The sequence below is a fragment of the Mixophyes fleayi genome, chromosome 5, assembly GCF_038048845.1.
Source record: "Mixophyes fleayi isolate aMixFle1 chromosome 5, aMixFle1.hap1, whole genome shotgun sequence".
Classification (NCBI taxonomy): Eukaryota; Metazoa; Chordata; class Amphibia; order Anura; family Limnodynastidae; genus Mixophyes; species Mixophyes fleayi.
The window spans coordinates 26,551,380-26,617,879 of NC_134406.1; the positions used below are offsets into that span (position 1 = coordinate 26,551,380).

Below are 66,500 nucleotides of genomic sequence, written 5' to 3' on the forward strand. Positions count from 1 at the left end.
AACCCAGCTCCAGCGGGAGAGGTGGAAGGTCGAATGAACCCACGCTGGAGATTCTCCTGTATGTACTCAGATGTGGCTTGAGTTTCAGGTAACGAGAGAGGATAGACCCGACCCCTGGGAGGAGTCTTGCCAGGTAGAAGGTCGATCGGACAATCCCAAGAACGATGAGGAGGAAGACGTTCAGACTGAGCTTTATCAAACACATCGGCAAATGAAGCATACTGAGGAGGGAGTCCCGGGGAGGACGATGAGATGGAAGATTGCTGTACTTTAAGAGGAATAACTTGAGAGAGACAACGATGGTGACATTCAGGCCCCCAAGACGTAACTTGAGGGGTGCGCCAGTCAATCTGGGGAGAGTGACATTGAAGCCATGGAAGGCCTAAGACAATCGGACTTGTCGTAACAGGAAGAATTAAAAACGAAATTTCTTCATGGTGTAGTACACCAATCTGAAGGGTTACTGGAGACGTACTCTGGGTGATGAGACCATTGATGAGACGTGATCCATCTATAGCCGTCACAGTAATGGGTGTTTTTAAAGTGATCACTGGTAGGGACCATTGATTCACTAGTGATTTAGAAATGAAATTTCCTGCTGCTCCGGAATCAATCAATGCCTGTGACTCAAAGGATTTGGTAGCAAAGGAAATCGTAACATCGAAAGCGCAGACTTTAGATTTCATAGACAATGGAGAGGACTCCAGGGACCCTAACTTCACCTCTCCAGAACTAGTTAGGGCCTGGCATTTCCCGATTTCTTAGGGCAAGAACTGAGCATATGTGTGGAATCAGCACAATAGATACAGAGTCTATTCTTTACTCTTCGTTTCCTCTCTTCTAAAGATAATTTGGAACGTCCTATCTCCATGGGAATCACAGAAGGTGAAACTGGACGAAATTGAGGGTTTAAACGAAGAGGTGCTTTAGCAGAAGTTGTTTTCTCAGATTCTCTTTCACGAAATCTCATGTCTACACGATGGCAAAGAGAGATCAAATCTTCTAGTGACGAAGGAAGCTCTTGGGTAGTCAGTGCATCTTTAATTTTATCGGAGAGCCCCTGCCAGAAGGCGGCAACTAATGCTTCAGTGTTCCACTGAAGTTCAGAGGCTAAGATCCTAAATTGAATGACATACTGTCCTACTGTATGGGAGCCTTGTCGCAAACGAAGAATGCTGGAAGCAGCGGAGGTCACACGACCTGGTTCATCGAACACACTTCGGAACGTGGAAATGAATTTGGCACTATCTTGTAGAATTGGATCGTTTCTTTCCCACAGAGGGGAGGCCCAAGCCAGGGCTTGTCCAGAAAACAATGAGATAAGATAGGCCACTCTGGAACGATGGGTAGAAAAATTTTGAGGTTGGAGTTCAAAATGGACTGAACATTGGTTAAGGAAACCTCTACAAGTTTTGGGGTCCCCGTCATATTTTGACGGAGTAGGCAGGTGAAGCGTAGGAGCTGTAGACACCTGGGATGGCACTGGGGAAACGGAGGAAAGCACAGGAGCTTCAATACTAGCTGTAACAGTCTGTCCAGATGTTCCTTGGGAGGTTAACGATTGGTAACATTGAAGTAACAGCTGTTGGCGAGCATCCTGTTGCTCCACACGGCTGACCAGATGCTGCAGCATCTCTTTAGCAGTAGGTTCCGTATCTGGGTCTGTCATGGCCTGATCTTACTGTCACGGGCACTAGGAGTCTTTACCCAGGGATCACCAGGTGATAGGCTTACCAGAGCAGTATAGGTGGTAATATGGTACTCTGGTAGCAGGGTGATCACGGAACAGGAAATAGCAGATGATGAGATGCTCAGGAAAGTCTATGACTAGCAGCACTGGCAATATGGAGGTAGTAATACACGAGGAACTGTATGGACAAAGGACACGTGAAGGTAGTCAGTGGTCTGCGGTAGCAAGTTGTACCACTGCTATAGTGAGGAGGAATGTCCAACAGAAACGAGGAGGTGATGAGAGTCAGCGGTCTGCGGATAGCAAGTTGTACCGCTGTCTGAGTGAAGGAATGGAATCCAAGTGGAGGTATCCGGGGAGTCAGTGGTCTGCGTTAGCAAGTTGTACCACTGCTATGTGAGAGGATACTGGAACAGGTGAAACTGTAAACAGGAGTCAGTGGTCTGCGGTAGCAAGTTGTACTACTGAATATATATGTGAGGAGGTGCACGGGGAGAGACTGCAACACAATATATACACGGGCACCTTGACTTTGATCCACAGTAATATGCACAATATAAATGTATAAATGACTGAACAACACTGCCAATATAGAAAGTCTCTTGAAGAAATCCGGCATGAGATAACACAGTCAATGATGGCAGTAGAGTCAGCAGATAGTACACTCCAGAGGAGAACCAACACAGTCAATGATGGCAATAGACTCAGCGGATAGTACACTCCAGAGGAGAACCAACACAGTCCAGCAAGGTATGCAATACACAGCACAGTCAATGGGAAGTATGCATACCGTGGTTCAGGAGAAGGCAGTCAGACAGGAGTGCAGAGATACCTGAAGGGCAGGAGGCCAGCAGGATACAAGTCCCTGGATGGGTGAAGCAGGGGTCTAGCAGGTGCAGCGCACAGGTAGGTAGACCAGCAGGGAACACAGGAAGGCGTGGAGAGCGGATCAGCAGTAGATGGATGAGTAGCGCTGAGAAGTAACAGCAGTGGGTCTCTGCGGGAACACGGAGGTAACCAATAGCAACCAGCAGGTGCAGTAACGATGGAACACCGGAGCAGAGTTGAACTGGAACAGATGATCACGGAGAGTAGCGGGTAGCAATAGTGGCAGCAGACTCAAGGAAACACGGTAGAGTAGACAAGGACTGAAGACTGAAGCGCACAGAGGCAGCGGATAGGAATCAGCTAAACAGTCACGATGAAACACAGACGGGTTGCAGGTTGAAGACTGTAGTGCACGGAGGCAGCGGGTAGGAATCAGCTAGCAGTCACGATGATGAAACACAGACGAGTTGCAGGTTGAAGCCTGTAGTGCACGGAGGCAGCGGATAGGAATCAGCTGGCAGTCACAATCATGAACAGGTGAGTGGATGTGGTTGAAGCCTGTAATGCACGGAGGCAGCGGATAGGCATCAGCTAACAGTCCCAATGATACATGGTAGAGTTGAAGTGATTAGAAGACTGTAGTGCACGGAGGCAGCGGATAGGAATCAGCTCACAGTCACGATGATATAGTAGATGGTAGAAGTGGTATGGGAACCACAGTAGCAGAAGTGGTTTGGAAACCACAGAGGTAGAAGTGGTTTGGAAACCACAGGAATCAGCAGGGCTGAATGAACAAGGAAACACAGGAACACCTTCAGAGACTCATGGGGAATGAGACTCCAAGATCAGGCAACGTGGTGTTGACCACAGGTGCTTAATATAGGGAGGTTGCCTGATCTGCCAATTAAGTTAAAGGAACATACACTGAAGGTTTGGAAAGGGCTGCGCATGCGCAGTCCCTCAGGATAGAGGACGTCCACGGTTCCTAATAGTCCGGGAAGAAGCACTCACAGTCCGGTGAGTGACAGGTTCATCTGGAGGAACAGGATTCGAGAAGCGTGGAGCAAGACGAGGAAAAAAACGTCTGGCAGAGGATCTATCGAGAGAGCGTTCCAGGAATTATAGATTGCTTCTGTTACATAGGGAAATGAGAGCATCCAGATTTGAGGGAAGCTCGCGGAAAGCCAGTTCATCCTTCACCCGATCCGACAGACCTTGCCAGAAGGATGCCACCAGTGCTTCGTTATTCCACTTCAGCTCAGAGGATAGCGTACGGAATTGCACCGCGTACTGACCCACCATCTGAGAGCCGTGGCGTAGATTCAGCATGCTTGAGGCAGCAGAAGCAACTCGGCCAGGTTCATCTAATACCTTGCGGAAGGCTTCAATAAACAAGGAGTTCTGTAAAAGAGAAGCCCATGCCAAGGCCTGTCCCGAGAGCAGAGAAATAAGCCCATGCCAAGGCCTGTCCCGAGAGCAGAGAAATAATAAATGTGACTTTTAACTTTTTCAGATGGGAACGACCGCTTGAGATGTCGCAACTGCAGTTTGAAAGGATTCAAATTGGCGACTCCTTGTATGCCCTGAAGTAGTTGGGCCTGCTCGGAGTCATGTTTCTCTACTCTGTGAGCCAGGTGTAACAATAAATCACAGGCTGAGGGTTCACCTGACAGCCAACAATAGAACCTTTTTTGAACTCCAGAATATCCAGAGAATCGGGAAAGGAGCCCATTGAAGCAATTTCTTGCAAAGTGCTGGAGCTATGAAAATTTTCCCTGGAGGTGGGGTATAAACAATTTTGGTTGTAGAAAAGGACACAGGATTGATGATAGGACTTATTTTAGTGAGGAAAGATCCTTATCTTGGACCATAGAGCGAGAAAGGGCATTGGCCTTACAATTCTGGGATCCTGGCTGGTCGGTTACCTGGAAAAGATAAAGGCTCATCTAGCTTGTCTTGGATTGAGACACTATGCTGACTTTAGATACGGAAGGTTTTTATGATCTGTGGTGACAGAGATGGGATATTTGGCACCTTCCATCAAATGTCTTCATTCCTCCAAAGCCAACTTAATGGCTAATTATTTCTGATCTCCTATAGAGTACTTTTTTCTACCAGCAGAAATTTGCAAGTAAAATAGCCACAGGGATGAAGGCTTCCATCTTTGAAATGCTGGGATAAAACAGCACCTACACCTACTGCAATGGCATCCACTTCCAGGATAAAGGGTTGGGACATATCAGGCTGGCGAAGAACTAGGGCAAAAGTGAAAGGTTGCTTGATGCAATAGACTACTGCTTTATCCTCTTCAGACCAATTGGAAGGATCAGATCCCTTTCTGGTAAGGGCTGTGATGGGAACCACATGAGTGGAGAAATTTCAAATTCATTTTATGTAAAAGTTTGCAACCCCAAAAAAGCATTAGACCGCCTTAAAAGTGGTTTGAAGGTTAGAGTTGAGATTTGCTTTGAGCTTCTCCGGGTCCATCTGTATATTAGCTTCAGATATAATGCAACCTAAGAAGGAGATGAATGGTACTTCAAAGCTGCATTTCTCCAATTTGTAAAAGAGCCAGTTGGTACCGAGTCGTGAAAAAACATCTTTGACGTGGGCATGATGTGATTCCAGATTGTTGGAGAAGATACACAAAAAATTTGATTGCCATAATGCTGAAATACTGCAGGAGCATTACTTAGTCCGAATGGCAAGACATAATACTCGTAGTGCCAGTCATGAGTGTTAAAAGCTGTCTTCCATTTGTCCACTTCACAAATTCTGATTAAATTAGTGCTGTTAAGCTGCAAATTTAAGGAGCTGTCAGCTGTACAATGTTCTAGGCTTTGTAAAGAACATTGTAGAGACGTCGCCTCCTTAAATTTGCAGCTTAACAGCACGAATCATATTGGGGGCCTTTGAAACTGACGTCAATATAGGCTGCTGGAATCTTCATTCGTTGGAACTGTTTGACGTCTCTTTTTCAAGCTGTCACTATTACCACATTGTCGTGAATGACACCTTCTGTCTCATCATGTCGGGTTATTCAATGTCGTCGTTTCCACCATCATGATAAGGTACCCAACTCGATGGTTGATATAATTATTTTTGTGGTCTGTTACAATATTACTAGGGATCAATTACAAAGATTCAAGAATTTGGTTCCAATGTTTTTGATGCCTTGCAGTTATTTTTCTACAAATGCTCCCATTTTATACTGTATACCCATGGCTTAGTGAATTAAGTTGCAGGAGTGCAAAACTTTGCTCCATATTATGATAGAGGCTAAGCAGATCTGGCCTTTACATGCTGATTGTGGTTTTGGTAAGCTCATGCACTTTGTATTGCGCCAGCATGCAATATTCTGATTTGCAGGGTGAGATGTTTAAATGAGGTTGAGAGGTTAGTGAGGAAATAAGCACTAGGGCCTTCCCGTTTTAGCAAGTAGATGCAGGGCCTTTATCTTCACTACAAAAGGGTTTGAATGGTATGTATGTTTAGAGGTGGCAGAGGTCAGGCCACAGCCTATATTTTATATATGATGCATTATGCACCTTCTAGGCGCAATTAATATGAGAAAGTACATTTATATATTAATACATATGTAATAAAAAAAAATTCAAACACATACATGCAGTGTGCTCAGGGACCCGCCAGCAAAAATTTGCTGAGAAATTACCGTAGTAATGATAATAATGCACAGCATTACCGTAATAACGGTAATAGTGCGTCTGCCGCATTGTTCTAAAGAGCAACACGGGGAAATGAATCTACCACTATATGTGCTATCTCAATTAATGGACTTAATTTTGTACAATTATATGCTTTGTGTGACTGTATTTTTCCAGTTGGTAATTTTTTTGCAGTGGATGAAGCAATTCCATGGCTTGGTTTTCCTGATAAACATGTTGCTGTAGATCGATTCCTCATGTCCTTTCAGCAGCTGGATGTATGGTACCATAATGAGATCCTCTCTCACCTTCTCTTTGCACTTGATTCAGGAGGTAAAGAACATTTCTTTAATTGACATCTTGACTGCTTTCATTCAAATTTTGGACATAATAAATAGTGTTAAGATGTCATGGGACTCGAAATTATAAGCTGTCTGGTTAAAAAACATTTAGATGCTTCAGACCCGTTATATTTATGTATCGAGTAGGATTTCCTGGGGAGATTCCCATATTTGCTATATGATGGGGCATATATCAAAGAGTTGTTGGCCCTATGTGGTTTCAGCAGAGATCTGTCTTAGATGGAGACTCTGGCAATGTACACATTAAGAAAGATACAAGACTACATGCACCAAAGCAAACACATCATGCATGGCCAAGAGGACAATTTAAACATTAAAAGCATTCAATAGAACAAATTCAATGAGCACCTTTAACAGTTTAAATCACTATGGCACTCAGCTGTGGGTTATGTCACAGACACACATATATCTCACAGTGGTGTGTGGTGATTTGATACCTTTTACTACAGTTGCAAAGTACTAAACATGGGATGGTTCTTCCAAGAGTTACAGAAACATAGAGACAGTTTGGCTGTACTGAATTGATTGGCTGTATCCATGAGGATACAGCCAATTAATTCACTAGGAATTACATCACTGAGGTATTTCATGAGTTGTTTGGCTGCACACTAAAGAATGCCTCCTCACACTATGTGTTGGTGACAATTCTGCTTTAATTCATGTGACATTGATATATATGTAACACCTCAGACATTAGGAAAGTTGAAGTGTCTTTCAATGGCCAGTGTGTCTATGCAAGTTGAAGTACATTGCTGGTCTATGTTTTCAAATATCTCGTATATAGTGTACTTTAGTTTGCACACTGACTAACAGTTGAATCTAATAAACGTCATTCCGCCATGTTAAATCTGTGAGAGGGGGGCATGGTATTTGAGGGGCTACATTTTAAAAGTATTAAAGCTATTAAGCTGAAATTTGGCATGCAAATGGAGAACCGTCCGTAGGCGCCGCAAGCCAATTTTCAGAAAAAAAGAATACAAAAATGACAAATTAGGAATAATCTAAAGTTGAAACTTGCAGTTTTTTTAACAATTTTGTAAAATATGCCCCATTATAAAGATAGGGGATTTCACAGAATTTCATAATGTTGCACATGTCAGGTAGAGGTGTGTGCTGGGTGTACTCAGACTGTCTTCGCTTGTGAGTACAAATATGGCTGACCAATCTCGCTAAGAGATTTTCATCTCTGAGCTGAAGGAAAGAACCATATTTTCTATTCAGAGGGGGGCTGGTTAGTTTTTTGGGGCTAAGGGGAGGCACAATTTACTAGTATTTGACCTGGCACCGCTCTCAATTCATAGTGTAATCCCTCCGAGCGGTGCCAGAGCAGCTGTGTAACAGAGTCCGTTTAAACTTCTCGCCCCTCAGTAAAGTCAGTTAATTTATTTACTGCACTGAGCTGGGGGCGGGAGATTTAAAAGTGCTCTGTACTTCATATCTTATCATATACTTCATATCCTGACGGCCCCTTTCTGTGTGCAATAGTTGCGCATGTATATGTACATTTCTTACTATGATAACCGAGTTTATTTTTACTGTAAGGCCAGAATGGTTTCTCCCTTCTCTTTTTACATTTTGATTTGCTGCTCCTGATGACCCCACCATTGTTTGCACAATGATTTTAGAATGAGCCTGCATATTTCCACGGGGCAATATAACAAATACAGGAGTTGTGCAGTGTGCTGGGGGTGTATAGTTTACGCTTGTCCCAAGAGAGTTTAGTGTTAGCTACGCTGGGGAGACACTGTGAAGCAGGGGTCACAGAGATGCACATTAATTCTGCATGTCCAGATCACCCTATGTCCCGCCACAGCTCTGTCCACTTTAACATGCAGGAAGTCTGAGATGAAATGTGTTGGGCAGATGCAGTCAGTGCTCACCGACCTATAGCACAGTGAATGCAACATGCAGGAAGTCCCTAGACATAGAGGTGCAGCTGATGCAGACAGTGTCCGCTGACTTTCAGCTGCATTCAGTGTAGTGCACAGAGCTGAGCACCTGGACACCGTCCCTTCCTCTCACTTCAGCTTCCTCTGTGTGATCGATAGCTGCTAAGAAAACTTCAGACGTCCTTGTTACAGCACCAGGTCATGTGACTGCAGCGGTCACATGACACACAATGCTGGAGTTGCTGATATCTTCCCGTTTCTGTGCTGTGGAGAAAAAGGTAAGAAGAAGGGGTGATGTGATAGGGATGGGCATGTGTCTAACGAACCCCCAAGAACCACCGCAAAGGCGGGGTGGGCTTTGCTGTGGAGGAACGCAGGTCCACTGGTCTGCCTCTAGAGGTAAGGATGCGGGAGATAGCTTGCGGTCTCACTGGAACTGGAAGGCAAATAGGAACCACTCCGTGGTCAGGATAGCCGAGGTCTGGTACACTGGATATATATATATGCGTGGTACAACAAGCCTTGGTCTGGTACACCGGAGTGGAGATATAGACGTGATCAGCAAGCCTGGGTCTGGTACACTGGAGCAGAGATTTAGATGTGGTCAGCAAGCCGGGGTCTGGTACACTGGAGCAGAGAGGTAACGTAGTCAATCAAGCCTGGGTCTGGTACACTGGAGCAAAGAGGTAACGTCAATCAAGCCTGGGTCTAGTACACTGAAGCAGACATTTAGATGTGGTCAGCAAGCCGGGTCTGGTACACTGGAGCAGAATCTGGAAGGTCAGCAAGGTACACTGGAGATCACAGGAATCGCTAGTCAGGAACAGGAAGAAGTTGCTCTGACGCTGCCCAGGCGTCAGAGCAGGATTTTTATAGTGCAGTTTTGAATTCCCCGCCTGCAGGGTCATGTGATAGCGCCAGGGCTGCCAAGAGGGGGGGGGGGGGGGCGGGTACATTTTACCTTGCCAGGAGCCTTGCTTCTAATTTTTTAATTTTTCTTTTTTTTTTATCTTGTTTTTTTTTTTTTTTATTTAATAGTTTTTTTCCACAGGTTGGGGGGGGAAGGGGGTGCAGGGTCAGTCCGTCGGTCCATCAAGCTCGTTGGTGGAGGGAGCTGGAACAAAAAAAAAGAAATCATACTCGCGTGGTCGCTACTCCTTGTCCCTCCTCTCCTCTCTGCTCCATTCACACTGACTGTCGGGTGTGACGTCATCAAGTCACGCCCGTCAGTCAGTAAGGAGCGCCAGACAAGACCAAGCCAGAAGAAAGAAGAGAAGACAGAAGAGAAGAAAAAAAAAAAAGAAGCTGACAAAAGGTAAGTAAAGAAACGGAGAGGCAAGGGGAGGAAAACAGAAAGGGACAGTGCTATTAAGAAGAGGGAGTAAAAAAACGGGGGAGAGAGGCTGAGATTAAAAAAAAAATAGGGAGAGAAGCACAGAGTTAAAAAAAGGGAGAGAAGCACAGATGAAAAAAAAAGGAGAGAAACACATTAAATAAAAAAGGGGAGAGAAGCACAGATTAAAAAAAAGGGAGAGAAGAACAGATTAAAAAAAAAAGGGAGAGAAGCACAGATTTAAAAAAAAAGGAGAGAGAAGCACAGATTTAAAAAAAAGGAGAGAGAAGCACAGATTAAAAAAAAAGGGGAGAGAAGCACAGATTAAATAAAAAAAGGGAGAGAAGCACAGATTAAAAAAAAAGGGAGAGAAGCACAGATTAAAAAAAAAGGGGAGAGAAGCACAGATTAAATAAAAAAGGGGAGAGAAGCACAGATTAAATAAAAAAGGGGAGAGAAGCACAGATTAAAAAAAGGGAGAGAAGCACAGATTAAAAAAAAAGGGAGAGAAGCACAGATTAAAAAAAAAAGGGAAAGCAGCATGGAGGGCGCAGTGTAGTTGTGATGAAGGGGCACAGTAATGTGTGTGTAATGGCACAGGGGGCTTGTTGCAATGTAGTGTGTGTGAGGTAGGTGGTGGCTAATTAATGGGCGCTATTTTGTTTGTAGGGTGATGGTGAGGCAATTTAATAGTGGGGACTATTAATTTAAGATGGGGTGGTTTGGGGGATATTGAATATGGGGGTGAGTTTGGGGAGAATGAGGTCTATTTATAAAATGTGACTATGAGTTATTCAATGGCAGTGATGGTTGCGGAAAATAGGTATTGCTGTTTGCAGGAAGGGAATAGGTTTATTTATTAAATGTGAATACTATTATTTTAATGTTGGGGCTGGAGGAAGGCCTAATCATTAATCGTGGGTGCTATTGATTTAACGCCGGGGCTGGCTGTAATTTTCTAAATGTTTCCATTTTTCCCCCCAAATAGGTCCTTCAACATTCCAGGAACCAGACAAGCCGTAACTAAAGAAACCAGCAGCCACAGGTGGAGAAAGTGAGAAGAACAGGTAGGAGAGAGCAGCACAGTGTGTGAAATGTTGTTATTCTAGTAGGGACAATACCAATTTTTGGTGAGTGTTGTGCCCAATGTAAGGTGCAGGCCAAGACTGAACTCTTTGTGTACACACTGCATTCATTCTATACTACACTGCGGTGCTAGATGTCCTGAAAGTCAGGAGTGCCTGGATGACGCTCCGGCGAATTGAGAGCCTAGTGATTTTGATGTTAGCCACGCCCCAATGGCGCATTCACCACGCTCCCAAATGCTTGACCACACCCATGCTTGACTAGGGCCCCATGAATTTGTTGTACCGGGGCCCTGAATTCCTCTTGGCAGCCCTGGGCATGGGTCACGGTCAGGCAGCAGACAGCAGATCCAATAAACAAGCCGAGGTCAAGGGTCACGAGCAAACAGGAAAGTCGGTAAACACACCAGAGGTCGGGGTCACAAGAAACATAGGCAGGGTACAAATCCAGGCAAGAAGTCATAGACGGGCAATCCAACAGAATATCCAAGGGACAGGAGCAAGGAGCAGAGCAGGTCAGCAGACTGGAAACAGAAGCTATAACCGGCAGTGAGGCTTCAGACCTCACTGCCCTAAATACTATAGCCAGCCAATCAGAGCCTAGCTCTGAATTACACACAGCCCCTGCCACTACACTACATGAATACATAAATTAGCCCACAGGTGGGTGAGAGCTACGCGCACGCGCCTGGCTTCCCTAACTTGCCAGGACGCGGTGCCGGGGGAATCTAGCATCCAACCGTTGCCTTGGCAACGGTCGGGTCCCAGGCGGAAATGACGTCCCGGTTGTCAAGGTGACGGCCAGAGGGCACAGGAAGTGAGCCGCGGCTCGTGACAGGACGATAACCAATAAATTGCCTCCATATATATATATTAGACCTCTGTTTATCGTACAGCAGAAGATAATACAGCCACCAGAGAAGTTCTGGTAACTAATTTTTCACAATCGGATTTACAGTTACAAGCGTTAAATTCCTCACATTTCACCAATGTGATAAAAGTATTCGGACCCTTGACCATTACACCAACAGGAACTGTAATGAAGTATTCAAGTACATATACTTTAATATGGAGATGGTCCCCCTTTTGCAGTGATAACACCTTCCACTCTTTTTGGAAGACTTTCCACAAGATGCTGGAGTGTCTCTGTTGGAATTTGTGCCTGTCACGAATCTGTAGAATATTTAGTGGATCCCTGTTCTCTGTCAATGAATGGTACTCATTCAGGAGCGCGAAGTCTAACGGGTAGAGGGTTTTCACCAGTGACCCCCGCAAGGAGGTATGGGTTTTGCTGCCCCTATCCCGCAGGTCGCAGTCTCCCAAATGAGTGACAGAGAAGTGGTGGAGCTTGAAACTACAGATTTTGATAATTCAAGGTATCGACTGATACAGCAACAGTTCAAACAATCAATGAGAATGGTTTAGAAATAACTGGTTTATATTTGGTAACCCAGGGTAACAACAGGAGCATCATTGATACAGCAACAGTTCAAATAGTTCAATGGAGATGATAGAACTAGCTGGTTTGCAATTTAGTAACTCAGGGTAACAACAGGAGAATCACTGATACAGCAATAGTTCAAATAGTTAATAAAGATGATAAGACTAGCTGACTTGCAATAAGTAACTCAGAGTGATGGCAGGAGAATCATGATACAGCAGCAGCTCAAATAGTCACTGAAAATGATAGATGAAACTAGCTGGCTTGCAATTGGTAACTCAGGGTAATAGCAGAGAAATCACTGATACACCTGAAGTTCAAACAGGGCAGACGTGGAATAGAACTTTAGCTGATCTATACATGATAATTGTAACTACAGGTGAGTTACTGGTTACAGCAACAGTTCAATATGCACATAAGGAAGGAGAACTTAGCTGATCCGTAAATGGTGATTCCAATAACAAGTGAGTTACTTGTACAACGGCAGTACCAGCGTAGATGCAGCGATGAAGTTGAGCTGGCTGATCCGTGGATAGCGATTCTAGCAGCAGGTGAGTTTGCTTGTTACAGCGGCAGGCCCAGCGTGGAAACAGTAGTGGAACTGAGCTGGTGGATCGATGAATAGTGTTTCAGGTAACAGGTGAGTTTGCTTGTTACAGCGGCAGTCCCAGCGTGGAAGTAGTAGTGGAGTTGAACCGGCTGCTCGATGAATAGTGATTCAGGTAACAGGTGAGTTTGCTTGTTAAAGCAGCAGTCCCAGCGTGGAAGTAGTAACGGAATAGAGCTGGCCAATCCAAACAAATGAAGCAAGGTACAACGGAGGGGATAAACCAACAGGAGCCTAATCCCATAAGAAGAGTATGTAACTCAAAGAACAGGCAATCAACAGAGGGACCATGGGAGGTTTAAATAGCGCTCCATAATCTTATGCACCAATGGGAACAAATAAGGGCAACAGGCAGCACATGCGCAGAACCCACTACATAGGAGCCTTGAGACGAAGTAGTAGCCTGGATCAGCACTTCTAGGAAGGAGGTAACAACGCCGGCACTTATCTATGGGACCGGCGTGTGACAGTACCCCTCCTTTTAGAAGTGGCCACCGGACACTTAGCGGTGATCTTGCGTGAAAATTTAGCATGGAACTTCCGTAACAACGCAGGGGCATTGATCCAGGAACGCTCCTCAGGACGAAACCCCTCCAATCCACTAAATATTTCACTACTTTGGAATCCAAAATCTGAGTAATCTCAATGTCTTCTTGTTGAGAAAATTCCTGTGTTGTAGAGGAAGATGGAGTGGATGAGAACCGATTAATAATCAATGGTTTCAGAAGAGATATATGGAAAAAGTTTGAAATGCGAAGTGAAGATGGAAGCTTCAATTTAAAGGAAAATGGGTTGATGACTTTTAGAATTTTATATGGACCAATAAATTGAGGAGCGAACTTCATTGAAGGAACTTTGAGACGAATATTCCTGGTAGATAGCCACACTTTATCGACCACTCTTAGAGCAGGTACTGCCCGACGTTTCTAATCTGCTGCTGCTTTATAACGGACAGAAGTTTTCCTGAGCTGAGATGTAACCTGGGCCCATGTAAATGAAAATTTTTGTAAAAGTTCTACTGCAGCAGGAAAATGGGTGGGTGGGAGGACTGAGAACCTGTGAAGAAGGGGATGTAAGCTGTAGACAATACAGAATGGAGTAGAGGAAGTGGATTCATGAAGTAAATTGTCGTGAGCAAATTCCGCCCATGGCAGAAGATCCATCCAATTATCTTGGTTAGCAGAGGAAAACATACAAATAAAAGTCTCCAGTTCTTGGTACACCCTCTCCGTTTGGCTGTTGGATTGCCGATGGTAGGCAGATGACAAATTGAGTTGAACTCCCAAGGCCTTGCACAATGCCCACCAGAATTTAGAGGTAAATTGTATTCCTCTATCGGAAACAATTTCTTGTGGACATCCATGAAGCCGAAATATTTCTTGAATGAAATGTTGTGCCAAGATGGATGAAGAAGGCAGTCCCACAAGCGGTATGAAATGAGCCATTTTGGAAAAACGGTCTACCACGACCCAGATGGTATTATGATTCTTGCTAGTAGGAAGGTCAGTTATGAAGTCCATGCTGATATGCGTCTAGGGTTTAGATGGTATGAGTAGAGGTAACAGAGGACCCATGGGAGCCAGACGAGGAGACTTGTGCTGAGCACAAACATTACAAGAGGCAACGAAATCTTTAACATCTGTACGAAGAGAAGGCCACCAAAAAGAACGTGATATTAATTCATAGGTCTTATGGAATCCTGCATGACCAGAGAATTTAGAGGCATGATGCTAGCGAAATAATTTCTTTCGCAGTGTCTTAGGAACAAAGGAATTCCCCTGAGGAGAATGAGAAGTAGTGGTAGCCAAAAGACATTTAGGATCCAGGATGAGATGGGCCGAAGATGGATCCGGGTCAGAATTACAATCAAAGGCTCGAGAGAGCGCATCTGCTCTTTTATTCAAATGACCTGGTTTAAAGGTAACATGAAGATTAAAACAGGAGAAAAAGAGTGACCACCGAGCTTGCCGAGGAGTAAGACATTGTGCAGTTTGTAAGTACAACAGATTCTTATGATCTGTAAAAATTGTCACTACATGTTGCACTCCTTCCAAAAGATAACGCCATTCAGATAATGCTAACTTCATTGCCAGTAATTCCTTGTCTCCAATGGTGTAATTCTGCTCTGCAGGTTAGAACTTCCGGAAAAAGAAAGCACATGGCAATGATAGATGAAACTAGCTGGCTTGCAATTGGTAACTCTGGGTAATAGCAGAGAAATCACTGATACACCTGAAGTTCAAACAGGGCAGACGTGGAATAGAACTTTATCTGATCTATACATGTTAATTGTAACTACAGGTGAGTTACTGGTTACAGCGGCAGTTCAATATGCACATAATAAGGAAGGAGAACTTAGCTGATCCGTAATTGGTGATTCCAATAACAAGTGAGTTACTTGTACAATGGCAGTCCCAGCGTAGATGCAGCGATGAAGTTGAGCTGGCTGATCCGTGGATAGCGATTCTAGCAGCAGGTGAGTTTGCTTGTTACAGCGGCAGGCCCAGCGTGGAAGTAGTAGTGGAGTTGAACCAGCTGATCGGTGAATAGCGATTCTGGAAACAGGTGAGTTTGCTTACAGGAAGGAGGTAACAACGCCGGCACTTATTTATGGGATTGGCATGTGACAGTGCCCATTCATTCTTTAGAGCATTTATGAGGTCAGGCACTGATGTTGGACGAGAAGGGCTGGCTCGCAATCTCCGTTTTAGTTCATCCCAAAGGTGTTCGATGGGGCCGAGGCAGGGGCGGGCTGGGCCGGGGGGCATCGGTCCCCCGGACCGCTCAGTCTGACCCGTTTGGGCCGGCCCTAACCCCTCGGAGGTCAAATTTTTACCACATTATCCGCGCCCGCATCGCAAAACACGCGATGAGGCCGTGTCCAGCACACAGACGGCCGCATCACGTGACGTGCGATGCGGCCTCCTGTGCGCCCCCCGACCCGAGCTCTCCCCTCTTGTGGCTGGATCACTTTTAAATAACTTATTTGTGGCTGGATTATGTAGAAATAATTTATTGTAGAAATGTATTTCAATTAGTGGTGCAGGCACCAATATATATAATTGCAATTGCACTTATCGTGCTGCATTGGGATGTGTTTTATATGGAAATGTCTTGTTTGGGGTTGTAACTTTTCTTTGGGAATTACCAAGTTAGCAATAGAGTCTAGAGACAGGTAAACTCATGCTAATTAGCCCTGTGGCCAACACGTCTGTTTAGCCTGTATACATAACAGCGGGCTGCTGCCTTCTCTGTCTGGTGTGGATGCATCCCAGCTAATGCAAGCAGCAAGTGTTAGCATATAACAAAGTAGTGACAAAGTCAGCTAATTGGATATGGTCATTTCAAATTAATATCTAACAATCCGATTGTCTATGTCTGAAGTTATGCGAATAGCACGATACGGCAAGGAGAAGCATAACTAACCACAACACGCATTTACATGAATGCATACACATGTAATTAGCTCATATTAAAATTAGTTGCAACACATAGTATTTGTAATGAAATGTAGGAGTTTATGGTGAAATATTATAACGTTATGTACGTTAGTGAGATCTAAGGTTCAGGTCACAGGAAACATATCATGTCTGTTATCATTCTAATTCCCTATTTATCCGCAGACGGTTCAATCGCCTAAAGGATCGCACCTTGGGTATGCTAGATATGAATTATGGGGAATAAATAATCTGAAATGGTATTGTCTGTGTAATGTAAATAGACCAGTTTGAACTAGTTCTTAGCGAGAATATTAGTATGCATCTTCTGGAGAGCTGACCCCCCCACCCTTGGATGGCATCGTTTGAACTGGCCAATGATCTGCATTACACTGGACCTTCCTGAACCTATGGAAACATGCCAAATCATCTGTATTGTTTTCACTGTATCACTTACTGTATATAAGCAGACGCTCTGGACAGCGGGGCAAGAGGAGGAGGACAGAGGGAAGAGGAGGAGGACAGCGGGGCAGAGGATGGGGACAGAGAGCAGAAGAGGGGGACAGAAAGCAGAGGATGGGGACAGCGGGGCAGAGGAGGGGGACAGCAAGCAGAGGAGAGGGACAGAGAGCAGAGGAGGGGGACAGTGGGGCAGAGGAGGGGGACAGAGAGCAGAGGATGGGGCCAGAGAGCAGAGGAGGGGGACAGCAGGGCAGAGGATGGGGACAGAGCATAGGAGGGGGACAGCGGGGCAGAGGATGGGGACAGAGAGCAGAGGAGGGTGACAGCGCAGAGGAGGGGGACAGAGAGCAGAGGATGGGTACAGCGGGGCAGAGGATGGGGACAGCAGGGCAGAGGATGGGAACAGAGAGCAGAGGATGGGGACAGAGTAGAGGAGGGTGGCAGAGGAGGGGGACAGAGCAGAGGATGGTGACAGCAGGGCAGAGGAGGGGGACAGAGATCAGAGGAGGGGGACAGCGAGGCAGAGGATGGGGACAGAGAGCAGAGGAGGGGGACAGAGAGCAGAGGATGGTGACAGCAGGGCAGAGGAGGGGGGCAGAGAGCAGAGGATGGGGACAGCGGGGCAGAGGAGGGGGACAGAGAGCAGAGGATGGGGACAGCGGGGCAGAGGAGGGGGACAGAGAGCAGAGGATGGTGACAGCAGGGCAGAGGAGGGGGGCAGAGGATGGGGACAGCAGGGCAGAGAAGGGGGATAGAGAGAAGAGGAGGGGAACAGAGAGCAGAGTATGGTGACAGCAGGGCAGAGGATGGTGACAGCAGGGCAGAGGATGGGGACAGAGAGCAGAGGATGGGGACAGCGGGGCAGAGGAGGGGGACAGAGAGCAGAGATGGAGCACAGCGGGGCAGAGGAGGGGCACAGCGGGGCAGTGGAGGGGGACACAGCGTGTGAGAGGGCAGAGGAGGGGGACATTGTGAGAGAGGGAAGAGGAGGGGGGACAGCGTGACAGAGCAGAGGAGGGGGGACAGCGTGGCAGAGGGGGCAGTGTGTCTGGTTGCAGAGGGGACAGTGTGTCTGGATGCAGAGGGGGCAGAGTGCCTGAGGGCAGAGTGTCTGGATGCAGAGGGGGCATTTTTGCATACAACTAAATAAGTATTTCTGTCCTAACCTAAATACTTATTACAATTTTTTGACCCAACTACTTCTAAAACAGGACTGCTCAATAATTATTTTGGAGGGGTGCCTTGAAAAAATTTGGAAAATCTAAGGGTGCCGCGGACTGCAAAAGTTTGGAAACCTCTGCTTTAGAGTGATGAAATTGATGGGCGATGTTACTCTCGTGTGGTTCTTTGTGTTTCTGTTCTTAGTTCGGTGGGGTGATCCTGCAGTAGCTAATTTTTAGTGTTGCTTCGGAGTGAAGTGGTTGCTTGGAGATATTCCTCTTGTTGGGTAATGGGTTCTGTGGAAAACGCCTGAAGTAGTTTGCCCTGTTGTTTTGGATCTTGAGAAAAAGATCAAAGTGGCAATGTTCAAGTATCACTAAACCACTCCACTCTGAAGGAACATCGAAAACAATCCACTCTGTGAACACTCAACTAAACTAAGAAAGGGAACACAAACTACCAAATAAGTATGACAAGTTTGTCACATACTTGTTAATCCTTTGAGTGAAAAAGTTCTCACACTCATTTGGTACTTTAGAAGCTGAAATGTCTAGGTCAGACATTCCCACCTATGGATATCATATAGGGTGGTGTAGCATAACATGGTGGGATCTATAGGTGGTGTGGAGTTGCTGGTGTTTGTCACATACTTGTTAATCTTTTGAGTGACAAACACCATCAACTCCACACCACCTATAGATCCAACCATTTTACACTACACCACCCTATATGATATTCATAGCTGGGAATGTCTGACCTAGTGATTTAATCGTTTATTACACTTGCAGATTGAGATTGATATCAAACTAATCAACAACATGCATTGGAGACAGGGATTGTCTTGAACAGACACTCAAAAATGACATTTGTCCCAGAAAAAAAGGATTATGGTGCTTTCTGATACGAGCATCCAAGCGTGACAAGTGACTATCTGGTAGTACAAATAAATGCTATATGGCTGCCTCCTTTGTTATGTCCCTGCCTGTGTGTGCAATATCTAGCATAAATCACAAAGAGAGGACAGGGGACAAACAGTGTAGTAACCACAAATAAATTTAAATTGTGAAATAAAGGTTAACTGCATACCAAAAACATACTTAAACGTGCTTATCTGAAACCATGTTTAGGATCTTTCTTTAGCCTTCACTTATTACGAAGAAAAAACAAAACAAAAGTTGATCACAGGGATGAGCCAATCTCCCTCCACTGTAGCGTCACTGTTTTTTATCTGTAACACCCATATTGTGTCTGGGAGGCTAAGGGAAAATGGCCGCCGCTCTCCGGCATTGAGGACAATACACAGTTTTAAATATATTAGCCCCCGTCGCCAATTTCCACTTGAAGGGGAAGGTCAGTAGAGATAATGGGTGAGGGGAGTTGTGTGAGGTCCCGTAGTCTCCCAGACACCGTATTAGTGTTAGAGACATATAACCAGTGACGCTGAACAGGGGGCGTGGCCACATGCTTTATCAGGCGCCATCTTAGAACCTGAAGAGCTGCATCCGGGCCTTGTACAGGGTGGAGGTAACGGCTTTCTATAATAATATATCAGACAGCGGGAATTACCTCCATAGAGTTACACCATGTTTGTGAGGCGCCTCCGGGCGATCAGGACTTCATACATGCGACGTGATCTCTCGCAACAACTGCTACATAATGCCAAGAGCATGTTCCTGCGATGTACATTTCAGACTCCTTCAAACTTTTATCTCAGCCATTGACCCACCCCCTTCTACCCCTTATACATATCACAGTTTAGCTTCTGTTCCCCCAAGATACCAGCACCTCCCTGCCCACCCTACATTTAAGCACACCATCAGTCCCTGCAGGTATAGCCAGTATCCCACTTGTTACACTCTGACTGTGTTCCGCTGCAAAGCCCCCACTGGATATTCCTCAGACCAAATACTAGGCTTACCCACCACCTATCATGAGATCCACATTCATAAACACATCCATAGTCCACCTTGCACCATTCCACTCTGCTTTGTTCCACCCATTTGTAATTGTCACAGGGCAGACACCAATACATGGTAGGAACAGCATAGAGTCTACTGCCCATATTACGTTCACGTTCCCAGTCTACCTCATACTTGCCAACATTTTCGAATTGGCTTCTGGTAGCTGCCGGGGGAAAGTGGACGTGCAGGGGGCGGGGCTTCGAAAATCGCGTCATTTTGGACCCGTAATGATGCAAAACGCATCATTTTACAGTGGGGCGGGGCCAAATGCAGCGATTCTGGGTGAATCGCAGCGTTTGAACCGAATTCAGATCAGGGAGATTGCCACACTCTCCCGGGAGTCTGGGACACTCTCGCGAAATGTGAGAGTCTCCAGTTGGCAAGTATGGTCTACCTTTTACACTAAATCGAAAATGAGCAAATTCATTACAAACGTTTAATACACAGGGTAGGAACACCCGGAGTCCTTCCTGCAGTCAAGGAAACAGACACCATTTGTTAGCATTATACTCTTTACTATACATGTACAACATATGTGACCCACAACGTTGCGGTCTCAGTCTTCATGCAGTTATCACAGGCAGGGTCCTATAATCCAGGTGTCCCATTTAATTCTGGCTCAAGACCATCCATAGATTATTATGCTAAATTTTATTCATGTCACGATTATCTGTATCTGTCATAATACTTACTGTAGTCATGTTTGTCATATCTGTAAGATGAGTGTCCAGTGCTACGGAATCTGTGGCACCTTACAAATCGATGATGATGATAAGCACTTTGAAAGTATGATCTCTAAGTTGTGAACCATTATGTCCAGAACTGTCGTCCTAATCCTAGCAATATAAGGAGACATTTCTACTCCACTTGTCCACAGGGCTATCACACCTCATATACCCTAATACACTTTATTACACAGGTTATAAATGATAGTCTTTCCTACATGCTATCAGAATTGAGCAGGTCTGAATCTGCTGTTCACAACTGCAGCCAAGCACTTGCCCTTACCATAGTCACCTGTGGAGTCCCTTAGATCCTTCCCTTCACCATAAACGGACATCCATATCATCAGGAGCCCCTCCTGCAACTCCTCCCCCCTCCATTCAGTACAGAGTGTCTGGATCCCTGCCCTCTACCCCTCCCACACACACCTACCTCCGCCTCCCCCTCCTTCAAGCTATTTACACACCGCCATTACTACTGCACAGTCAATTATACTATATACTTGAAGAAGTCTACAACCAGGAAGAAACGTGTTGGATTTTGAAGACACCCACAACCAGCAGCGTTTTGTCACCTATGTCCTACCCTCCAGATTACTTCAGGAGCTCTGCTGAGCACAGCCACTTGGCTGCAGATTCCCTACACAGTGACTTAGCTCAGCCTACAGACAACAAGCTCACCGCATGTGACCTGTACTATAACTGCCCCCCACACTACCTAGTCACACATACCTTACCATTATAGATTGTGCCCTATTACTGGTACCATCAACATTTTATTTTTTCCACTGGTTTAAATAGTCTCATTATCCACCAAATGTGCACAGCACATCTTCCTGATCCTCAACTGCTCTTTTAACATAGAAAAATAAATATCATCACTTCCATCTCTTTTGGGGGGCAAAACACCAACCACATTCTGTGACTCATCTCTCATCTGCTTCTTCAATAGGACAAAGTACTTCAGGACTTAATCACGGAACAAGTTCACCAATACCCAATAAGCAATCACTTTATTGCAGAGGAACCCCAAAAATTTGTCACTTCGGGACCACCAAAATAAGAGCAGAAAGACAGAACCAAAAGAGAGGAACCTCTCTAGACAACTTCATCACTTTAAAGGATAAGGGGGTTATGGGTAATTGACGTCATACCCGGAAGTGGAGCCAATGAGCGGCGGTGCCGCGAGCGCTCTCTTACCACTTTTTATGTGGTTAGTACTTTAGACTTATTACAATAGCGCTATCCATTTATTTAGTGTGGGAATGCAGGGCAATCGCTTTAGCTAGTTTGTGCATTCGTAATTGATTAGATTACATGCACGATTATTATATCCCGTTCTACTATTAGCTATGGATACCAAGGGAGAGATATAACATTACATATCTGGTGGGGATAGTACCTTCTAAATAAGACGCTGTTTTTGGCACTTTAGAGCAATAAATACAGCTTTATACTATTCGTTTTGTCACAGCATCTATCCTTGATCTTTGGGATCACTATTAGGGGCATATTCAATTAGGGTTCCGGTCAAGTGCGCGTTATTGCCGGTATTATGGTACCGCAACAACGCAGATTTTCGTTCGCAGCCCATAGAGTTATTGCGGTAACGTGGATTAAGTTTCGCGGCTGCTCCGGCGCAATCTCGCCGACCGGAAAGCTAATTGAATATGCCCCAAAGAATCCATTCCCACCAGTGTTTATATGCGATATATGTTTTAGAGGAGATTAGATAAGATAATCTCCTCAAGTTATACTGATTGAAGTAGGATCAGCAAGTGCATATCTATTGGGTCGTAATGTGATTAAACAGACACTATATAATACATTTATTTAAGGAGATCCAGATTATTATTTTTGCAGTCTCAGAGGTCATCCTTGAGATCTTTGGGATCTATCTATGTTTACAGTTGCACCCAAAATATGGTTTAACAATGCTTTGACAGCAATCTCCAACAGTTATTTAATGTTTTAAGCCCTGATATAGTTTTCCTCTTTATGCTCTCCCATTGTAAGGGGTACCAATATTAGTTTTCATGTGTCCGAATATTTTATACACATTGCGGAATAAAAGGTGACAATTAGATTGGTATTACAGTTGATTCAATATATGATCCTTGCTTCCCTATCTGGCTTCCACTATCCATGGTCTTTTTAAAAATACACCACTATGTTTTCTTTTCACATACCATCTTTTTCTTTCTTTTAATATTTCTTATTTTACCAATGAGGTTAAATAACATCATTTGGATAGATAAGTTTTTATGATAATCAATAAAGGCATTTGCCCCGAATAATACTAATATATTTAAATACATTTACTTCCTTAGTTTGGATAGGAGTGCTCTGACAATCCATTTCTTTCTCTTTGTTTTTTTTTTAGCTGCCTTTAGCCCAATGTTAGCTTGTTTTGTGGGGAGCCCAAACAAACCAAACACTTCAGCCAGAAAATTGGCTCTCCTTGTCGCTAAAGTTCTTGGTTTGTTAAACTGCCACCCCTTCTGTTTCTGTGTGAGTTTGTTTCACCTTTTTAACATATGGGTGGATATGAGGTCCCAAAGACAATTCCATCTTGCTCCACTTTTCTTTTCTGCCACTGCTGTGTGGCAATGTTTGCTAGATGTGCTATGAACTGCCGTGTGTTTGTGTCGTTGCTCTGTCGCTTAGCATCCAGCCAGTTTGTTGCATTCTTTGGCCGAAAGTATATGAAAATAATATTGTGACCTGTGAGGTAGTCAAAATTGACTGGAAATTAATGTTATTGAGGTTAATAATAATGACGGAACAAAAAAAAGCAAAATTATATGATTTTAGCATATGTTAGCAATTTTTCTAAATAATACTGATCAAAAACCAAAACACGCAAGGACGGTTTTGCCAAAACCAAAACACGAAGTTAATACAGATCCAAAAGAAAAACATGGAGGTCAGTGAACATCTCTAATTATTTGTTGCAATTATCTTCTGTGAGATCCTCTATAGAATGATTTTTTTAAAAAATTTATTCTTCCCATGAGCCTTTTCTCTCTGGCTCACAGGATGGTGTCCATTCTCACTTAGGTACTTTCTGCTCTGCCTCAGTCATCTCAACTGAACAGCTGTAAATGAGCAGCAGGTAGACAGTCTCAGATAGAAGTATCAGTCCCACAATCTTCAGAGGTGTTGGGGTGCGGCTGTAGATAGAGGACTCAGATAGGTGGACTCACTGAAGGTGTCTGGAGCTGCAGAAAAGGTAAATACTATATACACTCCACTTTCTGGTAGATAGTAAAGTTACATTTAGGATATGGGTCGTAATTATAAAAATCGAACATTATTATTATTTTGCACAATTAACACCTTCATTCATCTTAATTCATCTCTCATTACACAGGATTACAGAGTAGTGATAAAGAGATCTGGTGAGTGTGTGATCCCCAGGAGCTGCTCCTGTGTTTCAGGAGTATTGAACAGGCCCTAGAGCCCCCATCACTGTGCCTGAACCTCATTCACTGATACGTCGGGGAAACAGTGACCAGAAGATCCTGGAACTGACCAATAAGAACATTCACCTGGTGACTGGAGAGGTGAATGCTGAAAATGGGACGTAATACAGTAACATTAGGGGATGTGTCTGGATAATGACTGTGTCATTGTGTATGTTAGGTTCCAATAAGGTGTCAGGATGAATGGGAGAATTTAGAAGGGCCCAAGGGTCTGTACGAGGACTTGAGGATGGAGAATCACCGCATCCTCACATCACTGGGTAAGAGGAGATTTTCATCTATTGTAAAAGAGGAGAGCCGTTTTGAGGGCCACCTAGATATACACATTATCTGATAATCATATATAAGCAACGTACTCAGTCCCTGTGTGTTTCCTACAGATGGATCCAGTAACAGAAATACCCCAGAGAGATATCTCAGTCCTTTGTATTCACAGTATTGTACACAGGAAAATCCCATTGTCCCACAGGAGTATCAGGTAGATTTTAGGATCTCGACAAATACCAAAATGACTATTCATTATATTATCTGTATACAAGCTGTGTAGATCTTATATACTGATATTCTTCTGTTTCATATAATTTTATTAAATCGGTTATGATTCATTATGATATTTTTATTATTTTGTGGGCTATTTAGGATGACGTCTTGACTGATATTAAAAGAGAAATTATAGATGGAGAGGAAGAGACGAATGTGAGGGGTGATCAGCAGTGTAAGGAGGAGGAAATCCCTACAGATATCAGCACAGGTGAGTAATAAACAGTTATTATACAAAAGAGTAACATATTCTTTTTATTCACTCACAAAAACAAGAATTTATTCTACAGATTCCTCTGTCAGTGCAAACTAATGAGGAAAAAGTATCCGTGGGGAAGTCAGGAGCCATCAACTCCTATTAGACTCTTGTTCTCCTCCTCTCATCATATTATTGTGTGCTACCAGCCCAGAGATCTCACCAGTCTCCTCCTCGCACTGTCTGGTATATCTCATGGGATGTCAGTCTGACTTCATGAAATTACCCATGAACCTTCTGTATACTACCTCCTGTGACAGTATCCATAACCATCTCCCTGTACTACCACATGTGACATTACCATGAATATTTTATCCTCGGCTGTATATTATCACTGAAATACTAATGCAGAATATGAGATTATTCTCCTCCCGCTAAGATCACATACATCCCATTACATAGTACACTTCACTCAAACTCCACCTTCTCGCACACACCTGTTATTGCACAATAGCTCCTATCCAATCTATGTGCTTGGGTGCTCTATACAATTGCTCTTTATTCTGCTGATCTGACTCTGTATGGTGCTTTGGCCTTATACTTTACTTTGTGCTGTTGCACATCTGTGCCCTACTCCATACTCCTAATCTGTCCTGATACTCCTCTGCTCTGTGCAAGGTTGTAAGAGCTAAGAGCAGTGTAAACCCATATCCAGGACTCGCTGTTAGTTTAACCCACATCTACTCTACTTTTGAGGCTTCAGGGTTAGTGTGCGAGATCAGTGTGTAGTTGGACAATGTCACTGACTAATGAGGTTTCCTGGCCGATGAGTGTTCTAGGATGCTGGCTGGGCAATGGTATGCTTAGGAAATTGTACTCGCCAATGTCCACATTTTGGCTGGAATTGCCCAGGCTGGATGCACTTTGCATGTCACTGTGACTAGGTTTAAGCAATGTGCTCAGTAGTGCAGTTTTCTAATTATAGTGAAGTATTTGTAGTTTGCATATTGAATTTAAGCAGCTGGACATTTCAACATTCTCATAGTATGAAAATGTTGGGAATTTAAAAATGTAAAATAAAATGTCTGTATCCATACACTTATTTTATTTCCAGCAGATGGATGCGTACACAGGAATATCTCAGAGGGAAAATTAATTTTGTCTACGGATTTTGAAACAGAAGATAACATCACACATGATTCTCCAGGAGGAAAGCCCACTACCCTAACTGTACATACAATACTTCACAGAGCAGATAAATCATCTGTTCCCTCTAACCATGAAGAATATTCTCCTGATAATATAGATATTTTTACACATAGTATAGCTCATACAGGTGATAAAATATTTATATGTTCTGAGGGTGGTAATTGTTTTACACAGAAATCAAATTTTTTTGCACATGAGAGAACACATACAGGCAAGAAGCCGTTTACATGTTCTGATTGTGGGAAATGTTTTAGAGTTAAATCAACTCTTGTTAAACATGAGAGAACTCACACAGGTGAAAAATCGTTTACATGTTCTGAGTGTGGGAAATGTTTTACACAGAAATCAAATCTTGTTGAACATCAGAGAACTCACACAGGTGAGAAACCATTTACATGTTCTGATTGTGGGAAATGTTTTAGATTTAAATCAACTCTTGTTAAACATGAGAGAACTCACACAGGTGAGAGACCATTTATATGTTCTGAGTGTGGGAAATGTTTTACACAGAAATCAACTCTTGTTAAACATGAGAGAACTCACACAGGTGAGAAATCGTTTACATGTTCTGAGTGTGGGAAATGTTTTACACAGAAATCAACTCTTGTTAAACATGAGAGAACTCACACAGGTGAGAGACCATTTATGTGTTCTGAGTGTGGGAAATGTTTTACACAGAAATCATCTCTTGTTGACCATCAGAGAACTCACACAGGTGAGAAGCCGTTTACATGTTCTGAGTGTGGGGAATGTTTTAGATTTAGACCATATCTAGTTCAACATCTGAGAACTCACACAGGTGAGATACCATTTACATGTTCTGAGTGTGGGAAATGTTTTAGAGTTAAATCATCTCTTGTTGAACATCAGACAACTCACACAGGTGAGAAACCGTTTACATGTTCTGAGTGTGGAAAATGTTTTAGACTTAAATCATCTCTTGTTCAACATCAGAGAACTCACACAGGTGAGAAACCGTTTCCATGTTCTGAGTGTGGGAAATGTTTTAGAGTTAAATCATCTCTAGTTCAACATCTGAGAACTCACACAGGTGAGAAACCGTTTAGTTGTTCTCAGTGTGGGAAATGTTTTAAATGTAAATTATCTCTAGTTAAACATCAGAGAACTCATACAGGTGAGAAACCATTTTCATGTGCTGAGTGTGGGAAATGTTTTACACGGAAATCATCTCTTGTTGTACATCAAAAAATTCACACAGGTTAAAATCAATTGGATATGAAAGTTTACTAATATTGTACTCTATTGAAAAGTCATTTAATTATAATACTTCTATTTTAATTTACCTTATTATGTTTTGTGTGTGTATATGTATGGATGTATATATATAAAGAATTTCCAACTGTTTTTATTAAACAAATAAAAGGGGTACAACAAATCTTTGTGTCATCTAAGTACTTAAAATACCATATCAGAGGTATTTTTCTACATTTGTTATAAGTAAAACAAACATTTTAAGTATCACAATATCCTAGTTCTTCATTTCTAGTATCTTCCAAGTATTATGAAGAAGAATTGAAAATGAAAAATTACGTTTATTACCTGCATCACTGTGCACATACTAGTTTTGTATACTGTTCCTGGAAAGCCCCGTTAAATGACCACACACTTTTATATTTCATAAGCCACACCTACTCTACTTTATAGTACAGCGACATCCAATTCTCTCACAGTTCTCTATGTAATATTTACTGTCTCATGGCAGTATAAAACCCAATATCAAAATGCAGATATTTGTATGCAAGAGCATTTACTTACAACATTGTTAAAACAGTTTTTAATCTTACGCACAGTACATACAACAGGGACGGCGCCTGACACATATATTCTCAATAGTACCTCACACTGCAACAAAGATATGATGTATCTCAAATGGGGGCCAGTCACTGTGGCCATAATAACTCATAAAACACAAACGCCACTTAACCATTTAAAACACCATATTCCTGTTTAAAATATCCACACCATCCGATAAATCATATGCACAGTTCTACAATTCTACAGCATTGCAGGATATATAATGGTTAGGGATGGGTACAACACAGCATAATGCATACAGCATTGCTGTCACGACTTAGTATAGCGTACCTGCTATCGTTGGCACTACTCGGAGGAAGGTGCAGAGTCTAACGTGTCCCTGGTATTCACCAGGGACCCCCGCAAGGAGGTATGGACTCAACTGCAGGAGACACGCAGGTAGCGGTCCTTCCGCGAGCCAGATAGCGAAGCACGAGAAAGAATTGTCAGACAAGCCGGTTCGGTAACGGTGCAGGCAATGAAGTTACACAAGGAGAATCCGAAGGGAAAGTGAGTCAAGCCGGGTCGGTAGCATTCTGGAAGCGCGGTACACAGGGATATCCATTAGGGGTAGTCAAGGCAATCCAGGTCACAGCCAGTCAGAAATCAGGAGACAAGCAATAAACTAGAACACTGAGGAAATACTGGAGACAGGGTAGAGACCTGAAACTCTGGCACTGGAGGGAGAGCCAGGAGGGATTAAATACTCCTTTGGGCCAATGAGAGGTCTATGCGCTGTCATAATTAGCGCCTAGCGCCCTCAGTATAGCGTTCCGTTGCTAGGCAACGGGAGCGCTCTATAGTAGCTGTAGCCGACGGCCAGTAGTGATGCGCCTAGCAACCAGATGCATTATAGAGAAGATACAGGCGGCAGTCCCGTAGATTGCGGGCGTCGCCTTACAATTGCCGGGGTTAGCAATCAGCATTGCACTAGGTCAGCCATTATGAAAGCATGGAAGGATTAAATCACTGTTCTTAGCTGATAACACAGAACAGCAGCATTATATGCTGGCTATATAACCATTCATCTCTAAATTCACAATTTCTTTCAAACCAATTCCTGTAAGCAGACACTTCTATGAGCCACAGTATAATCTGTTAACAGCACAGTATCTCCTACTATGAACTCTATTTTGTCTAGCGTTATAATGCTTACAAATTCATATCCTAAAACAAACCCACAAATTGTCCAATTTTTCCTTAACTCCTATATTGTTCACTCATAATCACCTACGCTATCTCACAACCATAATTTTGCATAAAATGCATACAATTCCTATTTATGAAACAATCCCAGCATAGTCACATATTAATCACATATCACAATAAACGCTATTGTCTAAACTACAAATTTTATTCTGGACAGCACATTGTCTCATATCTAAAATTAAAATGCATATTAGCCATAGTCTACACCCTTTTATAAATACAATAATCTTAATATAAACTACAGTCTCCATCATCTACCATTTAATCTACTCCACGTACAATGTATCAATAGTATTTAAACATCATTTACAACATCCCAGCGTAATTTAATCTAAGCACCCTTTCTCCCAGTATGCAGCACAACACTTATACACCAGTATAATGCACATATTATACAACACTTTTTCTCAAGTCACCATATCCACACAGGGCCACACGGGCCTGGGGCTGAAAATTATAAAGGGCCTATCGTGAGATGTGCCATCCACCGGAGGTGTGGCCGTGGCTATCACCATGGAGGGTATAGCTTGCACTTCACTCCAACCACCTGCATCTCCCTCCCATATTCCCTTATATAAAGAGTGCACCACTAACTGGGTCACACAGCATGTATGTGAAGACTGGATATACATCCCAGCTGTCCCTCATGCCGGGACAAGCTCCTGGCTGATCAGGATTCTCCCCTAAAATCATGACTCTCCTGATGGAATCAGGACAGTTGAGAGGTAAAAGTATGTTATTTTATTGACTATTGAAGATAACAGTACAAACAATGGTTGATGTCTTTTATTTATAAAGTGCTTTGACAGAAACATACATGAAAAATGTTCTTTCTCTGTTATCCTTTGGAGGACACAGGGGACATTGGGGTATAGAGTAGGGACCGGGCGATAGGCACTTTAAACTTCTGTTTATCAAGCCCTCGCTCCTCCCCCTCTATACCCCACTTTCTGTCTCCTCAGTCTAGTTTAAGTGCCCGGTGAACGGGCTGTGTCTGGGCTGCTGAGCAGCCCACTTCTGTTTTTTTAATTTATTTTGTGTTTATTTATAGATTAATCGGAGACTCGTGTCTCCTGTTCCTGACAACTGGCGGCTCTCTGAGCCGCATAGCAGCTGTCAGTCACCGCCGGTGACACTCCCGGCTGCTGTTTTGGAGGCTCCGGGGTACAGTAGCCCAGGCTTCCCCTTCCTCCCTTTCTTCCACTTGTTAGAACACTCTCCCGAACCTGCACTTAGCGGGGAGAGTGAAGAACATAGCGCAGCATGTCTGCTTGCAGCGCACAGCATGGACGTCTGGATGGGGGTATCGGAGGTGCTGTGGAGGTGCCTCCTTTGCCAGCCTCTCTCTGCCATAGTTCTCATGCCCTCCTAGGAGCCAGGCACAGTTGCCGCAGGCTGTGTCCGTCCTCCTGTTCTGCCAGCTTGCTGACTGCAGACACTGCGTGAGGAGGGATGGCAGCAGGTAAGTGAAACCCTCTCCGAACACAGTGCTGGAAGGGGGGGGGGGGTACAAAATCGCAGTTTGTCCCCTAAGCAGGCTGCTTCTTACTAGGAGCAGTCAACAAAAAACAAAAAAAAAATCAATTTTTAGCTCAGGAGACTGGGTCAGGCTAGGATAACTAAGATAGTGATAGTGAGTCTTGCTAGGCACTGGATTGGTTGAGGGGGTTGTCTTGTTGGACGCTTGCCAATCCAGTGCTGGGCCCTGGGGGAGTGGTGTTCCTCTATTGCACTTCCTCCATGGTGATCTCTCACTCCTTTGTGTGCAGACACCAAAATAGCCATTTTATAGCTCCAGCTTCTCCCCTTTTCTGTCCTGTAAGGTAAAGGGTTGGGGGTTATTGTTTTCAAAAGTTTGTCTTTTTCTCTGTGGGGCTTTATTGGCTGTATTGCAGGCTCACTTTCTGTTCAGTTTTGTGTGCTGCTTGTTTTCTATATTGTGTTTTGTTACACTGTTTATTACACTGTTTTATGTGTATTTTGTCCTATCTGTTAACATGTCAGATAGGGAAAAATCCATGCATGGTAGGGCTGGTGTGACATCTATGTGGAGTTTCACCTGTGCTGTCTGTCACGATAAGTTCCCTTCTGGTCAGTCAGGCGCACAGGCTCTGTGTGCAGCCTGTCGACCTTCGGAGAGCACACCATGTTGCTGCTTTAAATAAGGCAGAACCTGCCTGGGCTTGGTCTCTCTCCAATACGGTGACTGAACTTTCTCAGTTGGTGCGGTCACAGGCGGTGGCCACTCCATCTTCTGATTCCGCTGGCACTGTAGCGTATGACAAGGATTCTGGTTCGCTTAGTCAGATTTAGAACCAGCTTGGGTACAGGGTCTTGCATTCTCTGTACAAGATTTGGTTGCAGTTTCTTCCTCTTTAGAAAGGATGTTGCATTCTGCCGCACCGTCTTTCTCACGTAAGTGTAAGAGTGTGTCGGCACCCCTTCAGGGAAATAAGTCAGGTTCTGACTGTGGTTCCCAGGAGGAGTGAGAATTAGCAGTGGATTCTGACATGGATGCTCCTTCGGTGATGGAGGAGGTTCATTCTGATCGTCAGAGTGTGGAGGAATTAATTCAGGTTGTGCGTCGGGTACTTGATTTTCCTAAGAAAGAAGTTCCTGACGCAGAGTCTTCTCTTTTCGCGTGCCACAAAGAGAAGTCTTTTTGTTTCCCGGCTTCTTCCAAATTGGAAGATTTGTTGACAGAGCGTTAGGCTTCCCCAGATAGGAAGTTCCAAGTATCTCGCTGACCACAGTCATGTTATTCTTTTCCTCCTGAAGTTCTTGCTAAATAGAAGACGCATTAGCCAAGGTAACTACAATTCCTCTTCCTAACGCAGCCACTGTTAAGGATGGTACAGACCGTACGGTTGAAGGTTGAGGTTGGATTCTCAACTTCAAGAAATCTAAGTTTATCCCATCCCAACGGATGATCTTTTTGGGTATTTTATTCGCCACTCAACTTCGACCGGTGTTCTTACCTGTCACGGTCTCAGATGATCCCGAGTCTTTACGATGCGAATCCTAGTATCTGCACAGTTTAGTGTTACACTAACAGGGCGCGGAGTTTAACGAGCAGATGGTGTTCGCCAGGAACTGCCGCAAAGCAGTATGGTCTTAGCTGCGTCTGCTCGCATGTTGCGGCTCCTGCCAGAGTACTGAGCGAGACCCTCTTGGAAAGGCAGGAGATTAGAGCAACTTTGATAGAAGTGTCAGCCTTGCAGACAAATAAAGTAGAATAGTTGGTACCTGAGTAGAGTGTCAGCTTTGCAGACGAGTACAATAGAATAGTCGGTAACAGAGTGGAGTGTCAGCTTTGCAGACCAGTAGAGTAGCAGGTACTTGAATAGAGTGTCAGCTTTGCAGACGCGTAGAATAGAATAGTCGGTACCTGAGTGGAGTGTCAGCTTTACAGACGAATAGAGTAGCAGGTATTTGAATAGAGTGTCAGCTTTGCAGACAAATAGAGTAGCAGGTATTTGAATAGAGTGTCAGCTTTGCAGATGAGTAGAATATAATAGTCGGAACCTGAGTGGAGTGTCAGCTTTGCAGACGAGTAGAGTAGCAGGTACTTGAATAGAGTGTCAGCTTTGCAGACGAGTGGAATAGAATAGTCAGTACCTGAGTGGAGTGTCAGCTTTGCAGACGAGTAGAGTAGCAGGTACTGGAATAGAGTGTCAGCTTTGCAGACGAGTAGAATAGCTGGACTTGAATAGAGTGTCAGCTTTGCAGACGAGTAGAATAGCCGGACTTGAATAGAGTGTCAGCTTTGCAGACGAGTAGAATAGCCGGACTTGAATAGAGTGTCAGCTTTGCAGACGAGTAGAGTAGCAGGTACTTGAATAGAGTGTCAGCTTTGCAGACGAGTACAATAGAATAGTCGGTACCTGAGTGGAGTGTCATCTTTGCAGACGAGTATACAGGAAACTAGTAGCCACTTCTTAGGTACCCAAAGGCAACTGAGAAACGCACTGAAAGTTTGGAGGAAGTGCCTTTTGTATTTGGCGCCAGGATTGCCTGGCCAATAGGAGGGCGGTCATAGATTTTATAAGTTGCGCAGACCCGAATCCAAGATGGCGGCGCCCGGGACGGAGCGGACCGCCGGAGCCAGGTAAGTTTGCCGGGGGTCGGGTGAGATGCCCGATACCCTGGTGGGTGACATTACCTCAGGACAAGATTCTAGCCTTGCAGAGGGTGGTAATATCTCTGTTGGCGGCAATGAGGCCTTCACTTTATTTCGCCATGAGAGTTCTGGGCAAGATGGTATCGACTTTTGAGGCAATCCAGTTTGCTCAGTTTCATGCACGGTAGTTCCAGTTGGAACTTCTGTCGCAATGGACCAAATCCCATCTGAATCTGGCGGGCCAGGTATTCCACCTGTCTCCGCAGATGCGTCAGTTGCTTCTTTGGTGGTTACACAAACAGAATCTCGCCAGGGGACGCAAATTCTCAATTTGGAATTGGACTTTGATCACAACGGATGCCAGCCTTCGAGGTTGGGGGGCGGTCTGTCTTCACGCTCGATTTTAGGGTCTTTGAACTCAGAAGGAATCCAAGCTTCCAATCAATGTCTTGGAACTGCGAGCAGTGTTTTATGCTCTCATGAGCGTGCAACACTTACTGCTGGGAGTGGAGATTCGGTCAGACAATGCCACAGCAGTAGCATACCTCATTAATCAGGGCAGCACCAAGAGTCCCTTGGCCATGCGGGAGACAAAAGATATTTCAGCGGGCCGAGGTTCACGTTCCGGCGCTCCCAACCATCTTTATTCCTGGAATAGAAATTTGGAAAGCAGATTTCCTAAGCAGACAGACTCTGCACCCAGGAGAAAAATCCCTCCATCCGGAGGAGTTTCAGCAGTTAGTGGAACGGTGGGGTCTGCCGGATGTAGACATGATGGCATCTCAGTTGAACCACAAGGTTCCCCTCTTCTGTTACCGCGCAAGACACCCCAGGGCAGTCGTGGTCAGGGCCATCTTTTCCATTGGGCACGATGGGCAGCTGCCCGGGGCCCCACGGGAAAGGGGGCCCCATAGGCACGACTCTTAATGAGAATAAATAATCCTGCAAAAGATAAAAACCTACAGAAAAATCCTACAAGGGTCACTGAGCAAGTACATCTATCTATCTCTATCTCTATATATCTATATCTGTATCTGTATACATCTATAAATCTATATCTAGGGGCCCCGGTGCACTGCTTTGCCTAGGGGCCCATAATGTTGTTAAGATGGCCCCTGTCGTGGTAGATGGTATATTTGTCTCTTGCAGGTACTGCTTAGTGTACCTTTTTGCCACTGGTAGCCATGCTTCTGCGGGTGTTAAAAAAGGTAAAGAGAGCGTGTTCCTGTCCTTCTAGTAGTGCCGGATTGGCCGTGGAGGGCCTGGTACACCGATGTGCTCTCCATGGCAGGAGCCCGGCAGTGGCAGTTGCCGCTATGCCCAGACCAATTAACGTGAGGTCCTTTTCGTCATCTAGGTTTACAACGTCTGGCATTATTGGCGTGGCTGTTGAAGCCATGATACTAAGAGCTACGGGTTTTTCCAAATGTGTGGTGCAGACCATGCTCCGTGCTTGGAAACCGGCTTCTGCAAATATCTATCATCGAGTCTGGAAGACATATATTGGCTGGTGTGAAAAGAATGGATATCCTACTTCTTTTCGCTTGGCCAGGTTACTTAGGTTCTTGCAGGATGGCTTGGATGCAGGTTTGCATTTTAGTTCTCTTAAGGGTCGGGTGTCAGCTCTTTCGGTCTTCTTTCAAAGAAAGCTTGCTGTCATTCCTGATGTGGAAACTTTCATTCAGGGTGTACTCCATGTACAACCTCTATATGTTCCTCCAGTACCACCAGGGGATTTGAATTTAGTGTTGAATGCTTTACAGCATCTGCCTTTTGAACATTTGAATACAGTGGAATTTAAATTTCGAACCTGGAAAACGGTTTTCCTTTTGGCCATTTCTACGGCACACAGAGTTTCAGAACTTGCTGCTTTATCTTGCAAGTCTACTTTTCTTGTTTTTTCATGAAGATAGGGCAGTTCTTTGAACCAAGCCCTCTTTCATCTAAATTATTACATTGTCATTCCTGCCCTGACTGATTCTACGTCTTCATATAATGATAATTATATTCGTTATCTCGATGTTGTCCTAGCATTGCGCATTTATGTGAAAAGGTCTCAGAAGGTGTGCAAGACGGAGGATCTTTTGATTCTCTATGATGCTCACAAAAGAGGCTGGCCAGCTTCTAAATTGACTATTGCTAGGTGGATTACAGCTGTTATTCGTCAAGCTTATAGTGGGGCTGGGGAGCCTGTCCCAGATAATCTCCGGGTTCACTCTACAAGGTCTGTAAATGCTTCCTGGATATCCCGTCATGGTGCCTCCGGTGAACAGCTGTGTAAAGCGGCCACGCGGTCCAAGGATGCAAGTTTTGAAAGAAAGGTGCTTCATGCCGTTTCTTCTGAGCGTTCCCTCTCGTGAGGCGGTCCTCAATGTCCCCAGTGTCCCCCAAAGGATGACAGAGAAAATTGGATTTTTATACTTACATAAAAGCTGTTTCTCTCAGTCCATTGGGGGACACCAGGCGCCCGCCCTTAACGCTTTGGTTTCTCCTATTATTTGAAATGTTGTCTTATTGTTAAGAGAATGTTATTTTGTTAAGTTTATTCTCTTTTCTTGTTTTCTCTATCTCCGCTTTCCGTGGGCTTGGTTAAACATAAACTGAGGCTGAGACAGGAAGTGGGGTATACAGGGGGAGGAGCTAGGGCTTGATAAACAGATTAAAGTCCTAGTCGCCTGGTCCCTACTCTATAACCCAATGTCCCCGGTGTCCCCCAATGGACTAAAAGAAACAGATTTTACGTAAGTATAAAAATCCAATTTTTTCAGGTCTTTAACTTTGAGCAAAGTACAGGGTGCTGAAAACTTCAGAAAATTTAAAAAGCAAAATAAAACTTGAATCTGTGACTATATATATATATTATAGCAAAGATGCCTATTTGCCACAGCTCTCCTGCATAAGGACAGGTGAGGTCCTGGGAACGCTGCAAGGGAAAGTTGAATACAAATTCTCACAGTCTTTCCCATAGCACACAAACACACAGGTGTACCATATGTGTGTTATTGATTTATTGTCTGTGATTGGTTTGCAGTGTTTGGGTGTTGTTTGTTTTATATTGGTGACATGCTGCAAGAGCTGGCCAGTCAGTAGAGAGCTGGACTGTGTTTAGCTTAGCATTAGGGTAATGAGGAGGTTTAAACAATGTGGCATTGTTTACTGGTGTCATCCTGACTAAGTATTGCTCTTTATTATGATGCAAACAAAGCACAGTTTGATTTGAAGCTGTGTGTGTCTGCTGTCTGCGGAGTGTCAGTGCCAGAAGTACTACAAGTGGTGTCAGAAATGCTATAGTAACTATACAGATTTTCTTGTATATCTGGTATGCGTATATATAAATACATTTGGTGGTCAGTAGTGTCACCATAAAAGACAATAAACCTCTGGTTCTTCTGAGTCCTCTAATATATGTTCGGAGCCCTTCAATCCTGAACATATATGGCCGGGGATCCCTACATAGTTATCAAACCCACATTCTTTTGTTACACATAGTTAGTATCATACTTTATATCTGAATTATCTATTAAATACTACACCAGAAGGCGCCATATTCCTCCTTCTTTCTAGATATTTCTTCTATTGAAAGGTAAAGAGACGTCTGGACACACATATAGAAGCTGATTTACTTAACCTATACTCACCCTCCTTGTTGCTTTGGACCAAGCCCCAGCACAGAACCAAACTCTTAAACCATATCCCCACAGCTAAATTCTCATTAGCCATTTGGGATCGAGTGACACGTATCTATGAACTTCGTTCCCAGTACCTGCTCCTCCACCCATTATGGAACTCTCCTGATTTCCCCCCCAGGGATAAATCATAAAGCCTTTCATTACTGGACTCGCCACCATCTTCTATTTCCATGGGACATTGCTCGCATTATTATATCTTCCCTACATTTGCGGAGCTAAAAAAAAGATAACATTTTCCCAATTCAATTTTTTATCAGTACCTACAAATTAGACACTTCTACAACTCCCTACAACTCCCTGCCTGAACCAGCCCTCACAGATCAGTGCTCTCCCCTAGAATCATTCTGCAAGCACCCAAACTCCACGAGAGGCCTCATATCCTCATTATACCAACTATTAAATAATTATGGCCTTCCATCTAAAGAACCGCATGAACTCGCGTGGGAAAAAGACACAGGAGAGATTATAGATCCTAAAGAGTGGTCCAAGATTAGAAATAATCTGGCTAAAACCTCTATCTCTGTTCGAATCAAAGAAAATTCATTCAAAATATATAGTAGATGGTACTTGGTCCCATCGCGTCTTCATACTATATTCCCAGCCTCTTCGGACAGATGTTGGAGGGAGTGTGGTTGTAGAGGCTCCCTGCTGCACGTTTTGTGGTCATGCCCCAAGATAGTCACATACTGGCAACAAGTCCATAAGTTGATATCCTCCATTACTCACATTCAAATTCCGGACACACCGCTCTTTTCATTACTCCCTAGACCTCTCCCTAATATATCCCGCCCAACTCAAAAACAAATTAGATATATTCTTAATGCAGCTAACTGCCTGGTTGCTTCGCACTGGAAGAGCTCGATCCCACCCTCACTTACTGCGACCATAAATTTTGTATGGTCAACATATCGCTTGGAAAGTATAACCGCCACCCTCAACATACCTCCTGGACATGAAGCAGAACCGCCCCTTTCTACCGTTTCACATTCTCATTTTTTTTAATCCAGTATTTTTATTGAAATTTTTCAAGATACAAACATATCAAACAACAAAAAGAAAAAAAAAACAATCGCATACATATCAGAGTTAAACGACGCAATTTACAAGATTTCAGTAAAGCATAATAACAGTATATGTGCTATACTCCTTAAGGATCATACATCATAAATGCTCATACATAAGTATGTTACACATGCAGGGTTTACCACATGGACTCAGATATTTACTATAAGAACTGCGGGAGCCATACATTTAAGTGCTGGGAGCATCTGGACTAGATGACATAGGGTAGAATGGAGACTCTAACCATCTGCACCATATTTTCTCAAATTTCTTCAAAGTCTGTCTGCCAGTATAGACAAATCTCTCGTGCCTTATGGTGGTATTAACCAGTGCCTTCCAATGTTTAACCGTGGGACTCGTCGGGGCCAACCACAGCCTCGCTATACAGACCTTAGCCAACATCAATAACTGAAATGTACATTTTTGACAGTTTATTAACTTTACCCTTCAAACGGAGCCCAAAGAGACAAGTGGCCGGTGAACGAAGAGGCACTTCAATTCCAGTAACCCGGATACATCGCCTAACCCTGCGCCAAAAGATTTGTATACATGGACACCCCCATAGAAGGTGCCAAAAATTAGCATTCACCGATTTGCATTTCGGGCAGTTAGGGGTAACATCAGGACGAAATTTTGACAGTCTAATAGGGGTAAAGTAAGCCCTGTGTAGGATAAACACCTGTATTTGTTGAAATTTTAATGATGAAGTATAACCGTTAGTACTGTCTGTAACCATTCCCCACTCCTTGTCTGATAAAGAGCAAATATCTACTTCCCACTGATTCCTCAAATCATTCAAGTCATCTACAGTGGATTCATACAAAAGACATGAATACATTTGAGAGATCAGACCCCTATGACCCAGGGCCTGTAGTTGTTTCCTCAGTGGAGCCACACCAATCCCCAGTGTCTTCCCCTTAAATTGTGTGTTTAGGGCGTGTCGTAATTGAAGGTAAGAATAAAACATTGTTCTGGGTACAGAGAATTCCCCAACCAGCTGTTCGAAGGATTTAAGTACATTTGTGTCGTAAAGTTGACCTACCGCCACCACGCGAGACCACTGCCTGGCCCCCTCCACTGTGTTCAGTTCCTCAAATTTCTTTGCCCCCCCAGATAGGAGTACATGGATCAATGTCAGTCTGTTTCATTATTTTATTACTGATTGTCCAAATCTTGACTGCCTGGATCAAGAGCGGAGGAGCCCGCATGCCAAGCCGCCCTGCCAGCAGTGACTGTAAGGGAGTGTGATTAGAATTAAATTGGTGTACCAACACCCAATGTAGATCATGGTAATCGGGGTCCGAAACCCATGCCTTAAGGTGAACCAACTGAGAGGCAACGTAGTATAGTTTCAAGTTAGGTAGTGCAAGTCTACCAGAAGCTCTGGATCTGCACAACGAGCTGAACTTGACCTTAGCCCTTCCCCCTCCCCAAACCAATGAAGTCAGATAGCTATCGATGTATCGGAAAATGGAGGGTGGGATATATACAGGTGACTGCTGGAGTATGTACAAAAACTTTGGCTGCACCACCATCTTAATTAAATTTATCCTGCCGGAGATAGACAGCGGGAGCTTCCTCCACACATGAGTCTTTTCTTTAAGGTATTCAATCTGGGGCCGCAAAATAAGTTTTACATATTCAGCGGGGGCATTAGAGAACCATATTCCCAAGTATTTGAATTTCAATGCCCGTTTTAGCTGCAGGCCTTCTAGCATTGTCACGGGACATTTCCATCCCAGGGGGAACACGCTAGATTTATCCCAATTAATTTTTAGGCCGGAGAAAAAACCAAATCCATCAACCACCCGCAGCAGATGTCTCTGGGAAGTGTCGTGGTCTGAAAGAAATAGCAGCATATCATCTGCATACAGTGCCACCTTTGCCTCTCTATGCTCTGATCTAAGTCCCACAATTTCTCTATCATGCCGGATCTTACAGGCCAGTGGCTCTATTGCTAATGCAAACAAGGCCGGAGACAACGGGCATCCCTGTCTAGTACCCCGTTCTAATTGAAATTGTTGAGAGAGATGCCCATTGACACAGACCCGCACCACTGGATGCGAATACAAAAGTAACCCATTTTATAAATTCTGGGCCCACTCCAAATCGGGACAGTACTTCCCACAAGTACGGCCACTCCACCGAGTCAAACGCCTTGGCTGCGTCCAAGGACACCACAACTTCGCTCTCAGAGGAAGGTGACTGCACCTGCAGGAGAGTGTACAGCCTTCTAAGATTGATAGACGTGGACTTTCCGGGCATAAATTCCGTCTGATCCGGATGAATCAATTCCAGCACCACTTTATTCAACCTCAGAGCCAGTAATTTAGCCAGAATCTTAACATCATTTGACAAAAGTGAAATCGGGCGATAGGACTCGGGGTACAACGGATCCTTCCCTGACTTAGGCAGCACCACCACTATTGCCTCTGCCATTGAAGGGGAAAGAGCGCCAGTCTCGCCCAGTTCGCTGAATGTATTTAACAACCTAGACACAAAAAAGGGCAGATGTTTTTTATATAATTCAATTGGAATTCCATCTACTCCCGGGGCTTTACCATTGGGGAATGACATAATAGCTATGTCAATCTCTTCAAGAGTGAAGGGTGAGTCCAAAAACTCCCTACTGTCATTGGAGAGAACAGGAAGGGAAATATCATTCAAGTACTGCTGTAACGTATCCACGTCATACCCAACCTGTGACTTATATGTATTAGAATAATATTTATGAAACACCTCAACAATATCAGGCATCAGATACCTCTTAACCCCACTGTCATCACAGATAACCGGCACTGCCGCATCCGCCCTCTCCGCCCTTGTCAGATAAGCCCGAAAACTACAGTTTCTATCGCCCTCTGCATATTGTACATGCTTAGAAAACAAGAACTTACGTTTGGATTTCTCAAATACATAATCTACCCACTCCCTCTGGGCCAACTGCCAAGCTCGCCTTACAACCTCAGTTTTGTCCTCTATGTATTGTGCTTCTAAGGATTTACACGTTTTCTCTAGTATCTGTTCTTTTTGTCTGGACGACTTTTTAATTTCAGCTACACCAGCAATTAATGTCCCCCTCAGGAAGGCCTTGAAAGCGTCCCAAACTATAGGTGGCCTTGCTGTTACCAGATTATCTATAAAGAAGCCTTCCCACTGTGTCACCAAAGTCGCTCCTGTACCCATCAAGGAGAGCCAGAAGGGATTTAATTTCCAAAAGGACTGGCCTCTATCAATTGCAAAATCAATAGATAAATAGAGGGGCGAGTGGTCAAAGATCCCCCTAGCCCTATATTCCATGCTCCTTACCAGCGGTACCAGAGAGTGTGACAGCAGAGACAGATCAATTCTTGAAAAGGCATTGTATGATGTAGAAAAGCATGAGAATTGGATATCCTCTGAATGCCTCAAACGCCATACATCTACTAACTCCATTTCCTCAACCAAAGCAGAAAAAGCCGACTTAGAGTTGCCAACTACAACATTTTGCTCTCGCCACTTATCCACCTCTCTATTCAGCACATTGTTGAAATCCCCTATACAAATGGTTGGAACCTCTGGGAACAATGCCATGAATTCTCCACATTTCCTTAACACCTCGCTACTATACGGTGGGGGTATGTATACCGCTAACAGAATCACCTGAACCCAGTTAATGACAGCCTTCATCAGCACAAACCTTCCCCCTGCATCCACCTGGATTTTTTCCAAGGAGAAGAAGAGACGCTTATGCACCAATATAGAGACCCCTTGAGAACTAGTCGTGTACGTAGAGTGGTATGCCCTACCCACCCATGCTTTTTTAAGGGCGAGTACTCTATCACCATGTAAATGAGTCTCCAATAAACAAACAATATCCGGATCATTTTTTCTAATTTGTCTAAACACAAGAGAACGTTTCACAGCATTTTTTAGGCCCCGCACATTCCAGGAGAGAATTTTCAGCTCCTTATCAGATGTACCAGAATACATATAATAGTCCCTCTTGTCCCACTACCCCGCATCCCACATCCCTGCAGAGCATACATTGATATACTTGTAAGCACATATAATCCTTGTCCATGTATTTGCGATAACATTGAAACTACCCACAACTTAACCTTAATGCTAAACCCACACCCCCACCCTGTATACTCCACCCAACTCAAGTATACCTTAATCCCTAACTAGAGTTAACTTAAGATATTCAGCAGGCCAGCACACTACCACAAAAGGCCACCCGCCAACTCGCAAAATACCAGAAGAGAGAGAGGGAGGAAAAGGGGCAAATAGAGACAAGAAAGGAAAAGAACGGCCTTAAAGCCATGGGCTCTCCAGCCCATTACATTTTTTTACAGTGGATCTTCCAACATTAGTTTGAAAATCACAAACCTCACCTGAGAGAAATGCATTTTTTTTAATATTTTTTTTGTACCACAGAAGAGAAATTACATTATGTATAGCAGATGCCATGCATAATATCAATGACAAATCAGCAATGTCCCAAGGACTATGAGGAGAGACAGAGAAAAGTACTCATCCAGCATCAGCATCCAGCAGCAGCCAGGCGGTCCAGCCAAACAGCAGCCTCTCGGGGAGTATCAAAGAAGGATGTATGGCCTTCCGAAACCACCCGCAACCGGGCAGGGAAGATCATGGCATAAGGGATCTGTAAATCTCTCAATCTTCTCTTCACCGGAATGAACTGAGCCCTGTTCTTTTGTACATCTATAGCGAAGTCAGGATACATTGCTACTCGCTGACCATTGTATTCCACTGGACCTTTCTGCCTAGCCAAGCGTAGAATGGCATTTCAGTCACAATAGTGCAACAATTTGGCTATGAAGGTGCGCGGGGGGGCTCCAGGAGGGTGTGCCTGAGTTGGAATACGGTGGGCCCGCTCCACCGCGAATTGGGCTGTAAATGACCCTGTACCAAACAGTTCGATTAACCACTTTTCCAGGAAGGATTCTGGGGAGGCACCTTCTGCCTTCTCGGGCAATCCAACCAACCGAATGTTGCTGCGACACAAGCGCCCCTCCATATCCATGAGCTTTTGTTTAAACAGGGAAGCTTGCGACTCCAGACTCTCCAACCGGCCCGCAACTGGTGCAGAAGTGTCCTCCAATGTAGACACACGGGTCTCCACTTCACTCACTCTCTCCCTGATTTTTTGCACGTCTTGCCGGAGAAGAGAGAGGTCCACCTGCACCTCTCCTATTTTATCCGTTACACGCTTTTCAGATGCCCCAATGGCCTGTAGGACCTGCTGTAATGTAACCTCTGGGTCCGCCAGTGGAGCCGACAAGGGGGGTTACAGGATGTGCTGCATCTCCTGAACCAGAGGCCGCAGTGGAGGAGCGAGCAAAGCGGTCCAATTTTCCCGCTGCGGTGGACTGGTTTGGTTTGCCCATAATTACAGGAGGGTAGACGGGATAATATTTATCCTATAAACTTGAAAGTGGCACCAAAGCCTGTCCAGCTCCAATCCGAACTGTATATATCGCCAAATATATTGCTAGCAGTACAGCCAAGTATCTTCACACAAGCCTGACAGGTACAATTACACACCACCATATAATACAGGCAGGGTAAGCCTCCCTTGCCCTCCACCAGCGCTGGCAGCAGCAATTCAACAACACCAGGGAACAGCCAGACTGCTTCTCAAGCAGATGTAAAACATATGCCTGCCTTAGATGGCCACACATATGCTGATGTACAACACCCGCAGTTCATACAAGCAGAATGATCACATCTGCAATTCAGCTTTCAGCTTGTACCTGTAGACAGTTGTGCACACTTTAGTCTGTCACTCTGCAGTTTACACAGGCACGGTCCTCCCTTCAGCCCAGAGTTGAAAACTTGGTGTTCCTCGGGATCAGGCAAGATGGCGCCCCGGAGCATGTAATGGCGCGAAGGAAGAAGTGCCCCACTATCGCAAGTTGGTTTTTGGTTTTTGGTTTGTTTTTGTTTGGGTTTTTTTTTTTACAGCAGACCCAGCCAGAGAACCTCCGCTGCCAATGCAGGTAAGTGCAGATTATATGCGGCCAAGGGATACTTCGCAGAGCCGCTGCCCGCCTGTGACCCTCCGTCCTCCGAGTCCAGCCACCTCCACACTCACGGCACTTCAGGCTCGGTGCGCGCTCCCCTCTGCACGCCGGTACCCGTCTCCTCAGGTCCCCTCCAGACAGCTGAACCTCGGCAGCGCTAAAGGTGGGTGTTTGCTTAGTGAAATATCCACATGCAGGAGTTTTCCAGGATATTTAGGCTGGAGAGCATGTAGCGATACGTGCTACTCCATGCTCGTCCAGGCCACGCCCCCGACATTCTCATATTTTAACTTATTATCTAATTACTTCTTGATTGGAGATGACTGACTAAATATGCCAATCTCTGGCTCTAGTTATCATAGACAAACTCACTAATCTTTATTTTTCTCTTTCCCTCATCAGATACCTCCCTTCTCTTCCCCCTTAACCCCCTGTATGTCTCCCCTCACCTACAAACTTTTTCACTTTGAATTATATACACCAAATCTACATTTGGATTTTACATCACTTTATTTATCATACGCCTGCAAATGTTAACATTTTATCCTCATGTATTTATGTTCTTCTCCATATATACAACTCATTGCTGATGTTTTATACGTGTAAACCTGTTTAAATAAACAATAAAAAATTTTGTTGAAAAAAAAAAAAGAAAGGCAAAGAGACGTTTTTAGAACCACACAAAGGATTTTAAAGCTAATAAACAAGTTTTGAATAAGAAGCTAGATAGGATTCAGACAAAGGTCATTAAAATAAAAGAAAAAATTTATTAGAGACAAAAGGGACTATGGTGATATGTTGATATGGAGTGTTTTTAATTGTTTCCTTTCATATATTGGTGTAAGTGACTACACAGCTAATTATGATCCTTTTTTAAGTTGAATATTTGTACTTAATTTTAATGGGTACAGGAAATACGGTAACTACAAAAAATTTATTAAATCAGTGGACAATAACAGTTACCAACATTTTAATAGTGGTCACTTAAAAAAGTGGAAAACCAAGATCCCTTTCTCGCAGTTCAAAAGGAACTGCCGTGACGACATGCACTGCAGAGAACAATTTTCTATGCGGACCAAATTTAAAAAAAAGAGCTTACCCAGGTTGTGACAGGATGGACTGCCTATGCCACCCTGTCTTGCTGCTGGGAACTGGCTTACTTTGCTACCATTCCCCTACATTATCCTAAGTGCGCCCTCTTGCCGCAGTAGGAGGGGCTTACAATGCTGCCACCACTGGACTCCTTAACCAGCATCCAGTACCCGGTTTCTTCTGGGTAACTGCCACTGCTGGGGTACCCCCTTGCTGGTGTACCTGGGCTGGTACTCCTGATCTCTTACTATGGATCAGTTTCCCTTTACAATGCAGCGCCGCTTTAAATTTAATCGCCGAAGGCGCTGAACTCGCGGGTGTTGAGGAACCCGCATGTTAATACATTTAACCCCTGATCTCTTACTATGGATCAGGGGTACTGCAGATGGATCCCCCCTGGCCTATCACACTGACCAGAGCCACAATGCTGGAAGGTTCAAGTATTAGCCGAGGTTTGGAGACAGGAAGTAGGTCAGATTCATCAAAAGTCTGCGACAAAGCGTCTGCTCGAAAATTCTGGGCACCAGAGCAATAAATAAGTTTCAAATTAAAGCGGCTAAAAAATTAAGACCAGCGAGCTTGACGAGGGTCCAGGCAGCGGGCATTACACAGATAGATGAGGTTTTTGTGGTCAGTAGATACCGTGACTGGGTGGACGGCCCCCTTCAAAAGATGACGCCACTCCTCTAACGCGGATTTGATATCAAGTAATTCAGATGGAGAAAACTGCCGGGAAAAGAATCCACAGGGATGAAAAGAACTGGCAGAGGATTCCTGTAAAAGCAATGCTACCACGCCAATGGATGAGGCATCCACTTTGAGGAAGAAAGGCATCCTTTGATTGGGCTGGACAAGAACCAGAGCTACAGAAAATGCCTTTTTTAGATACTCAAATGCAGAAATAGCTTCAGGAGACCAATTCCTAGGATTAACCGGTTTTCAGGTGAGGGCGGTGATGGGAGCGATTAAGGTGGAAAATTGCTTAATAAATTGTAGTTGACAAAGTCGATGAAGCGTTGCACCGCTTTCTAGCCTAAAGCTCTAGGCCAGTTAATGATAGCAAACAACTTCTTAGGATCCATCTGCTAGCATAGCCAGAGAGGATGTATCCCATGAACGGGATCTGAGGGACCTCAAACATGCACTTTTCAAGTTTGCAGAACAATCGGTTGGCTCGGAGACGGGTAACCTCCTTAATGTGAGAGATGAAAAAATCAAAATGTCATCTAAGTAAACCACCACAGAGCTGTAAAAAAGGTCCTAGAAGACTTTGTTGATGAAGAACTGGAAGACTGCGCGGGGCATTAAAAAGCCCGGAGGGCATTACAAGATACTCAAAATGTCCCTCCCAATTGCAAAAGGCAGTCTTCCACTCGTCACCCTTGCGAATGCGAATCAGATTATACGCTCCCCTGAGGTCCAGTTTGGAGAAGATTTTGGAGCCACTGATCCGATCAAACAACTCCGTGATGAGTGGGAGAGGGTACTGATTCTTAATGGTTATGGCGTTCAATTGCCGATAATCAATGCAGGGACGCAGAGACCCATCTTTCTTTTTGACAAGAAAGAACCCGGCTCCAGCTTGGGATGAAGACTTCCTGATAAAGCATCGTTTGAGGTTTTCAGCAATGTAGAGACATAGCCTAATTTTCAGACAGCGAGAGGGGGTAGATTCTTCCTTTGCGGATGGGTTTATCATGTACTAAATCGATAGGACAATCCAAGGGCGATGAGGAGGGAGTATCTCCGAAGCGACTTTGCAAAAGACATCCTGAAAGGGTGCGTACGGTGCGGGGAGCTCAGGCTGGGAAGAAAGAACACAAGGAACAGAGTTAAAAGGCTTGACCGTGGAGAGACACTTCTTGAAACACCGGGACCCCCATGAAGTAACTTGAGCCAATCTCCAATCGAATTGAGGTGCATAAAGTCTTAGCCATGGAAGACCCAGAATGGTAGAATTAATGGACTGAGGAAGAACAAGAAATTCAATAGTCTCTGTGTGGAGCACTCCTACCATCAGCCGAACTGGAGAAGTGACCCGGGAAACAGAGCCTTTAGAAACTCGATTCCCTTCCACGGCGGTGAGGAAGAGCGGCTGAGGCAATTATCGAGTGGAGATATGGAGTCGTGAAGCCAAAGTGGCAGAGATGAAATTATCAGAGTTCACAAAAGCAGTTGTTACATGGGGTCCGGCTGGAGTGTTCAGCGAGATGGTCATCAAGAAGTCTGGATTGGCTGAGATGTAGGGCGTAGTAAAATTCACTCCTAAACCGGCCTCCCTGTCACCGATGAGGGCTTTTCTCAGCCTCTTCCTGCAGGTGGATAGCAAATGACTGGATTCTCCACGGTAAAGGCACAAGTTCTGCTTGAAATGTCTCTCCCTTTCCTCAGGAGAAAGACGGGAGCGACCTATCTGCATTGGTTCATCTGGAGGAACAGAATTCGAGAAGCGTGGAGCAAGGCGAGGAAAAGAACGTCTGGCAGAGGATCTTTCAAGAGAGCGTTCCCGGAATTGTAGATCGATTCTGTTACATAGGGAAATGAGAGCATCCAGATCTGAGGGAAGCTCGCGGAAAGCCAGTTCATCCTTCACCCGATCCGACAGACCTTGCCAGAAGGATGCCACCAGTGCTTCGTTATTCCACTTCAGCTCAGAGGATAGCGTACGGAATTGCACCGCGTACTGTCCCACCGTCTGAGAGCCCTGGCGTAGATTCAGCATGCTTGAGGCAGCAGAAGCAACTCGGCCAGGTTCATCTAATACCTTGCGGAAGGCTTCAATAAACAAGGAGTCGTTCTGTAAAAGAGGAGAAGCCAAGGCCTGTCTCGAGAGCAGAGAAATAATAAATGTGACTTTATCTTGTTCAGATTGGAACGACCGCTTGAGATGTCGCAACTGCAGTTTGAAAGGATTCAAATCGGCGACTCCTTGTATGCCCTGAAGTAGTTGGGCCTGCTCGGAGTCATGTTTCTCTACTCTGTGAGCCAGGTGTAAAAATAAATCACAGGCTGAGGGTTCACCTGACAACCAACAATAGGACCTTTTTTGAACTCCAGAATGTCCAGAGAATCGGGAAAGGAGCCCATTGAAGCAATTTCTTGCAAAGTGCTGGAGCTATGAAAATTTTCCCTGGAGGTGGGGTATGAACAATTTTGGTTGTAGAAAAGGACACAGGATTGATGATAGGACTTATTTTAGTGAGGAAAGATCCTTATCTTGGACCATAGAGCGAGAAAGGGCATTGGCCTTACAATTCTGGGATCCTGGCCGGTCGGTTACCTGGAAAAGATAAAGGCTCATCTAGCTTGTCTTGGATTGAGACACTGGGCTGACTTTAGATACGGAAGGTTTTTATGATCTGTGGTGACAGAGATGGGATATTTGGCACCTTCCATCAAATGTCTCCATTCCTCCAAAGCCAACTTAATGGCTAATTATTTCTGATCTCCTATAGAGTACTTTTTTCTACCAGCAGAAATTTGCAAGAAAAATAGCCACAGGGATGAAGGCATCCATCTTTGAAATGCTGGGATAAAACAGCACCTACACCTACTGCAATGGCATCCACTTCCAGGATAAAGGGTTGGGACATATCAGGCTGGCGAAGAACTAGGGCAAAAGTGAAAGGTTGCTTGATGCAATAGACTACTGCTTTATCCTCTTCAGACCAATTGGAAGGATCAGATCCCTTTCTGGTAAGGGCTGTGATGGGAACCACATGAGTGGAGAAATTTTTTAAATTCATTTTATGTAAAAGTTTGCAACCCCAAAAAAGCATTAGACCGCCTTAAGAGTGGTTTGAAGGTTAGAGTTGAGATTTGCTTTGAGCTTCTCCGGGTCCATCTGTATATTAGCTTCAGATATAATGCAACCTAAGAAGGAGATGAATGGTACTTCAAAGCTGCATTTCTCCAATTTGTAAAAGAGCCAGTTGGTACCGAGTCGTGAAAAAACATCTTTGACGTGGACATGATGTGATTCCAGATTGTTGGAGAAGATACACAAAAAATTTGATTGCCATAATGCTGAAATACTGCAGGAGCATTACTTAGTCCGAATGGCATGACATAATACTCGTAGTGCCAGTCATGAGTGTTAAAAGCTGTCTTCCATTTGTCCACTTCACAAATTCTGATTAAATTAGTGCTGTTAAGCTGCAAATTTAAGGAGCTGTCAGCTGTACAATGTTCTAGGCTTTGTAAAGAACATTGTAGAGACGTCGCCTCCTTAAATTTGCAGCTTAACAGCACGAATCATATAGGGGGCCTTTGAAACTGACGTCAATATAGGCTGCTGGAATCTTCATTCGTTGGAACTGTTTGACGTCTCTTTTTCAAGCTGTCACTATTACCACACTGTCGTGAATGACACCTTCTGTCTCATCATGTCGGGTTATTCAATGTCGTCGTTTTCACCATCATGATAAGGTACCCAACTCGATGGTTGATATAATTATTTTTGTGGTCTGTTACAATATTACTAGGGATCAATTACAAAGATTCAAGAATTTGGTTCCAATGTTTTTGATGCCTTGCAGTTATTTTTCTACAAATGCTCCTATTTTATACTGTATACCCATGGCTTAGTGAATTAAGTTGCAGGAGTGCAAAACTTTGCTCCATATTATGATAGGGGCTAAGCAGATCTGGCCTTTACATGCTGAATGTGGGTTTGGTGCGCTCATGCAATATTCTGATTTGCAGGGTGAGATGTTTAAATGAGGTTCAGAGGTTAGTGAGGAAATAAGCACTAGGGCCTTCCCGTTTTAGCAAGTAGATGCAGGGCCTTTATCTTCTCTACAAAATGGTTTGAATGGTATGTATGTTTAGAGGTGGCAGAGGTCAGGCCACAGCCTATATTTTATATATGATGCATTATGCACCTTCTAGGCGCAATTAATATGAGAAAGTACATTTATATATTAATACATATGTGATAAAAAATTTCAAACACATACATGCAGTGTGCTCAGGGAGCCGCCAGCAAAAATCTGCTGAGAAATTACCGTAGTAATGATAATAATGCACAGCATTACCGTAATAACGGTAATAGTGCGTCTGCCGCATTGTTCTAAAGAGCAACACGGGGAAATGAATCTACCACTATATGTGCTATCTCAATAAATGGACTTCATTTTGTACAATTATATGCTTTGTGTGACTGTATTTTTCCAGTTGGTAATTTTTTTGCAGTGGATCAAGCAATTCCATGGCTTGGTTTTCCCTGATAAACATGTTACTGTAGATCGATTCCTCATGTCCTTTCAGCAGCTGGATGTATGGTACCATAATGAGATCCTCTCTCACCTTCTCTTTGCACTTGATTCAGGAGGTAAAGAACATTTCTTTAATTGACATCTTGACTGCTTTCATTCAAATTTTGGACAGAATAAATAGTGTTAAGATGTCATGGGACTCGAAATTATAAGCTCTCTGGTTAAAAAACATTTAGATGCTTCAGACCCGCCATATTTATGTATCGAGTAGGATTTCCTGGGAGATTCCCATATTTGCTATATGATGGGGCATATATCAAAGAGTTGTTGGCCCTATGTGGTTTCATCAGAGATCTGTCTTAGTGTTAGGAACCCCTCCAGCCGGCACAACACAACCCGGAATCTACTCTGCCAGTCAGGTGTTCACTGGAGCCCCTGATGGTGGGGACAGACTGGGCCGCAGACTGACAGAGGGTCGTGAAGTGCGTACCAGCTGGGGAGAACCCAGGCAAGAGAAGTCAGGTCCACGCAGAGGTCAAGGGCCGGCAGCAGACAAGAGTATTGATGAACAAGCTGAGGTCAGGGGTCACAGGCAAATAGCAGAACGGGTAAACAGGCCAGAGATCAGGGTCACAGGAAACACGAGCAAGGTCCAAATCAAAGCCAAGGGTCATACACGGGGAGTCAAATAGCGATATCAGGATACAGGACAGGAACTAGCAGGTTAGCAGACTGGAACACAGGAGCTATAACCGGCAATGAGGCAGCAGACCTCATTGCCTTAAATACCCAGCTGAACCAATCACAGGTTGAACACACTCCTGCAGGTTAATAAAGCAGTCACTAACAGAGCCAATCAGGGCTTGCCCCTGGCCTGCACAGTTGCAGGCTAATGCCTGTAATTGCCTCCTATAATCTGCCCATATTAATTAGCCCACAGGCTGTAGAACGCTGCGCCCGGCCTCCTCCTATTGCCGGGACGCAGCTCTGAAGCGTCTACTGGTTGCCCCGGCAACGGCCGGGTTATGGCCGGAAATGACGTCCCGGTCATCATGGCGACGGCCGGGACGCGGGTGAGTGAGTCGCGGCGGCTGGGCACCGCCGTGGCTCGTAACAGTACCCCCCCCTTGAGGAGGGGTCGAGGGACCCCGACATCCTGGTTTTCTAGGGAATTTTTTGAAGAACTCCTTCAGTTTCTTTGGGGCATGGAGTTGTCTCCGCGGAACCCAAGATCTCTCTTCCAATCCGCGATTCCTCCATTGTATGAGGAAATGCACCTGTCCTTGAACTTTTTTAGAATCAAGGACCTTTTGAATCACAAATTTTTGTGGTCCACTGGAACCTCTCCCAGGCACACTTGAAGACTGGGTTTGACCAGGAAATAGTACCGGTTTCAACAGAGAACAATGAAATGTGTTGGGAATTCTCAATGAGGCCGGAATTTTTAACCTAAATGCGACAGGGTTCACCTGTTTGATGATAGGAAACGGCCCGATGAACTTAGGGCCCAACTTCTTGCAAGGCTGTCTGAGCCTGATATTTTTTGTAGACAGCCACACCTTCTGGCCAACCTTAAGGGAGCAGGTGGTACGATGTCGGTCCGAATTTTTTTTTGCCACAAGTGAGGCTTGTCTCAATGATGAGTGAACTTTCTTCCAGATAACTCTGAGATCTCTTGCAGTGGAGCGGATCTCCTGGATACCAACGGACTGGAGTGAATACAGGGAGTTAGATCTGGGGTGAAAACCATAATTGCAGAAGAACGGAGAGATTTTTGTAGCTGAGTGACAGGAATTATTGCAGGCGAATTCCGCCCAGGGTAACAGGGAAGACCAATTATCGTGGAACTCCGATGTGTAACATCGCAAAAAATTTTCTAGGGACTGGTTAACCCTTTCAGTTTGCCCATTTGACTGAGGGTGGTAGGCGGATGATAAACTGACCTTGATTCCGAGAAGGGTACAGAAGGACCTCCAGAATTGTGCTATAAACTGAGAACCCCGATCAGAGACGATGTCAGTAGGGAGTCCATGGAGCCTGAAAATATGTTGAATGAATAAGAGAGCCAAATCCCGAGCAGAAGGTAGTTTGGTTAACGGAATGAAGTGTGACATTTTGCTGAACCGGTCTACCACGACCCAAATCGTGTTGTGTCCTGCAGAAGGTGGTAGATCCACTACAAAGTCCATAGACAGATGAGTCCATGGTTTCGCAGGAGGGGCCAAAGGAACTAATTGGCCTACTGGACGGATCCTAGGCACTTTGTTTCTAGCACAAATCTCACATGAGAGGACATGCCTCTTGACGTCGGCAGACATGGATGGCCACCAGACCGTGCGGGAAAGGATTTCTAGCGTCTTGTAAATTCCAGGGTGCCCAGCAGCCCTACTGCAATGTGCTTCCACAAGAACCGCCTTTCTTAAGTGGACTGGAACAAAAAGTCGTTGCTCCGGAGTAGCATCTGGGGCTAATTTCTGGAATCTCTGCAGTGTGACATTCAGATCTTGGGTTAACCCAGCATGGATTATGGAAGGAGGAATAATAGACTCTGGGTTAGTAACTGGAACATGGTGTGCCATGAAACTCCTGGACAGGGCATCTGCCCGGACATTCTTGGAACCTGGTCTGTAGGTGATCAGGAAATTGAACCGGGTAAAAAATAATGCCCAGCGGGCCTGTCTAGGGTTTAAGCGCTTGGCTGACTGTATATATTGCAAGTTCTTGTGGTCGGTAATGACAGAGATCTGATGCGAAGCACCCTCCAACCAATGCCGCCACTCCTCAAAGGCCCACTTGATTGCCAATAGTTCTCTATTACCGACATCGTAGTTGGCTTCTGCTGAAGAGAACTGACGGGAGAAATAGGCACATGGGTGTAGACGATTAGTATGAGGATCCTTCTGTGATAGAATGGCGCCGGCCCCGACGTCCGAGGTATCGACCTCTAGAACAAATGCTTTAGCTGGATCTGGATGTTTAAGGACCTCAGCTGAGATAAAGGCCTTTTTCAGACATTTGAATGAGGCTACTGCTTGAGACGACCAATTAGTTGGGTCCATTCCTTTACGGGTCAAAGCCACAATGGGAGCCACAATGTCAGCGAAGTTGTGAATGAACCTTCGATAATAATTGGAGAAGCCCAGAAACCTCTGTACCGCCTTTAGATTGTTGGGTTGTACCCAATCCACAATAGCCTGGACCTTTGTTGAATCCATAGAAAATCCCTCAGAAGAGATAACGTAACCTAAAAAGGATACCTTCTGCACCTCAAACTCACACTTTTCCAGCTTGGCGTAGAGATGGTTTTCCCGCAATTTTTGTAAGACTTGTTTGACGTGAGTCTGATGTGCGAGTAAAGATTTGGAATAGATGAGGATATCATCTAAATAGACGACCACAAAACCACCCAGGAAGTCTCGGAGGACCTCGTTGATCAAGTCCTGGAACACTGCAGGCGCATTGCTGAGGCCAAACGGCATGACCAGATACTCGTAGTGGCCAGAGTGCGTATTGAACGCCGTCTTCCACTCATCTCCTTCTTTGATACGGATGAGATTATATGCTCCGCGAAGGTCGATTTTAGTGAAGACAGTAGCCCCTCTTAGCTGATCAAACAATACCGAGATGAGTGGAAGGGGATAGGTGTTCTTGACTGTGATATGATTCAATCCCCGGTAGTCAATACAAGGTCTTAACCCTCCGTCTTTTTTTGATACAAAGAAGCATCCTGCTTCTACGGGAGACTTAGATGGCCTGATGAAGCCTCTCTCCAGGTTTTCGTCGATATACTCCTGCATGGATTTTGTTTCTGGAGCAGAAAGGGAATACAAACGCCCCTTAGGTAACTTGGAACCAGGAATAAGTTCGATGGCACAGTCAAAGTCACGATGTGGCGGTAAGGTATCAGCAGCCTTCTTGGAGAACACGTCCCAGAATTCATGATACTGTGAGGGAAGCCGCTCCGGAATAGGCTGAATCATACGCAGAGATAGTGACAAACAAGACTGTGTACAATAAGTACTCCACTTGACAATCTCTCCTTTTACCCAGTCTATGACAGGGTTATGACAGGAAAGCCATGGGTGGCCCAAGATCATAGGAACCGACGAACAATCGATCAGGAAGAAGGTGATTGACTCAGAATGGAGAGCTCCGATCTTCAACTGTAGTGGCGGGGTCTCCCAGGAAATCTTGCCACCAGGCAACGGACCTCCGTCTAAGCCACAGACAGTAATGGCAGAGTTGAGTTTTACCATCGGAATTCCGGCAGAGCGGGCAAACCCAATATCAAGGAAGTTGCCTGCAGCTCCACTATCAATGAAGGCCGACAGGTCCACAGAGCGAGCCCGGAAGGTGAGCTGTGCAGGGATTAATACAGCATTTTTCGGGGAGATAATTTGCAGACCTAGGTGAACTTTCCCCTCATTCCCTAGGCATGGTCTTTTCCCGACTTATTTGGGCAAGAACGGGAGAAGTGGCCTTTTATGCCACAGTATAGACATAGACCTTGCGAACGTCTCCTGTCTCTCTCTTCAGAAGAGAGACGATATGCTCCTAATTGCATAGGCTCCTCACCATCCTGGGAAACAGGAACGAAGGCGGATGGAGGTGATGATGTTTCCTTTTCAGTTTTCCGCTCCTTATATCTCCTGTCAATTTTAATGGAGAGGTGCATCAGATCCTCCAGAGAACTAGGAGACGGGTATTGCACCAAAGAATCTTTAATCTGTTCAGATAGGCCGAGACGGAACTGACTTCGTAAGGCAGGGTCGTTCCATCCACTATCAGGTGACCATCTACGGAATTCAGCGCAGTATTCTTCTGCCGACCGTCGGCCTTGTTTCAAGGACCGTAGATGAGCTTCCGCGGAGGCCACTCGATCCGGGTCATCATACAGTAGACCCAGTGCCTCGAAGAAGGAGTCTACGGACTGCATGGCCGGACTGGTCTGCGGCAAAGAAAACGCCCAGGACTGGGGGTCACCCTGTAGAAGGGAAATAATAATCCCAACTCTTTGCTGCTCTGAACCGGAGGAGCGGGGTCTCATCCGAAAATAGAGCTTGCAGCTCTCCCTGAAGTTCCGAAACAGGGTTCTATTTCCGGAGAACCGATCTGGTAAGTTCATTTTGGGTTCACAGATGGGACCTGGAGTCGGTTGTGAAGCTTTTGTGGCTTCTTCTTGAACAGACATACGCTCAGCCAATCCCTGCATCATCTGATACAAGGACTCAACGTGGCCTGCTAGGGTTTGTGCCGGAGACGGTGTGGATCCACTTGTATCCATTCTAACCTTGTCTCCGTGAGTGGGCCGGTTATAATGTTAGAAACCCCTCCAGCCGGCACAACACAACCCGGAATCTACTCTGCCAGTCAGGTGTTCACTGGAGCCCCTGATGGTGGGGACAGACTGGGCCGCAGACTGACAGAGGGTCGTGAAGTGCGTACCAGCTGGGGAGAACCCAGGCAAGAGAAGTCAGGTCCACGCAGAGGTCAAGGGCCGGCAGCAGACAAGAGTATTGATGAACAAGCTGAGGTCAGGGGTCACAGGCAAATAGCAGAACGGGTAAACAGGCCAGAGATCAGGGTCACAGGAAACACGAGCAAGGTCCAAATCAAAGCCAAGGGTCATACACGGGGAGTCAAATAGCGATATCAGGATACAGGACAGGAACTAGCAGGTTAGCAGACTGGAACACAGGAGCTATAACCGGCAATGAGGCAGCAGACCTCATTGCCTTAAATACCCAGCTGAACCAATCACAGGTTGAACACACTCCTGCAGGTTAATAAAGCAGTCACTAACAGAGCCAATCAGGGCTTGCCCCTGGCCTGCACAGTTGCAGGCTAATGCCTGTAATTGCCTCCTATAATCTGCCCATATTAATTAGCCCACAGGCTGTAGAACGCTGCGCCCGGCCTCCTCCTATTGCCGGGACGCAGCTCTGAAGCGTCTACTGGTTGCCCCGGCAACGGCCGGGTTATGGCCGGAAATGACGTCCCGGTCATCATGGCGACGGCCGGGACGCGGGTGAGTGAGTCGCGGCGGCTGGGCACCGCCGTGGCTCGTAACACTTAGATGGAGACTCTGGCAATGTACACATTAAGAAAGATACAAGACTACATGCACCAAAGCAAACACATCATGCATGACCAAGAGGACATTTTAAACATTAAAAGCATTCAATAGAACAAATTCAATGAGCACCTTTAACAGTTTAAATCACTATGTCACTCAGCTGTGGGTTATGTCACAGACACACATATATCTCACAGTGGTGTGTGGTGATTTGATACCTTTTACTACAGTTGCAAAGTACTAAACATGGGATGGTTCTTCCAAGAATTACAGAAACATAGAGACAGTTTGGCTGTACTGAATTGATTGGCTGTAGCTATGAGGATACAGCCAATTAATTCACTAGGAATTAGTGGCATCACTGAGGTATTTCATGAGTTGTTTGGCTGCACACTAAAGAATGCCTCCTCACACTATGTGTTGGTGACAATTCTGCTTTAATTCATTTGACATTGATATATATGTAACACCTCAGACATTAGGAAAGTTTAAGTGTCTTTCAATGGCCAGTGTGTCTATGCAAGTTGAAGTACATTGCTGGTCTATGTTTTCAAATATCTCGTATATAGTGTACTTTAGTTTGCACACAGTTGAATCTAATAAATGTCATTCCGCCATGTTAAATCTGTGAGAGGGGGGCATGGTATTTGAGGGGCTACATTTTAAAAGTATTAAAGCTATTAAGCTGAAATTTGGCATGCAAATGGAGAACCGTCCGTAGGCGCCGCATGCCAATTTTCAGAAAAAAATAATACAAAAATGACAAAATAGGAATAATCTAAAGTTGAAACTTGCATTTTTTTTTTCAATGTGGTAAAATATGCCCCATTATAAAAGATAGGGGATTTCACAGAATTTTTATAATGTTGCACATGTCAGATAGAGGTGTGTGCTGGGTGTACTCAGACTGTCTTCGCTTGTGAGTACAAATATGGCTGACCACTCTCGCTAAGAGATTTTAATCTCTGAGCTGAAGGAAAGAGCCATATTTTCTATTCACAGGGGGGCTGGTTAGTTTTTTGGGGCTAAGGGGAGGCACAATTTACTAGTATTAGACCTGGCACCGCTCTCAATTCATAGTGTAATCCCTCAGAGCGGTGCGAGAGCAGCTGTGTAACAGAGTCCGTTTAAACTTCCCGCCCCTCAGTGAAGTCAGTTAATTTATTTACTGCACTGAGCTGGGGGCGGGAGATTTAAAAGTGCTCTGTACTTCATATCTTATCATATACTTCATATCCTGACGGCCCCTTTCTGTGTGCAATAGTTGCGCATGTATATGTACATTTCTTACTATGATAACTGAGTTTATTTTTACTGTAAGGCCAGAATGGTTTCTCCCTTCTGTTTTTACATTTTGCTTTGCTGCTCCTGATGACCGCACCATTGTTTTGCACAATGATTTTAGAATGAGCCTGCATAATTCCACGGGGCAATATAAGAAATACAGGAGTTGTGCAGTGTGCTGGGGGTGTATAGTTTACGCTTGTCCCAAGAGAGTTTAGTGTTAGCTACGCTGGGGAGACACTGTGAAGCAGGGGTCACAGAGATGCACATTAATTCTGCATGTCCAGATCACCCTATGTCCCGCCACAGCTCTGTCCACTTTAACATGCAGGAAGTCTGAGATGAAATGTGTTGGGCAGATGCAGTCAGTGCTCACCGACCTATAGCACAGTGAATGCAACATGCAGGAAGTCCCTAGACATAGAGGTGCAGCTGATGCAGACAGTGTCCGCTGACTTTCAGCTGCATTCAGTGTAGTGCACAGAGCTGAGCACCTGGACACCGTCCCTTCCTCTACTTCAGCTTCCTCTGTGTGATCGATAGCTGCTAAGAAAACTTCAGACGTCCTTGTTACAGCACCAGGTCATGTGACTGCAGCGGTCAAATGACACACAATGCTGGAGTTGCTGATATCTTCCCGTTTCTGTGCTGTGGAGAAATAGGTAAGAAGAAGGGGTGATGTGATAGGGATGGGCATGTGTCTAACGAACCCCCAAGATCCGCCGCAAGGCGGGATGGGCTTTGCTGTGGAGGAACGCAGGTCCACTGGTCTGCCTCTAGAGGTAAGGATGCGGGAGATAGCTTGCGGTCTCACTGGAACTGGAAGGCAAATAGGAACCACTCCGTGGTCAGAATAGCCGAGGTCTGGTACACTGGATATATATATATATGCGTGGTACAACAAGCCTGGGTCTGGTACACCGGAGCGGAGATATAGACGTGGTCAGCAAGCCTGGGTCTGGTACACTGGAGCAGAGATTTAGATGTGGTCAGCAAGCCGGGGTCTGGTACACTGGAGCAGAGAGGTAACGTCAATCAAGCCTGGGTCTGGTACAATGGAGCAAAGAGGTAACGTGGTCAATCAAGCCTGGGTCTAGTACACTGATGCAGAGATTTAGACGTGGTCAGCAAGCCGGGGTCTGGTACACTGGAGCAGAATCTGGAGGGTCAGCAAGGTACACTGGAGATCACAGGAATCGCTAGTCAGGAACAGGAGGAAGTTGCTCTGACGCTACCCAGGCGTCAGACCAGGATTTTAATAGTGCAGTTTTGAATTCCCCGCCTGCAGGGTCATGTGATAGCGCCAGGGCCGCCGAGAGGGGGGGGGGGGGGCGGGTACATTTTACCTGGGCCCGGGCTTGCCAGGAGCCTTGCTTCTAATTTTTTAATTTTTCTTTTTTTTTATCTTGCTTTTTTTTTTTATTTATTTTTTTCCGCGGGTTTGGTTGGGGGGTGGCGGGGGTGCAGGGTCAGTCCGTCGGTCCATCAAGCTCGTTGGTGGAGGGAGCTGGAACAAAAAAAAATAAATCATACTCACGTATCGCTGCGCCTTGTCCCTCCTCTCCTCTCTGCTCCATTCACACTGACTGTCGGGTGTGACGTCATCAAGTCACGCCCATCAGTCAGTAAGGAGCGCCAGACAAGACCAAGCCAGAAGAAAAAAGAGAAGAAAAGAAAGGTAAGTAAAGAAATGGAGAGGCAAGGGGAGGAAAACCGAAAGGGACAGTGCTATTAAAAAAACGGGGAAGAGAGGCTGAAATTTAAAAAAAAAAAAGGGGGAGAGAAGCACAGATTTAAAAAAAGGGGAGAGAAGCACAGAATTAAAAAAAAGGGGAGAGAAGCACAGATTAAAAAAAAAGGGGAAAGAAGCACAGATTGAAAAAAAAAGGAGAGAGAAGCACAGATTAAAAAAAAAGGGGAGAGAAGCGCAGATTAAATAAAAAAAGGGGAGAGAAGCACAGATTTAAAAAAAGGGGAGAGAAGCACAGATTAAATAAAAAAAGGGGAGAGAAGCACAGATTGAAAAAAAAGGGGAGAGAAGCACAGATTAAAAAAAAAAGGGGGGAAAGCAGCATGGAGGGCGCAGTGTGAGCATAATGGGGCACAGTGTAGTTGTGATGAAGGGGCACAGTAATGTGTGTGTAATGGCACAGGGGGCTTGTTGCAATGTAGTGTGTGTGAGGTAGGTGGTGGCTAATTAATGGGCGCTGTTTGTTTGTAGGGTGATGGTGAGGCAATTTAATAGTGGGGACTATTAAGTTAAGATGGGGTGGTTTGGGGGCTATTGAATATGGGGGTGAGTTTGGGGAGAATGAGGTCTATTTATTAAATGTGACTATGAGTTATTCAATGGCAGTGATGGTTGCGGGAAATAGGTATTGCTGTTTGCAGGAAGGGAATAGGTTTATTTATTAAATGTGAATACTATTATTTTAATGTTGGGGCTGGAGGAAGGCTTAATTATTAATCGTGGGTGCTTTTGATTTAACGCCGGGGCTGGCTGTAATTTTCTAAATGTAGCCATTTTTTCCCCCCAAATAGGTCCTTCAACATTCCAGGATCCGGACAAGCCATAACTAAAGAAAGCAGCAGTCACAGGTGGTGAAAGTGAGAAGAACAGGTAGGAGAGAGCAGCAGAGTGTGTGAAATGTTGTGATTCTAGTAGGGACAATGTCAATTTTTGGTGAGTGTTGTGCCCAATTTAAGGTGCGGGCAAAGACTGAACTCTTTCTGTACACACTGCATTCTTTGTATACTACACTGTGGTGCTAGATGTCTTAAAAGTCAGGAGTGCTGGGACATATGTGATGCTCTGATGAATTCAGGACCTAGTGATTTTGATGTGTTAGCCACGCCCCAACGCCGCATTGCCACGCCCCTGAATGTATGACCACACCCCCAAAAATGTTTGCGCCGCTTACTCGACTATGAGGGGGGGCCCCATGAATTTGTTGTACCTGGTCCCTGAATTCCTCTTGGCAGCCCTGGGCATACATACATGCTGCACCCCACAACTGCCTGCCAGGACATACATACATATATATACTGCACCCCACAACTGCCTGCCAGGACATACATACATGTTGCACCCCACCACTGCCTGCCAGAACATACATACATATACACATACATACTGCACACCACCACTGCATGCTAGAACACACACATACATGCTGCACCCCACTGCCTGCTAGAACACACACACACATACATGCTGCACCCCACCACTGCCTGCCAGAACATACATACATGCTGCACCCCACCACTGCCTGCCAGGACATACATGCATATATACATACATACTGCACCCCACCACTGCCTGGCAGGACATACATACATGCTGCATCCCACCACTGCCTTTCAGGACATACAACCATATATACATACATACTGCACACCACCACTGCCTGCTAGAACACACACACACATACATACTGCACCCCACCACTGCCTGCCAGAACATATATACATACTGCACTCCACCACTGCCTGCCAGAACATACATACAGTACATACTGCACCACACAGTGTGGTACATTAGATATGGTTGTTGGCATACATTGTAGCATGTGAGAATAAAGCTCATGGGCATATGGGATGGCACATAGCAGAAATGCTGTTGGGCATATTTGGTATCATGTAAACAAAAGCTTAGTGCAGGGAGTTTGTATGTGAAAATAAGAATGGGGTGTCAAGTCACAGAGAGACTAGTACACAAGAAGTGACTTGAGAAAAGGCTGGTGCACTTGGCAGTGGAATGTGTGTATGCGATCACAAAGCTGTTGGGTAGTGGGGTGTGTGTGAGAAAGAGACATGCACTGGAAATGGAGGGTGTTCAGTTTAGCGGAAATGTGAGGAAAAATGACCTTACCAAAACGGTTGTGGTTAGGTGGGATAAGCATCCAACAGAGATGGTAGAGGTTAATATAATAGAGCTATAATAGATCTAGTTTCCACAACTCTTGTTGTGTAAACTAGATGGGCCAAGTGATTCTAATCTGCCGTCAAATTTTTACGTTCATATTTCTGAATTTGATTTCATACATATTTTAACTTTGCAAAAAGCTATGAAATTCCATAGACAAAAACCTTTCAGTTTAACTTGTCCGATTAAGGTTCCTTACACTTACACACCATCTAAAATGGAAAAAAACGATTGAAACTCTTGAACTCACACGCCAAAAAGCAATGTCACTCCCTCGACCTTGTCTTCTCTCATCTCTGCGATCTCTCTGACTTCTCCAACTCTCCCTTCCCACTCTCTGACCACCATCTCCTCTCCTTCACTCTGTCCTCCTCCCCCGCTCCCACCTCGCCCGAAGCCACCCTCACCAGGCGCAACCTTGATGCCATTGACCCCATCTCTTTCTCCTCCTCCCTTGAAACTCTCCTATCACCGCTGCTCTCTATGGCCTGCCCTGATCAGGCGTCCTCTGTCTACAACAAATCCCTCACTACTGCCTTAGACGCTGTTGCCCCGGCCTCTTCTATCCGCCGCCGACGCCTTATTCCCCAACCCTGGCACTCCAAACTTACCCGCTTCCTTCAAAAATGCTCTCGCACAGCTGAACGCCTCTGGAGGAAATCTCGTTCCCTGGCTGACTTCCTCCACTTTAAATTTATGCTCTCCTCTTTCTGCTCTGCCCTGTCCCTTGCTAAACAATTCTACTTCAAGTCCCTCATTTCTTCTCAGTCCTCCAATCCCCGTCGCCTCTTTGCCACCTTCAACTCCATCCTCTCTCCCCCCCTCCCCCTCTCCCACTTTCCCTCTCCGCCTCTGACTTCTCCACCTTTTTCTCTTTCAAAATTGAGGCCATCAGACTGAACATTTCCTCCTCCAATCCCTCTCCCGCCACCACCATCGCTTCACCGCCCTCTATTAATCAGCTCTGGTGCTCCTTCACCCCTACATCTGGTGATGAAGTTTGCTCCCTTATTCTTTCCTCTACACCCTCTACCTGTCCTCTTGATCCAATCCCCTCTCATCTCCTTCGCTCTCTTACTCCTACTGCTTGCTCTCACCTGGCTCACTTTTTCAACTTATCACTCTCCTCTGGCATAGTCCCCTCTTCATTCAAACACACTCTCATCTCTCCTATCCTCAAGAAAGCCAATCTTGACCCCACCTCCCTTGCGAATTATCGCCCTATCTCTCTTCTCCCCTATGCCTCCAAATTACTCGAGCGGATTGTCTGCAGCCGCCTCACCAGACACCTCTCGGTCAACTCCCTCCTTGACCCCCTCCAATCTGAAACTGCCTTGGCCAAAGTTACCAATGATCTCCTATCAGCCAAAGCCAAGGGTCACTTCTCCCTACTCATCCTCCTCGATCTCTCCGCGGCCTTTGACACTGTAGACCACCCCCTCCTGCTGCAAACTCTTCTCTCTCTCGGCCTTTCCGGTTCTGTCCATGCCTGGTTCACCTCATACCTTGCTAACCGCTCTTTCTCTGTATCCACGTCTGGTTCTTCCTCCTCCCCCTCCCCTCTCCCTATTGGAGTCCCTCAAGGCTCTGTTCTGGGCCCTCTACTATTTTCGCTCTACACTTCCTCCCTTGGCGCTCTCATCTCCTCTTTCGGTCTTCAGTATCACCTCTATGCTGATGACATTCAACTCTACAGATCTTCTCCTGATCTTTCCTCCTCCCTCCTCTCTCGTGTATCTGACTGCCTCTCAGCCATCACCTCCTGGATGTCCTCGCACTTTCTCAAAATTAACATCTCTAAAACTGAACTCATTGTCTTTCCCCCGCCTCGACTCCCTTCCCACCATGACCTCTCTATCGTTGTTAACAACTCCACCATCTCCTCTGTCGGCCAACTCCGCTGCCTTGGGGTCACTCATCATCATCATCATCATCACCATTTATTTATATAGCGCCACTGATTCCGCAGCGCTGTACAGAGAACTCATTCACATCAGTCCCTGCCCCATTGGGGCTTACAGTCTAAATTCCCTAACATAGACACACACACAGCCAGAGACAGACTAGGGTCAATTTTGTTAGCAGCCAATTAACCTACCAGTATGTTTTTGGAGTGTGGGAGGAAACCGGAGCACCCGGAGGAAACCCACGCAAACACAGGGAGAACATACAAACTCTTGACTCCTCTCTCTCTTTTGCCCCCCACATTCAATCCCTCGCCCAAGCCTGTCGCTTCCAACTCCGCAACATTGCCCGCATCCGTCCCTTCCTCTCTCAGGAAGCCACCAAAACTATCATACACGCACTCATCATCTCCCGCCTTGATTACTGCAACCTCCTCCTTACTGGCCTCCCACCTCGCACCCCTCCGCTCTATACTCAATGCGGCTGCAAGACTCATCTTCCTTTCACGCCGCTCCTCTTCTGCCTCCCCTCTCTGCCTTGCCTTACACTGGCTCCCTATCCCCTACAGAATCCTTTTCAAACTCCTTACCACCACGTACAAGGCTCTCTCTCAGTCTACGGTCCCTTACATCTCTAACCTCATCTCCATTCACACTCCTGCCCGCTCCCTACGCTCAGCTAATGACCGCCGCCTCTCCTCCACTCTTATCACCACTTCCCACTCCAGAATCCAAGACTTCTCCCGTGCCGCCCCCCTCCACTGGAACGACCTCCCTCGCTCCATCCGTCTCTCTCCTAATCTGTGCTCCTTCAAACGAGCACTCAAAACTCACCTGTTCCTCAAAGCCTACCAACCTTCTACCTAACCCCGCATCTCCTCCAAACGTTCTACCCTCTCTCCTCCCGGTCCCTCTCCCCACACTTCAACTTCCTCCAATTGTGTCTGTTTCGTTCACCCACCCTTAGGATGTAAGCTCGGCCTTCTTCCCTCTTGTCTCCACACCTGTTCTTCTACTCCGCCTCTACTGCATTAACCTGCCTGGAGTTTCTGAAGCATTGGTATTTTCTTTATTGGTCTGTACTGTCTCACCCTGTATAGTCTACTGTTTGCTTTGTGTACGGCGCTGCGGAAATCTTGTGGCGCCTAACAAATAAATGATAAATGATAATAATTATAATGTAATTATGACAATTAAGGCATAAGTCTTAATGGACGTGTTCCTTGTGCAATACAGACATGGTATGTCATCACATCCTATGGTTAGCTGCAGATTCCAAAAATGTGTGCCCCTCCTAATCAGCTTAATCAATCCAATACAATAAGCAACAAAATTATAAACCCAAATACATCCACAGTCTTCAGCTGTAAAACATCCATGGATTATTTGCAAAATAATAAAACCCTGGTAGACGCCACAAAGCTAGCTTCTAAGAGCCGCAAATTGAGCTGTTAGCAGCACTGGTACTATTTTTAACATGGGGGTTTCCCATGGCTTAAACTTAAGCGCTGAGATTTTTTATTTTGCCAATCAAGCAATGTTGAATCTATGACAAATGAAGACCCTGGATGTAGATGAGCAATAAATAGAGTAAAATAAAGTGTTTACAACAGTGTGTGAGTTTTATTTACATTTTATTTTGGTGCACTCCAGGCCTCAGCGGGTCCTGGGTGCCATGGCTTGCTGGCAGTTATGATTCCCCAAGTGCCAGCATGTCCTGGCAGCCATGGGTATCCTGGTGCTTGTAGTACTACTTAATGGCACCTTGGACATGCTGGGACCTGTAGTGCTCCAGGGACAAAATGCTTTTTTACTGTTAAATATTTTCATTACCCCACACCAGCCATCCAGTGGTGTGGGAAGAGCCCTAATGCTTTGAGCACAGGGCTGGGTACCCCTTGGGCGTGGTCCGCAATGGTTTTACAGACCCAATATCTCTAGGGATTTCAGCCCCGTGCTGATCAGCCTGGGGCTGGTTTGGTATTATGGCAGGCCCATCAGACATCCCCACATGGCCCTTACATGCCTATAATTTTCCCACATGCCATCAACTCTACCCACATTCCTCATACATGCCCATCAGACATCTCTACTTGTCTCTTACATGTCTATCTGCCTCCCCACATGCCATTAGATCTCTCTAAACATGCCATCAGACTTCCCCACATGCTCCATCCATGCCAATCAAATCTCTTCACATGCCAACAGACATCCACACATTCCATTAGATCTCCCCAAATGCCATCACATCTCCTTACATGTCTATTAGCCTCTTCAGATGCCATCAGATCGCCATGGTCGCACATGGTCCTCTCCCACCTCCCATCAGTCACTGGAGCCCACGCAGATGAAGGAGGAAAATCATACTACACTGGGACCTCCATGCATTGTTCAGAGGCGGTCACAAGACGTGGCTGTTCTCGGTCACTTAAGCAGCTGAATGTTTTCCAATCTGTCCTTGCCGTCGCCTGGAACACTATACTTTGTTGATGCTCCCGGCCAAGAGCCACATTTCAAAGCTCAAAGAGCCACGTGTGGCTCTAGAGACACAGGGTGGCCACTGCTGCCCTAATACATCAAATGAAAGAATTAGGAGTAATGCCAGTTGTGGTATGTGTGCAGATGGCGCTGGAGAGCAACGCACAAAGCAAGTAAAAGTGTAGAGACAAGGTTGCACTATACACCAATCAGCCACAACATTAATGCCAACCACCTAATATTGTGTAGGTCCCCCACATGCCACCAAAACAGCTCTGACTTGTCGAGACATGAACTTCACAATACCTTTGAAGGTGTCCTGTGGTATCTGGCACCAAGGTGTTAGCAGTAGATCCTTAAAGTCCTGTAAGTTTCTACATAGAGCCTCCATGGCTCGGACTTGTTTTTCCAGCACATCCCACAGATGCTTGATCGGATTGAGATCTGGGGAATTCGGAGGCTATATCAATTCCTTGAACTCTTTGTCATGTTCCTCAACCATTCCAGAGCAAATTTTGCAGTGTTGTA

The 66,500-nt window shown here is 45.1% G+C and overlaps 1 protein-coding gene and 1 long non-coding RNA gene across 2 annotated transcripts; both read left to right on the forward strand.

The window, feature by feature from the left end:
- Positions 1–19,310: 19,310 nt before the first annotated feature.
- LOC142158180 (uncharacterized) lies at positions 19,311–23,983 on the forward strand. The gene is made up of 2 exons (XR_012692735.1): positions 19,311–19,484; positions 23,704–23,983. It is a non-coding gene; the product is annotated as an uncharacterized LOC142158180 (long non-coding RNA).
- Positions 23,984–24,079: 96 nt separating this feature from the next.
- Positions 24,080–27,408, forward strand: LOC142157930 (uncharacterized; the record flags this gene model as incomplete). The annotated part of the gene is given in 6 exon segments (XM_075211440.1): positions 24,080–24,097; positions 24,099–24,209; positions 24,289–24,388; positions 24,509–24,606; positions 24,768–24,879; positions 25,979–27,408. Coding segments are annotated over 6 exon segments (1,758 nt in total), but the record flags the coding sequence as incomplete, so codon positions are not given.
- Between the last annotated feature and the right edge of the window lie 39,092 nt (positions 27,409–66,500).